This window comes from Vipera berus, assembly GCF_964194415.1.
Source record: "Vipera berus genome assembly, chromosome: 15".
In the NCBI taxonomy this organism is placed as follows: Eukaryota; Metazoa; Chordata; class Lepidosauria; order Squamata; family Viperidae; genus Vipera; species Vipera berus.
The window spans coordinates 1,832,419-1,903,509 of record NC_138218.1 but is presented as its reverse complement, the minus strand read 5'-3'; the positions used below and the strand labels follow the sequence as shown (position 1 = coordinate 1,903,509).

At 48.7% G+C, this 71,091-nt stretch overlaps 1 protein-coding gene across 2 annotated transcripts; it reads right to left on the bottom strand.

Moving 5' to 3' along the window:
- Positions 1-10,757: 10,757 nt before the first annotated feature.
- OLFM1 (olfactomedin 1) lies at positions 10,758-61,025 on the bottom strand (the record flags this gene model as incomplete). Of its 2 annotated transcripts, none has more annotated exons than XM_081339977.1 (6): positions 10,758-12,397; positions 13,386-13,492; positions 17,594-17,813; positions 21,391-21,546; positions 32,621-32,770; positions 60,806-61,025. In XM_081339977.1, the coding sequence occupies 6 exons, from the start codon at positions 60,869-60,871 to the stop codon at positions 11,723-11,725; spliced, it is 1,374 nt and encodes a 457-aa protein (XP_081196103.1). In that variant the 3' UTR covers positions 10,758-11,722. The 2 variants fall into 2 exon arrangements, with proteins under 2 accessions (XP_081196103.1, XP_081196102.1); XM_081339976.1 differs by lacking the exon at positions 60,806-61,025 and adding an exon at positions 38,612-38,761.
- Positions 61,026-71,091: the final 10,066 nt, after the last annotated feature.

Below are 71,091 nucleotides of genomic sequence, written 5' to 3'. Positions count from 1 at the left end.
AAATCGGAAGCTTCTTTTTTCTTTTTTCTTCCTGCACTTTCTGCTTTTACTTTTTATTCATTTGTGTTAGTTTTTGTGCTCGTTGTAAACTTTTAATAAAAAATATTTTAAAAAAGCAATAAAAGTTACTTCAAAGGAGATTAAGAAATGAGGATCAGCCATACTTTGAGTTATTAAGGGCTACGTTACTATGAATCCTTCAACTGCCAGCTGCTCAGCTCAGGCGTTGACTGCCAATACTTCTATTCCTGCAGTTCGCTCAGGAAACGCAGCTGTCCGAAGTGCTTGTGGGCTGTCTCATGATCTTTCCTTTCACTGGAGAGATTTTGCTGGCCTGAACACCGCATCCAGCTACAGATTTTAGTTGTGCTATTATCCTCATTTTTCAGGGGCAACTTCAGTTCACCATAAAATCCTAGAATTTTATGGGACCTTGGAGTTCTTCTATGGCACGTGCCTGGCTGAGGGATTCTGGAAGTCCCCAAGTCATAAAAGGGCCAAGTTTGAAGACCCCTGGTTTATGGCTCACCCAGTGCCAAAATAAGCCCCGCAAAGTAAGCACACATTCAAAATGAGCAGGAGACCTAGGTTAGAAAAACTTTATCTATAAAATACATATAAACATGGCTTTTTTTCTCATAGAACGCTCAGAACGGAGTTCTGGCACCTTTTTTGGATGGAACCTTGTAGGGTAGGCAAGGCAGGTTGTATGACATGTGTGAGTTCCGGCACCTTTTTATTTTACAAAAAAAGCACTGCATATAAACATGATACATACAGTTTCATTCAGCTCCGGGGGACATCAACAATTCTTAACTTGGAGATTAGAAAAAACGACATAGAGAAGACTAAGACATGCCCAGACCTAGGCTGGATCACATCCCTCACACAGAACAATACTGTGTCTTAATCAAAAACAGTTCTCATTGGCTGGTTCGTTGCTATGGCTATTCCAGTTCATAAAATTTCTTACACAGTGACAGGAGTAGGTTGTGGTCTACTTCGTCAAATGCCTTACTGAAATCTAAGTATACTATGTCCACAGCATTTCACTGGTCTACTAATTTGGTCACCTTAGTTTTCTCACCACTGTATTTTGTATAGGGCCCAAGGTTTCAGTTTGCCAAGATCCTTCTGACTCTCGAGTCTATTTGCAAAGTGTTAGAAATTCCCTGCAATTTTGCGTCACCCGCAGATTTGATGAGCTCTCCCTCAGTCCCCACATGTAGGTTAATTATGAAGATGTTGAAGAGTTCTAAGACAGAACCTTGGAGAACCTTGGAGAACCTGCGTGCTTCCCTCCATGTAGATGTAGCTCCATTAAGGACTACTCTCAGGTCCCTATTGCAATGCCATTCCAAGGGGAGGGGGACCACAAATTCTTGTGGATTGATGATGTTTCTAAATGGTTTCTGCTTTTGCTTTGATGTAACTGCATGGGAAATAGGGAGGGGGGGAACCCTTGGGGCCATCTGCTTTGACTCCTGCCGGCTAGCAAGGACAAGGCACCAGAGAATGGCTGGTTATCACCTTTTCGGCTCAAAGTTCTCACAACATCTTCACGTCAGTGGATTGGCTTCTGATGGACAGGGGCATTGAGGTGGGGCTGGGGAAATGGGAATTTTAGCTTAATGCTCTTGCGCAGGAACTTCAGATTCCACCTTACTTCCCTGCAATCACTTTCTCTCAGTAAAAGATCCTTTTTGAAATGCCGACTGTTTCAAGAGTCATGCTTTCCTGAGGGGACAGCTGAGGCAGGATGTCAAGGTAATGATTTAGAAGCTAACCAGCTTGTATAATGTGAGAGGAATGATGCAATGTAAGGAATGACTCAGCAGGAGTCTGTATCCCTTTAAGAACTTGAGTATAAAAAGGGAAGGCCTTGCTGGAGTGTTTCTCTCTCTCTTCCATTTCCTGCTGTAATGAAGGTTTGTTGGATTCTGCTCTTAGCACGTGTATTATTCCTGTTGTGTAATTGTATTACATTGTAGATAAACCACCTTTTTATTACAAGCCACTGTTTTCTGGATTTGCTCCTGGGTTGTCTCACACAACAGAACTGTGCACACTCTGACACAGGACCTTACAAGTACACACTGGGTGTGGTTGGTCAGCCAGTTGCAAATCCAATGAGCAGTGATGCTGTCTATCTAACATTGTTCTACCTTACCAAGAAATAGACTGTGATCTACTTTGTCAAATGCCTTACTGAAGTTCAAGTACACTATTTCTATTGCATTTCCCTGGTCCACTAACTTAGTCACTTTATCAAAGAAGGCAATAACGCTTGTCTGGCATGATCTGTTTTTATGCTGATTGTCTTTTCCAGGATTCTCTCAGCTATTGCTGTCAAGCTGATTGGTCTGTAGTTTTCAGGGTCTACTTTTCCCCCCTTCTTGAAGATTGGAATCACGTTACCTCTTTTCCAGCCTCTGCCAGTTCTTCCATGGTTCAGGAGCTCTGAAAGATTTTATTTAATGGTTCCAAGATGATATCTGCAAGCTCCTTCAGTACCCTGGACTGGAAACCATCTGGTCCAGGGGTCCCCCAGTTGTCTTGACCTAAGCACGCTGTTTGTCTTGTTGTCCCTGGGTCAGTAAGTCCCAGAGACCCCTTGTCACCAGTAATCACCCCATTACTGCACTGGCCTTCACAGCAGCTGAATGGGGTCCTTGCACTGTCAAGGAAGAGTGGTTTGATAATCAGTTGACAGACATGTGAAGCCTGCAATGCTTCCAGGCTTGGACAGCAGCTGACCAGCTGGAGGAAACTGCTGTACCTGTTTATTATTGTAGAGTAATAATGAGAGCTGCTAATTAAATTGTTTCTAGTGGAACAATTCTTTGCGTTTTAGTAAAAACAAAATAAAATACTGCATTATGGTATGGACATTTTAGTCATGCACACCTACATGAAAATCCAATATAGCTTTTGTTGTATTTCTTTTTTTTAAAAAAAACCTCATGTGTCAAGTTTCCGACGTCTGGGCTTTTCAAGTGACTCTGAGGCATTGTTTACCTTAAAAGTCCTTTATTAGCCCAATACACCGGCAAATGCTTGCTCGAAGGAAGCTGGAATCTGAAATCTCCACCCCTTGCACAATATATTAAAACACAATTCTCCACCTTTCTAACTTTGTCATTAATCATATTGTCCAATTAATTTAAAGAATCAGTTTTCCTTCCGTTAGAAAACCCCCCAAGTTCTTATCTTCTTTAATTTCAGATGGCCTTGAAGGTACAATCCTCCTCGTCCCCCCTCCCAACCTTAAACTCAATCTCTTAAAGCAACTGTTGTTGTTAGCTGCGAAGTCATGTCCGACCCATCGCGACCCTATGGACAACGTTCCTCCAGGCCTTCCTGTCCTCTACCATCTTCTGGGGTCCATTTAAGCTCACGCCTACTGCTTCAGTGACTCCATCCAGCCACCTCATTCTCTGTCATCCCCTTCTTCTCTCGCCCTCAACCTTTCCCAGCATGAGGCTCTTCTCCAGGGAGTCCTTCCTTCTCCTTTGGTGGCCAAAGGATTTGAGCAATACACAAGTTTAACATATGAAATGGCTACTTCCTCATCTCTTGTCAAGCAATAACATTCCATGTTAGCAGCGTTGACCTCATGTTTATCAATGTGTGAAAAGAGATCTTTGGCCAGAGGAGGAACTGATGGGCCTTGACTGCAAAGTTGCTGGACCTTTGGCTGTCCTGTGTAACTCAAAGAGTGCACTTTGATCCTTCTGTGCAGGGTATTCCAACGTTTTTTAAAAGCACCTATAGTCCTGAGAAATTTTAAGGGTCCTTTAACCTCGCTTACTGATAAGTACTTATTGAATGTTTCTGTCATACTTATTACAAAATTAGAATTGTGAACAGGGTCCCTCTAGTCCAGCCCTCTACATTGTGTAGGGAAATTACGAAACCATAAATGAGAGAACCCACAAGCTCCTCCAGGAGTCTGTTTCACTCAATATTAATGGTATCTGTGGGAAGCTTTTCCTAATATTTAAATGAAATCTAGATAGCTGCAACTTGCTATCTAGATTTCATTTAAATCTAAGTCAAATTTAGATTTAAATTAAAGTCTTTCTGTGGCTGTGAAAGCCCGTTCTTGTATGTGTCCTGACATGGCTATTATGCCTCCTGATGATGTTTCCTAGTTTGGATAATGAAACATCTGCAAGAAAACAACTAAGCTCAGAGAGCACCAAGGCTACAAATATTCTCCTTTATTGTGTCTCCTTCCCATCTTCCTTTCTCCAGACTGAACATCCCAGATGCTACAGCCTGTCCTTAGCGGGCATGACTTCCTGTTTCCCTATCCTCATTGGGCCTTTCTTCTAGATCAGCGGTCCCCAACCCCTGGTCCGTGGACCCGTACTGGGCATGCCAGCAACCGGACCACACAAACAAGGAAAGCCCCATCCGTGGGATGAAGGTAGCACACAAAAGGATGCCCCCTCCGGTCCACGGAAAAAAACCTCTCTCCATGTATCTGGTCCCTGGGGGCCTCTGTTCTGGATCTCTTTCCATCTGTCTACATGCGTTTGGAAGCTTGGTGCCCAGAATCTGTCAAATGACCCAAGGAAACTGTGATGTTCAGTGCACATAATATGGCTTAGTTGCTTCCCAATTTGCCATCTTGCCTCTGTTCCCTGCTTGCTTTTATTGATTTTGATTCTTTTAATCAAAAACGGGAAAATTGACAAGCTCTATGCTAACCTCCAGCATCATCTGTGTTTGCAAGAATGCCACTTGCCCTCTTAACCCCAAGAACTTGGAAAAGCTAAACATGGGAGTGACTGCAGCCCCGGGGGTGGGGGGGGGTGGGGGGGAAGAAAAAAGGAGGAAGGCAGAAGGAAGAGAAAGCTGAGCTGGTTTGACAAAGGGAGTTCAAAATCACTTGGGGAGCATCCCCACATTTGCAACTTTGCACGACCCACTTGTTGCTCAGGCTTGGATAAACCCAATAAACTGCAGCGCATTTAATGAACTTTGATTAAGTAAAGATCATAGGACAGAGAATAATAGGGTAGGAAGAGACTGTCCAATTTCTTCTTGAAAACCTCCAATGATGGAGCACCCACAACTTCTGGAGGCAAGCCGTTCCACTGGTTAATTGTTCTGTCAGGAAATTTCTCCTTAACTTTAGACTGGATCTCTCTTTAACAAGCTTCCACCCATTATATCTTGTAATGCTTTGGAGAATAGGCTGTCCTCCTCTTCTCTGTGACAGCCCCCCCAAGTTCAAGAAGAAAGTTATCATATCACCCCTAGTCCTTCTCTTCATTAGAGTAGACATACCCAATTCCCACAAAGGTTCATCCTATGTTTAGCCTCCTGACCCCTTATCATCTTTGTTGCTCTTCTCTGCACTCTTTCCAGAGTCTCAACATCTTTTTTATAATAAGGTGGCCAAAACTAGATGCTGTATTCCAAGTGTGGTCTTACTAAGGCTTTATAAAGTGCTACTAATACTTCACTTGATTTTGATTCTATCCCTCTGTTAATGCAACCTAGAATTGCATTGGCTTTTTTGGCTGCTGCCGCACACGGCTGGCTCACATTTGTTTGTCCACTAGGATTCCAAGATCCCACTCACAGTTACTGTTTTTGAGCCCGATTTCGCCTAATCTGTACCTGTTACTTTGGATTTTCCTGCCCACTGAATTTTATTTTGTTAGGTAGGGCCCACTGTTCAAGTCTGTTGAGATCCATCCAGATCCTGAATCTATGTTCTGGGATGTTGGCTATTCCTGGAGTTTCGTGTTGTCTGAAAATATGAATCCCCCTTCATATGAAGATTTATGAAGATGTTGAAAAGTACTGGGTTTAAAATGGAATCTTGGGGCACCCCACTGTTTACTTCCCTCCATGTGGATGTAATTCCATTAAGTTACACGTTGAACCTGGTTTGTCAGACAGTTACAAATCTATCTGGTGCTGATGTTGTCTATCCCACATTTTTTACCTTACCAAGAAGTAGGTTGTGGTCTACTTTGTCAGATACCTTACTGAAGTCTAAGTATACTACGTCCACTACATTTTGCTGGTCACCTAATTTAGTCACTTTGGCAAAGAATGCAATTTGTTTGGCCTGATCTGGTTTTGACAAACCAGTGTTTGTTTCTGGTTATAACTTGGCTTGCTTCTAGGTGTTTGCAGATCTGTTGCTTGATTATCTTTTCCAGGATCTTCCCAAGTATTGATGTCAGGCTGATTAGTCTGTAGTTCCTTGGATTTCTTTTTTTTTTTAATTTCCTTTTTTGAAGATGGGAACCACATCAGCTCTTTTCCAGTCCTCTGGTAGTCCCCTGGACCTCCAGAATCTTTGAATGGTTCTGAGATCACACCTGCCAGTTCTTTCAGAAATCTGGGATGCAATTTGAACTTGTCTAGAGTGGACAGGTGTTCTCTTACCTTTTCCTTGCCTCTTTTAACTTGTATTCTCCGGTCTGTCTTTTACAGTTATGTTTTTGATAGGTTGGGCTGTATTATCTTTTTGTGTGAAGATAAGATGCAAAGAATGAATTAAGCTTTCTGTCTGCTTTCTGTCTACTGCCTGTTACTTTCTTGTTGTTGTTTCCTTGACTTTTTCCTTGTTTTTTTTATATGTTGAAAAAAAATTATTTTCATCGCAACTCTTACTTCATTTGGAGCCTTAGCTTTCCTGACTTCATCTTTGCAAGTTCAAGCTATTCTTGGCCGAGTGATGTGTCCCTCTTTTTGTCCTTATCTTAGAAGAGATTTTTTGAATCTTAATTTTTTTTATCTTAGAAGACATTTCCCTTTTTATAATAATAATAAGTTGGAAGGGACCTTGGAGGTCATCTAGTCCAACCCCCTGCTCAGGCAGGAAATCCTATACCATTTCAGACAAATGGCTGGCCAGTCTCTTCTTAAAAACTTCCAGTGTTGGAGCATTCACCACCTCTGGAGGCAGGTTGTTCCACTGGTTAATTGTTCTAACTGTCAGGAAGTTTCTCCTTAGTTCTAGGTTGCTTCTCTCCTTGACTAGTTTCCATCCGTTGCTTCTTAATAATAATAATAATATATAAAGTTGGAAGGGACCTTGGAGGTCATCTAGTCCAACCCCCTGCTCAGGCAGGAAACCCTATACCATTTCAGGCAAATGGCTGTCCAGTCTCTTCTTAAAAACCTCCAGTGTTGGAGCATTCACCACCTCTGGAGGCAGGTTGTTCCACTGGTTAATTGTTCTGACTGTCAGGAAGTTTCTCCTTAGTTCTAGGTTGCTTCTCTCCTTGACTAGTTTCCATCCGTTGCTTCTTGTCCTGCTGTCAGGCGCTTTGGAGAACAGCTTGACTCCCTCTTCTTTGTGATAGCCCCTGAGATACTGGAACACTGCTATCATGTCACCCCTCACCCTTCTCTTCATTAAACTACACATACCCAATTCCAGCAACCGTTCCCTATATGTTTTAGCCTCCAGTCCCCCAATCATCTTTGTTGCTCTTCTCTGGACTCTTTCTAGAGTCTCGACATCTTTTTTACATCGTGGTGACCAAAACTGGATGCAGTATTCCAGGTGTGGCCTTACCAAAGCATTGTAAAGTGGTATTAGTACTTCACATGATCTTGATTCTATCCCTCTGTTAATGCAGCCTAGCACTGTGTTGGCTTTTTTGGCAGCTGCAGCACACTGCTGGCTCATATTGAAGTGATTGTCTACTAAGACTCCGAGATCTTGTCCTGCTTTCGGGTGCTTTGGAGAATAGCTTGACTCCCTCTTCTTTGGGGCAGCCCCTGAGATACTGGAACGCTGCTATCATGTCCCCCCTCATTCATTAAACTAGACATACCCAATTCCAGCAGCCGTTCCTTATATGTTTTAGCCTCCAGACCTCTAATCATCTTTGTTGCTCTTCTCTGCATTCTTTCTAGAGTCTCAACATCTTTTCTACATCGTGGTGACCAAAACTGGATGCAGTATTCCAAGTGTGGCCTTACCAAGGCCTTGTGGTATTGGTATTTTTTGTATTTATCTTGGAAGAGAATCTCTGTAGTTCAGAGTGGGACTGTAGAGTCCTTGATGCTCTCTGAGTTTGCAGATGTCCTGCTTGCCTCTTCTGCAGGGAGGGCAAACAGGCTCACCGCTGCCATGACAGCCTCTTGTTGAGAGGAGGGGAGGGGTGGGACATCTGGAGAAGAGCAGCTTCAGGGGTCAACTGTAGCCAGGACAGGAGCCAACTCCCTCTGAGATCTGGCTGCTCACGGACCTAATCTGGACTCCTGCAACTTCCCCAGTCTCAAAACTGCGCAATCTGAAGCCCCTAGCCCACCCAGTGTTCATTGGAGGAACCAGCGAGTATCACCAACTGGAAGCCATTAAGACTCTCTGCTTAAAGGCAGTGACACCGCTTCTCCTTCAACAGGATCACCAAAAAGATGTTGAGAGTTTGAAAAAAAATTCAGAGAAGAGCAACTAAGATGATCAAAGGCCTGGAGAGTAAAACATACGAGGACCTGGGCTTGGCTAGTCTAAAGAAAATAAGAAATAGGGGCAACCATGATAGCAGTGTTCCAGTATTTGAGGGGTTGCCACAAAGAAGAGGGGGGCCAGGTTGTTCACCAAAGCCCCAGGAGAAGAAACAATGGCTGGAAACTGATCAAAGAGAGAAGCAACCTGGAATTAAGGAGAAACTTCCTGACAGTGAGGACAATCAACCAGTGGAACAGCTTGCCACTGGAAATCGTGGGCGCTCCATCACTGGAGGTTTTAAAGAAGAGACTGGACAGTCACTTGTCTGAGATGGTCTAGGTTCTCCTGCTTGAGCAGGGGGTTGGACTAGAAGACCTCCAGGGTCCCTTCCAGCTCTATTCTATTCTTAATGAATTCAGGGTTTTTCCTTCTGCCACTAAACTCTTTCAAAAGAGAAAAGGCAGCCTTTTCATGTGTCAGTCATGATGTGGTTTGGCTTTGGGGCATGGTCTGAGGGTGATGATATGACGGCCCTAAAATATGTATGTGCATGTGTGTGTGTGTGCGTGCACGCAAACACACTCACTCACTCACACACACACACACACAAGCTGTGGTATCAGTGTTTAGAATGCAGTATTGCAAGCATCGGTTGCCGGTTGAGCTCCGGATGGCGCCCGACCTCCGCTCCTTCCGACGCGATCTGAAAACGCATTTGTTTGAACAAGCCAGCTTGGCCTGATGGGGGTTGGTTGGGTTTTTTATTGTTCTTAATATTTGTATTTATTGTTTTTTACCACGGGCATTATGTTTAATTCCTTTTAACTTTTGTATTTTTTTTGTATTTTATACATCTGCCCTGTTCACCGCCCTGAGTCCTTCGGGAGAAGGGCGGTATATAAATAAAATTAATAATAATAATAAAATTAATAATAATAATAATAATAATAATAATAATAATAATAATAATAATAACAACAACAACAACAACTCACTGCCCACTGTCAGGAGTTCACTCACTGACCAGCTCAAGGTTGACACAGCCATCCACCCTTCCGAGGTCAGTAAAATGAGGACCCAAATTGTTGGGGGGGGGCAACATGCTGACTTTGCAAACCGCTCAGAGAGGGCTGTAAAGCAGTGTGAAGCGGTATATAAGTCTAATTGCTATGTGCCAGTGCTATTGTTACACAAACAACATCTTTTACCCACCTTTAAAAACCCACCTTGTTTTTTTGAACTGTGGCAGTTGGATTAACAGAAACTATAAACAGTTAAGCCAAAAAAGTGCTTAAGGGATCCATTGTCGGAACCCAGTTATTGGGTGGGGTGTGTTTCTTTATTCTGTCTTCCTGCTGGGTTCTGCCATATTCCTGGGGGAAGGGGGGGGGAAGAGATGGGTGCTACAATGTATCTTCTCCATTTTGCTATAGCTGCTACAATGTATCTTCTCCTCTTCCCCCTACCTGCCTTTTCTTTGATCTATTTCCCCTTGCTGCCAGCCTGGGCTGAGCATGGAATGTGTCTCCGGCCATCTGCCTTATCTCTAACTGCGGAAGAACGGGCGCGAAGACCAAACAGCCTAACCACCTTGGGAATGGCCTCTTATCAACCCCATTCCCACAGCAGGTTCACACCTGCAGCCCGCCCCGTTTGAACTGACCGGATGGACGATTGGGGTGGGGTTTGCCAGATGCTCCTTTAACCCATTAATTCGTCCAGGAATCCCTCAGATCCTGGCCTTCTATGCCTGCTACCAACTTCTCCTAATAAAAGTTCCTTTTGGAATGAAGCTGTTCCAGGAGTTCTGCTTTCTTGGAAAGAGCGACTTGAGGCAGATCCTTACATCCATTTAGTTACTCCTTTTTAAGAAAACTCTTGTCATTTACAACAAGCTTTGGTGACCAAGGTGCCACCAAAGGGGCAAAAACATCAGCAGCTGGGCTGGCCTGCTCCGAGTTGCTGCCCTGGCTGAAATGTTAGCAACAGGGCTGGGATTTCACAGCTGGCCTCATATCCCTTCAGGAAGACTTTTCACTTTTTTCGAGCTAAGATTAGACTGGAGTCTTCTTGTCTCAGAGCAAATCATATTATTTATTATTTTGCAACATTTCAAAGGGCACTGCAATTGGAAAGAGGCGGTATAGAAAAGACGCAGTATATTCAGTCATCTGCAATGCAAAGGGATCAAAGAAAGGCCACTGTACAAAAAACAAAACAAAACATACAGATTGTGCCCATATTGTTTACACGTTATATACAGAGAAAGTTCAAATATTCGTAGAATTCGGAGGAAAGTAAAAGCTGATCCACTTGTGAAATTTTTCTTGCTTCTGAACGTCCTTCTAGACATTAGTTGCTTATCTATGACATAAACACGGTACTTTTTTTAAGATATGAAACTTTCATTTATTAATTCAAATGACTTTGTTTGCATTTACAACATTCATTGCATAAACTTGGACATATAAAGTTTTCCACCTCTGGTTAATAACAGACATTTAGGGTACAAGTTATTGGTTGGATACATGTTCAAACAAATATTTGGGTACAACATCTTGTCAATGGTACATAACTTTTTTTTCTTTTTGTATTTTATAGCTACTAAAGACACAGTTCCATTAGCTACTTTGGGTCTCAGAACAGTTTGTCTAAAGGGGACATAAAGCACAGAAAGAGAGAGAGAGAGATGAGTTGCTAGCTGCAATGGTTAAACAATCTTTACACACAACCCTCATTTCATTTAAAAAAAAATCAAACTCTGCTAGTATGAATCAACTGTATGCTGTCAAACCACCCAGACATTCATTGACGCTCTCTGTGATGTAGGGAGGTGTCCATGCAACACACCAAGAAAACAAAGGCAAAAGAAAGAGGGGGAACAAGAAAACCATGTAACCCCTAATGAATGTCCAACAGTCATCGCCTTTCATTGTACTTTGTAACTACAGCTCTGCTATTGGAACATAAATGTGGGGGGGGGGGGACATCCACCCTGGCCCCACCCTGAAAAAGTGGCTGGAAAGTATTTTTCAAGTGCAGTTCCAGCTGCAAATGAGTAGCGTTTCTTCCATGTTGTCGGTAATAGTAGTTTGACATTTGAGAGGTAAGTTCTGGTCTTGCAGTTTTCACTAAGGTATAATCCTCTCTGAGTACAGTTTGGCAGCTGCTCCATTTGAAACTTCCCTTCTGATATTTTAAAATACATGTCCCTGACACCTTCGGCTCTCTGGTTGCTGTGTGTGGGTGTGTGAAGCCTTCAGTCCCATCTCTGCGCCACAAAAAGGACTATAACTCGTCAGACCTGATGACGTGGAAAAGGGTGACGTTGTAAAGGATCTGGTGGCCGTTGTTCCAGGCGTAGAGAGCTCTATCCTTGGGGTTGTAGTCCAGCATAGAAATGTGCGAGTACTTGTTTAGGAATGGGATGTCTATGTATTCATAAGTGGAGCTGTTGGTCTGGTAGGCATAGGTCACCTTGGTCCCTCCCGAGTAGCCATTGGTGACATACAAAGTGCCGCAGATGATGAATCCCTCACCAGCACTACGCTTGGGGTAACTGGTGTTCCAGGTCTGGAGGCTCTGCAAGGTGTTGGGGTCCAGCTTGCTGATGACAATGTTCCCTGCGTTTTGGTTGGTGGCGTAGACGGCCCAGAGCCCATTCTCGTCCACCATGAGGTCAATGTCTGAATGGCCACCCCAGGCGTAATGATAGACGTTATTGTAGCCTGCATAATCCAGGCTGCGGGTTTTAAGGATGGTCTCCGTTTTCAAGTCAAATCTGATGATGATGTGGCTTTGGTATTTGTTGAAATAAATTGAGCCATTGTAGACCACTTGGCCGGTGCCAGACCACGGGTGTGGAAGGCGGTGGGAGGTGAAGTTATCCGTGTTCATAAAGTCAGACATGGATTTGTATTCACGGACAAATCGGTTGTTGTGATAGCTGTCCATGTACCAGACCTGGGAAGAGCAGCAGAACACAGAGAAGCAAAGAGCATTAAAAATGGACCCGCCTAATGGTTCTCCTGTCAGAGGTCAGTAGCCCTCCAACTGTGGGACTACAATTCCCATCTGCTTCAGTCTCCATGTCCAACAGCAATGCTGGTTGTGAAGGTGAGATCTGTCATCCTACACACACAGATTGTCCCCATGAATAAATACAGGCCTCACATGTAGGATTTTGAAAGACCAACTGAGACACGTCACATTGTACGGCAGCTTTAACCATGTCAACAAGCTCTGTTTCTTTCAAAGTTACCCATATATTTCTGTGAAGAACACAGGTCAAGCTTTCCTGGTCCTTCAGACAGACACCCGTGGACACCACCCTTCTTCCCTCTTCGTGGAGATCCACCATGGGATGGACCTCTGGTGTTCTGCAAAATCCTCGGCTCTCTCTGTGGCTCCGCAAAGCACCCACCATCCTCCCGAATGAGCAGAGCCGGGCCGGTTTCCCAGTAATTCTTCTCCATGAGGCGATTCTGTTATGCATCAGCACTCACGGAGACAATTAAACCTTCCTCAGTGAGAGGAGAGGGCTTGGGTACAGAGCTTAACAGAGACTTGCCGAGTCCTGCTGGCTTCACTTGGTCTTTTGTCCCTTTCTCTCCCACCCCCTGAGATGTGCCAGGAAAAGATAAACCAGGACTAGCTGGTAACAGGCAGAAAAATAAGGTCCCACCCTGGAGACAAGCATTGTGGCTGCCAAGCCCATCGCCTGGACGGTGCCTCCAGCGAGGGACGACAAGGCAGGCCCTCCTGGCCCTGAACCCTCAGAAGGCTGGCCGCTGGCCTGTCCTGCAAGCCGAGGTGGGTCAGCGTGAGTGACCAAGAGAGCCGAGGATTCCCGGTGGGGTTTGGACAACGCATCTCCTCTTCTTGGGACAATATTCTTGTCACAGCCCGACTGTTCACAGCTTCAAAGGCAGGGATAAGGAAGCGGTCCTACCTTGTTTTCACCCTCGGGAGCCAAGGGGTCCGTCATCCAGGAGCCGAACCGTGAGCCAGAGGTCTTGACGGTGATGGGGTCGCTTATTGCAGTCAACTTCCCACACGCTGCAAGATAGTTGAACACAACAATAGTAAGCAAGTCCTGCAATTCCCTCCCCAGCCTAGCCTACCTTTCACCAAGGTCCGCATCGTTCTGTGTCAAAATGTGCTTTGTTGTTTTTTTTTGTCCTGGGAAAAAGCTTCTGTTTCTTTGTAAATCGTATTTACGAGGCTTTCACATTTCTTTGGATGGTAGTTTTGAGTTCGGAGTTCTATTCGCCAGCCAGAGAAAGTGGCTGAGATACCAGAAGAAGTGAATGGGGGGGGGGGTTTGGGGGGGGGGGGAAGGGGACGTTGTAGGGTGTGTTGCAGGGTCTGTTGGCAAGGAGCTCTGGGTGTGCACAGAGGGCCCATTGAAAGAGAAAATGGTTGCATCCTCATGCAGGGGAGAAACAAAACATAACAGCTGCTGCTCACCGTGGAACAGGGCCGAATCTATACAGAATAACAGAGCTAAAAGGGACCTTGGAGGTCTTCTAGTCCAACCCCCTGCTCAAGCAGGGGACCCTATACAATTTGAGGCAAGTGGCTGTCCAGTCTCATCGCTCTGTCCAGTGATGGAGCACCCACAACTTCTGAAGGCAACGTCTGTTCCACGGGTTGATTGTCCTCCCTGTTAGGAAGTTTCTCCTTAATTCTGGTTTGCTTCTCTCCTTGATTATTTTTTATTTATTTTATTTTAATTCCATTTATATCCCGCCCTTCTCCAAAGACTCAGGGCGGCTTACAAGCTTAGCAGTAGTTTAGTTACTGCTTAGATTAGTTTCCATCCGTTGCTTCTTGTCCTGCCCTCTGCTGCTTTGGAAAGTAAGTTGATCCCTCTCTTCCTTATGGCGGCCCCTCAAATATTGGAACCCATGTTGAAACGTGCAGGTAGTCCTAGATTTACGACAGTTCATTTAGGTCTCTGCCCATCTCTGGTTTTCTCGGCTGCCATTGCTTTCTGCTCAGAAAAAGCCCGTGGGGAGGAGTCCTTCTGGCTGCCTTGCCTGGGATTGAACAGTCACTTGGGAAGCGAGGAGGCTGCAGGTGGCTGGAGAGGAGCGAGGTGCAACAAAAGACCAGACCTGCCTTTGGTGCCTCCTTCGAAAGAGGTGCAAGACCTCCACGCTCCACAAAAGACATCCTTGCCCAAAGTGTATTCTTCACGAGAGATTATCATCGCCAAATGCTAGAGATGGAAAAGCCGTCTAGTCCAGGGGTAGGCAACCTTGGCTCTTTTATGACTCATGGACTTCAACTCCCAGAATTCCTGAGCCAGCCAGGAGTTGAAGTCCATGAGTCATAAAAGAGCCAAGGTTGCCTACCCCTGGTCTAGTCTGAGAGAAGACCGCCCAGCATCTCTCGTAAAAGGGAACTCTCCCATTTCTTGAGAGCAAGTTCTTCACTTCAAACATAGGCAGAACTCGTATAACTCAACGGAAGCTACCAGCTCTCAAGGAACTCCCTCTAATGATGGGAGAGCGTTCCGGCTGATGCACAGAGAGTGATGCTTTGACACACCTGTTTTGGGAGATCCAGGAACATCACCCCCATCCACAGTAAAGAGCAGAAAGCTGAATTTATTAGTGTATTTGGTTTTAGGATTTTGATAGCTGAATTCAGCTTTGCCGCAACTAAAGCTATATAATATAATGCCCAATACACAAGGATGTAGGCATCCGTCAGGCATCTAATTACAATTCGCTAAAAGCTACCGCATCAAGACGTTATATGATCTCTGCTTTCTCCATCCTCCTATCTTGTGTGTTTTAGGAACTTCTCCTTCAAGAAGCAGTAATTATATCTTCCTTGGACCTCAAATGAGTTGACAAAAGATCTACCATGGCTTGAGAAAAATTGGCTCCACCTATTATGGATTGCTGTTAGAATAACAGTCCAAGGAGGAATGTTATCAGTGGGAATAGGCAGGTGAGCGTTGGCACATAATAAGCTGCCAATCGTGGACCGCTTTAGGGACTCTTGCACACTTCTTTCTTTTAGCCTGTGAGATGTAAAATTCGTCGAGCCAGATCTTCTGTTTGAGCAAGGAGCTGGACGAGAAGACCTCCAGGTCCCTTCCAGCTCTGATAGCTATGATTCTATGACTCATTTCTGGGATATCCAGTCTTGAAAAGGCAGTGAATCGGCAGCCCTCTGGAGCCAACCCAGGGGTTAGGTTAAGAGATAATATTCCCTTCTCTGGTGTTAGCAAGATCAATAAAATTTGTGGAATCCTGGTCTGATTTTTTAACCTTATCTTTAACAAGCAAGCGATGTACTACTAAAACTCTTGTGCCTGTAACCTTTAAATAGATGAACAAAAAACAAAAAAGGGGGGGGGATAACTTTTTGAACCAAAGTTATCTCAAACAGGCTAACTTACAGAATGGATCCAAAATCTGAGAGCCATGACTTACGTGGAATAGAAATTTGGCAAATGTTACAAAACTCTTATGAACTGTAAATGGTTGTAATTTTAGCGTAAAGCATTTCACGACATAACGCGGAATGTCCTAAACTGCTTCCTGTGGTCGGCTCCCGCTGTTTGTCTGTGCTATTAAGTTCAACGTGGGCGCTTTCAAGGCAGATGCAACTCTGAAGAACATTAGGAGCTTTGTCATGGGTGAAGGCAAGGAGAAATTTGGTAAGGGAATCTCTCTGAAACAATGACCCAAGGAGTCGGGGGCTGGCGAGTGGACCACGGACATAAACTGCCTTTCGTAGAGGCTCCCCATCTTCAAGAGAACACCAGAGAGGGACTAGGTCACCTGCCATTCCTACCTACTTACCTGACATAAACCTTTGCAATGCTTAAGGCTTAGCTCTGATTGAGCTTTGGGGGCCTTCTACCACTACAGGTGCTGCTTCCTGCTTTAGCCCACAATCCCACTGATATCCGGCCATCCCTGACAATCCCATGTAGGAGCTCCACAGGAGATAATTTAGCTCTCTTGGTTTCCAGCAAGAAAGCCTTTGCTCCTCCCCTGATCCGTTTAACGGAACATTTCCTCGACAAGAGATCTGGCTAGTCCTGGCACAGACCCTGCCCCACAACCTGGACATGTTCCCGACTTTCCAAACGGATCCCTGGTTATTGGATCAGGGGCTTTCCGCGTGATGGACTCTCAAGTCACCAGGTGATCCTGGCTCTGGGGTAGTGGGGTCGTGGAACAGCAGAGACCCTGAGGGAGACGGGCAGTTTGGAAATATGAAATATAAATAAATACAGTAAACCAATCACTAAATAGGTCTCCCAGTCACCCAAAAAACTTGGGGATTTTCATCATCCAAGGAGTAGGGGTGGCTTCAGCAGAAAAAAAACACCACCTTGATGCACTTCAGAGGGCCTTCTTGAGGTTGGCAGTCAGGCCTTGGTCTTAAAGATTGGCGTTTATGCTTGTAGCCATCATATCAAGCTTATCTCTGCATTTTTTCCTGTCAGCTGTTTGATATCTCGCTTTTTCTTTTAATTGTTTAGTTGTTAGCTGAAGATTTACTGGAGTTTTAGAACAGCAGGCTATAAAACCAGGGGTAGTGGCAGTATTTAGACTCTGAGGCTGAGGGGATTTGGAGTCTTGGCTGGTGACAGCTGGACCCTTTCAAGCCAGCTAAAATAGGACAGAGGTGAGCTTGTACAGAGCCCAAGATCTCCTCGGCTGTTTCAAGAAATGTTCAGGAAAGGTTTTTCTACACCCGCTTTTGGTCAGCAGGTTCTCATCCCCCCCTCCCTTCCCCATGCACATTGAAGAGTCCTGCCACAATGGTCCTTCTGGAAAGCCCGTAGGTTGGCCTGGGGTGGCAGAATGGCCCTGAATCATCCATCCATCCATCCATCCATCCATCCATCCATCCATCCTCTCTGAGGTGGGCAAGCCTCCTGGCATGCCCAAGTGTCTCCCTTGACCTCAACCCGAGAGCCACAAGGGCACCTTCCTCTGGCCCTGGGTGGCACTTGCAGTGGGACCCTCTGCCCGGGGCTGAACTCTGCTGTGGCAGTTCGGGGGGCGGGGGAGGGAAAGGGAGGGGGCGGTTCCTGCATCTCTGGCCAGCCTGGGTGTCCGGTGGGAGCAGAACAGACCAGAGGGTGAGGACGCCCTGCCTCTCAGGGGCCGATGCATCTCCTACCTAATTTCTGCATGCATGCCCGTAGCCTCTCTTCAAGATTGGACACTCTGCTCTGAAGCTCTTCGTAGTCAAAGGCGCCAATCTCCTCCTGGAGTTCGTTTAGAACTGACGTCAGGTTCTGCACCTCTTCCTTAAACTGCAAAACCAATTTGGCATCGGCTTTGTATTCCTCCAAGACTGGGATCAAGGGCCTAAGCTCCTCCATTTTCGCTTTTATCGCCTGCAAGGTTAAAATAAGCTTGGGTTCAGTGCTCTGTGCGCAAGATTTTCCCCACCACCACCCTTCTCTCTCTCTCTCTCCCTGCGCTGGGCCGCCGCTGCGCCGTTCGGGGTGCACAAGGACCGCCATGATTAGTATTATTAATGCTTGTGTGGAGCGTGGAAACTCAAATGGGAGAAATATAAATATATATATATATATAGATATATATACGTATGCATATATTAAACAGTCTGCAAAACACCATCTTATTTGGGAAAAAAGGCCTTTATTTTTATTTTTTTCTGTTTTTAGAATGCAACATCTTAAGGTTACATGCTTCGGTCACATACACAAATTCTTTTTTTTTTCTTTTCCATAAAAGAATGATGAGGATGAGGGTGAGGATGAGGATAATAATAATAATAAGAATAATAAGCAACGCATTGACAAGGAAGTTCCAAAACTAGTGATGAAATGTAATTTCTACAAATTCCATGCAAAAGACAAGCTTTCAGCTGTGTGGTTCTGGTTAAGGGTGGAAATTGGAAAGAAAAATAAACAAGGATCGGAGAACTCAAAAAGAAGAAAGAAAGAAAGACCAACTCAAAGGGTGGCGGGGAATAGCTCCCTGCCCTCTCTCTGTGTGTGTTTTTCATGGTTACATGTGGGGGGGGTGGACACCTTCTTCAGCCAGTGCGACATTGTAAAAATTTCTTTTAAGTTAGCCCTGCAAGCAAGAAGACGAAACGCTCAAGTCCCAGAGGCTTACTCAGAAGTCAACACAGTTTGCATCCCAGCCGTGGCCCTGCTGGCACCCTCCCCCAGAGACCTCCTGTCCGTGGCTGGGGCACCACTAAGCACCAACTCACGGGTGGGGGGGGTCGTAGGAGCTTCTGGCCAGCTCCCCCCACTCTCCCAGCTGCCTCCCTCGACATCTGCCACCTTGCCCTTCGCCCAAGCCCTCCCCAGCTCCCCATTGCCAGGAGGCCCTCTGCCCTTGCTGACCGCATGGTGGTCCTGCAATGGAAAGGGGGGGGAAGCCCCCCTTCCCTAAGCAAGCTGGCACAGCTCCAGACCCCCGGGGGGGGGCAACATTCTGTGCTCAAGGCTGCCAGGGGGAGCTCCCCGGCTCTCTGCTTTGGGTCTTTTGTAGGCTGGGAGCCCTACTGGAAGGTTTGCCTGCAGGACCTGGTCTCATTTTTTTCCTTAAGAGGAAGGCATCCCCCCTCCCCCTTGAGTAACTATTAGGGTCCCCCCTGTGAGACACAAAGGATTCTGGGAGAGGTGGCAATGGGGGGGGGTTCCTCATGTTTGTCTATGGTAGCCAAGAATGAAAGGGTGCCCTGTGAGACATCTCTCGTTTGGGAAAAGGGAGAGAAAGCCGACACAAGTTTAATGGTGTTGGGCCTTATGAGCTTGGCATGACGTGTTCTGGGAAAACCTTTTGCTATTCCTTGGATTCTTCACTTCATTCGCAGTCTCTCTCTCTCTCTCTCCTTCCCTTCCCTTCCCTTCTCCAGCCCATTGAAGGCCTCTGAAAGGAAGCCGGCCTCCTCAGAAGCCAAGCCACGGTCACTGCCAAGGACTTCTCTGCGGAGGAGGAGGAGAACTCTTTTCCCTGGAGAGTCACAGGGCATGGAGCTGGAAAGGACCTCTTACCCATGATGGAGCTACTGCCATCAACCTGCCTAGAAACAATTTGTGAAGGGTTCTGGAAGGCGTTCTCCCCCAAGTCTACTTCATTTTGTTTGCAGTGCCAGCCAATAAATAAAGGGCCTCCTGCCTTTCCCATAAAGCCACTCACTCGGCTGAGAGTGTGCAGGACAAAAGGGTCCCTTTGGGCCCACGAAGCCCCCACCCCCCCTTTAGGGGATTTTTCTCTAGAGCTTTCCCACCAACCCATCTCTGCACTGGGGTCAAGGACAGGTTGGGGTTGAAGCCTGACAACAGTTCCAGGCAGGGTGGAGGGACTGAAAGGCACCAGAGCCTGGCCCGCCCTCTCTCAAGGATGCCTGAACTTGGGGCTCTGCTTTCATTGCATTCCATGGGTGGGTGGGTGGGTGGGTGGGTGGCTCCGAGTGCTGCCGGAAGACCATTTTGACGAGAGGCTCAGACTGTCCCAGCACCAGGCAGAAAAACTCATTTGAAAAGACACCAGGGGCAATGCATTCACACAGCACGTTCATTCGTAGCGGCAATGGCTCAGAAAAACCCTTGGTCAGTGGAAGTGGCCAGTTGGAAGCTTACAGCCATGGGGGGGGGGAGATATTCCCATTTGGCTTCCTACACTGAGCCGGGGGTGGGTTAGACCTCTCAAAAACTCCCTTCCAGCTTGAGGATTCCACGTGCAATATTAAACTCCCAGTTAGATTTCAAAACTTACAAGGGCGTCTTTCATTCATCACATCCATTTTACTCAGCACAAAATCTTATGGACCTTAGCAAGTTCCAGAGATAGTTGTGTGCTTCTGTGGGGATGGAGGGTCAAGATCTATTAAATGGGAACCAGTCCAGTGGAGAGATGAAAGCTTTTGAGCGAATTTTTTTTAAGATTAAAAAAAAATATAAGGTCATTGGGTAAATGACTATGGAGATTCTCAATCATCATAGTTGTCTCCAAGATGCTTTTTCCAAAAGGCAACTGGAGTTTCTTGGGTTTTTTTTCTTTTCCTATTCTTGGATGAGAAGTGAAACATTTTCAAACCAAGGAAGTCCAATTGCCCTTTGGAGAAAGTTCTTTTCAGACTGAGTTTCTGGTTCTTTTTTCCTGTGGTATCAACTGCTTCCCTGCTTTAATGGCAGCCAAAGGAGTGGATTTTAGTAGGAAAAGTAGATTTAAAATGCTGATAAAAAGAAAACGTTGCAGCCCAACAATTTGACACTCGGATTTTAAAAGTCTTTAAGTTCACCCCAAGTTTAGGGCTTCCAGGATGCCTTAAGCCAGGGGTAGGCAACCTTGGCTCTTTTATGACTCGTGGACTTCAACTCCCAGAATTCCTGAGCCAGCCACGCTGAGGGGAAAGGGAGAGGTTTCCAAGCTGAGCCATGCTGGCTCAGGAATTCTGGGAGCTGAAGTCCACGTGTCATAAAAGATCCAAGGTTGCCTGCCCCTGGCCTAGGCCGCTTTATGACTTGTGGACTTCAACTCCCAGAATTCCTGAGCCAGCCACGCTGAGGGGAAAGGGAGAGGTTTCCAAGCTGAGCCATGCTGGCTCAGGAATTCTGGGAGTTGAAGTCCACAAGTCATAAAGGGGCCATAGTTCCCCCATGCTGGCTGAGGAATTCTGGGAGTTGAAGTCCACGAGTCATAAAAGAGCCAAGGTTGCCTATCCCTGGCTTAATCAAAGGAAATGGAGGTTTCCTGGAAACTCTCAGGGATTGCAGCGGAAACCAAAGCTGCACAAAGTTCCTTTTCGTTCTGCCTCGGTGCTGAGCTTCAGCCACCATTGTTGTGAGCAAGGGCAGTCCTGCAATGGGAGGGGAACCCAACCTTTGGGAAAACGGTGTCTAAGAGGCCCTCAGCCTTCTCCTCTCTGGAAGAAATATCTGCCAACAAAGCACTTCTTTCGCTCCCCAGCCCAAGTGGTCCACTTACCTTAAACTGTCTGGCCAGGTGTTGCTTGTGACTTTCTTCCACTTGCTTGAACTTGGATTCCAGGCCTCTCATTTGATTTTCCATCTTCTCAACATACTGAAGATCCCGTTGAGTTCGCCTGTCCAAGACTTCTATTGACTGGGACATGTTCTGTACCTGTGGAGCAATCGGGTGCGAAGGAGGGGGGGGAAACCAAGAGAGACGCCGTCACTAAAGTAAGAAAGACATAAAGGGGAGACTGACAAAATCTCTTTGCCATGATCAAGAGAAGGAAGACCAGAAATAACAGACACAAGTTTTGTTGTTGTTAGCTGCGAAGTCGTGTCCAAAGCATTGGAACCCCATGGACAACGCTCCTCCAGGCCTTCCTGTCCTCTACCATCTTCTGGAGTCCATTTAAGCTCAAGACACAAGTCACAGCTACCGAGATTTCATTTCAATTTAAGGAAGAGTTGACTGAAAATAACAATTGTCCAATAGCGGAACTAGAGAGGTTGCTGATTCTCCAACTCTGGAAGTTTTTATGAAATTGGTAATAGCTTAACTGATTTTCCTGAACTGATTCTACAGTTCTATGGTAAGAGAACATGTACAATGAAGCAGGTACAAAATGGCTCGAATTTTCCATGACAAGATGGGGAAAAAGAGCAACCAGGTTTATAATAATAATAATAATAATAATAATAATAATAATAATAATAATAATAATAATAATAATAATAATAATAATAATAATAATAATAATAATAAGAAGAAGAAGAAGAAGAAGAAGAAGAAGAAGAAGAAGAAGTAGTAGAAGTAGTAGTTGTTGGAAGGGACCTTGGAGGTCATCTAGTCCAACCCCCTGCTCAGGCAGGAAACCCTATACCATTTCGGACAAATGGCTGTCCAGTCTCTTCTTAAAAACTTGTAGTTCAGTAAACTCAAAAGGCTGCAGTTCTGTCCTCCTTGGACAAAATTTGTAAGTCACGCGATACTTGCTGAGTAGAAATACAGTAAAGTCTTCACTTGGACAGAAGGACAAATGTGGATTAAATGACAAATGAGATTTTGTGTGTAACACTACTGGGTAAAGTCTCCCACTGCTTGAAGTGACACAACAGGTCAGCCAACTGAGCTGAAATTGAGGGTTTTACTCTTACTGTTAATGCAGCCAAAGAAAGCAAGGCGGTCAGATGGAGGTAAGGTTCTTGTGGTAACAGTTATTTTATTTTATTATTATAATATTTGTGTGTGTTTGTATAATCAAAGAATGCTACGATTTATAGGTGGGATTCTGGAATTTATTCATTCGCTATCGATCTGATTTATAAGCTATCTAATCCAGAAGTATCTTAGGCTGGCGTTTTATAAAACGTAAAAACATATTACGTAAACTACACTGAAAATAAACCAGCAACGAACAAGAAAAAAAAAACACACCAAGATTCCACTCCAGGGGAATTTAAGTAGAATTGAACAAGACTCTGCTTTCAGCTTCTACCTTGTCCTGGACACAGGTCTGCTGGAAAAGCCAGAGTTTAAAAGCTTTCTAGAAAGACCACAAGGTGAGCGTGAGCTGTATGGACGAGAGAGGAGGAATCTGCTACTCAAAAGAGTAGCAACACACCTCTCAGATCACATGAGGTGGCACAGTTTGATTGATGGCCCTGAAATACGCCAACGCGCTAGAGCTTAGAGAAGCTAGGATCAACTGCGTAAGCCTAAACCGTCTCTCAGGTTGCTGACTACTGTTGGCATGTGTAGGTTTTGCTGCCAACATGCCAGTCCACCCACCACCCACCCCTCTATCAACTGCTTCATTTGCAGCAATTGGCAAGAAGAAGGCAGGCTGCTGTCGGCCAAGATCTTCCCGAGATTGCTGCAGGATCCTGGTCAAAGGAGGAGGTGTGCTGGTGCGTGAGCCACGTGTGGAAGAGTCAGGAAAGACAAAAAAAACCTGGAAAGGGGGTAACTGCCCTGAGCACCCCCCTTCCTGCTTGCCCAATTTCCGGCCAGCCATAAGCAGCAGCAGCAGTTGTGAAAGGATGGCTGGTTTGTGCTCAGAAGATCAAAGAGGTCCATTGGCACCTATCCAGGATTTCCCCAGCCAGCGAGGCAGGAGAGGGTTCCTTGAAGCGAAACAGGCACCCAGGAGTAGTTTTAGCCACCTTGACTTGGATGACCAAGTTTGCAAATGGCCCTAAGTTAACAGGGATAGGATCCACTTTAGAGCAGGGCTTTTCAATCAGTGGTATGTGTAGCACCTGTGGTACATTGGCACCTGGCAGGTGGTAGGTGACCATCCTAGAAAAGGGGTAGCGGGGGAGGGGAATGAGCTGAACCGGTGGCAGCACCGCACAAGCCTGAGCGAGAGATGGCTGGAGCTGCAGGGCTGTCGGGGCTCAGCGGAAGCACCAGGATCAGTGCCAGGATCCAGCTGGAGCTCCGCACTGATCCTGGTGCTTCCGCTGAGCCCAGAATAAGCGTCGATCAGCTGGAATGTTGCAGCATCTCCAGGGTCTTGTGATTTACGTTCAGATGCTTGGCAGCTGATTCATATTTACGACGGTCACAGTGTCCCAGGGTCATGTGAAGTGACCCAAACCTGCTGCAACCACCCAGCAGAGCGGGGGGGGGGGAGATAAAAACCAAACACCACCCCACCCCACCCCCGCTGCCAATCCTCAACAGAAATGCTCACAACAATGAAAACCTCGGACAGGAGGAAGAGCACCGCCGGGCAGGCAGGCGTCTTGCTCGGCTGTGGCTTGTGGGGCACTTTTTTCAGTGCCATTGTAACTTCGAACAGTCACGAACTGTCATAAGTCAAGGACTACCTGTACTTCATCACTTTTTTCCTTTTTTTGCGTCATCAAGTTTTTTGACCCCTTGCTAGGCGACTGGTGGTACTCAGATGTTGCCATATCCTAAAAGTGGTACAATGGGTGAAAAGGTTGAAAAGCCCTGCTTTAGAGGACAGTAGGAAAGTTTGAAATGAGATGGGAGGCGGAAGGAAGGAAGGAAGGAAGGAAGGGAGGGAGGGAGGGAGGGAGGGAGGGAGGAAGGAAGGAAGGAAGGAAGGAAGGAAGGAAGGAAGGAAGGAAGGAAGGAAGGAAGGAAGGAAGGAAGGAAGGAAGGAAGGAAAGTTCAAAATGGTCTTGACAAGCTGGAACAGGCAGACACCAACAAGAATTTGCCCTAGCACAAGCTTAGGATGGGAAGGAGCCACACTAAGCAGCAGCCTTGGATCACTAGCAAAACATAAGCCAGCCTCCCTCTGTATGAAACCCCTTGGGGGAGGGAGGTCACCCTTTGGGGTGCAGAATCTTCTTTATGCTCACGATACCCAGCTTTATATCCCACCCCACCCCCGGTTCCCCAGGAGAAGCAGTCCCCGTCTTAAGCCATGTCTGGATACTAGCTAGCTTGGATGGGGCCGAACAGACTTTGGCTCGATCTTCATAGGACTGGGTGGCTGCTTGGCGCCCCAGGTTGGGGAGGCCACCATCTTTGGTCTTGGATGAAGTACTGGAGCACAACTTGGGGGTCCTTTTCGACCTGCAGCTTCTGTTTGAAGAGGGGGGCAACTGCAACCAGGAGGGTCTTTGCACAGGGTTCATCTTGGGGTGCCAGTTGCACCCCTTCCTGAGGTGGAAAGCGTTGTAGACAGCCACTCATGACCTGGTCCCCTCACCTTTGCATTACTGCAATGTGCTCTACACGGGACCGCCCTTGAAGACCATCCAGAAGCTACAGCTGGTTCAAGTCCATCTGTTTAACGCTCTTAACTATTTTTATGTTTTCTCTAATTATGAATCTTGCAACTGGCTTTGGGTAGCCGATACATTTAAATAGATAAATAAAAAATGACAATGGGATGTTAAAAAAAAAGCAAATGCAGCCCTCAGCTGAAGCACAGTATCAAAATCAAGTAAAAGATCTATGTTCGGTATTGGTCAGATCACACCTAGAATATTGTGTCCAGTGAAAAGCAACGATGGGGAGGAGGGGGCTGGAAGAAAAAGTTTAAGAGGAACGATTGGATGGCTTGGGTACATTCGGTCTGGAGAGAAGAAGACTGCAGTGAGACAAGTGTCCAGGGATGGTCGTGTAGAAGATGCGGCAGGATTGTTCAGAAGCATGTTGGAATGCCTTGGGTTGGATACAAGGAGTCCATCCTAAGGATGAAAGCTGTTCTACAACGCTCCCAGGGAGATGATGGAGCCTCCATCACTGGAGGGATTAAGCAGAGGCTGGGTGGCCACCTGTCAGGGGTGTCCTAATGGGGGGGGGTCCCGCGCGGGGCAAGGACTAGACTAGATGAACTGCAAAGTCCTCCCAAGCCTTAAGTACTGTGACTCAAAAACTGGAGCTGTGTCATTATGCAAACTACCAAGCTCATTCAAGGATGTAATTAGTGTAAAGATGCGTGTGAAGATGCGAATTCTGGAGCCAGGAGAAGCAGCTGGGGACAGCCGCAGAAAGGTCATCTGCCTGAACCTCTTCCCAGTGGCAAGATGGATAATATTTCTCTTTCAACTATACTAATTATTGATAAATCTGCATCTGGGTCTGCGCATCAGAACATGCAGATCTCTGCAGATCTGCGCCTATGGTTGGCTGCCCTTTGTGATGTATCACAAACTTCAGAAAGAGCACTAAAGCGTTGCTAAACGCTGCCCTCTTTTCCCTGTTGCTGAATGTACAGCGGCAAACAATCTCCAAAGGCAAACCTTGATTTGCAGAAGATTTTCCAAGGCAGAGTTTGTTTGTCTCAAGCACAACTTGCCATGCAGGTAGTCCTCACTTAATGACCGGCAACACCATCATTAAGCAAAGCAGCTGTGAAGCAAAAATCACGTGACTGCCTTGCTTAGCCACAGTAGTTCTGATTGTGGCTGTTAAGCGAATCACCACAATCATTAAATGAGACATCACGCAACCATGATCTAAGCACATTTGATTTGTGCTTAGATTGTAAGCCGCCCTGAGTCTTCGGAGAAGGGCGGGATATAAATGGGATTAAAATAAAAATAAATAATAAAAGAGCACGTAGACTTATACGCCGCTTCACGGTGCTTTACAGCCCTCTCTAAGCAGTTTACAGAGTCAGCCTCTGGCCCCCAACAATCCAGGTCCTCGTTTTACTGACCGTGGAAGGATGGAAGGCTGAGTCAACCGGGAGCTGGTGGCTTGTTGGGCCAGCTTCCCTATTCGCCTGCTGGAAGCTGGGTGGGAAGGTTGCAAATGGGCGGCTGTAAGTGCATAACGGTCGCCAAGCGCCCAATTTGCGATCACGTGACTACAGGGGCACCGCAAGAATTGTAAAGAGTGAGGACTGGTCCCAACTCCCTTTTTTTAGCACGGTCATAACTCTGAACAGTCGCTACATGAACAGTCATTAAACAAGGACTACCTGTATTGGAATTTGGCACCTATCACGTCTTTCAACCATCTTCATTTTTTTAAAAAATTTCCTCTTCTTTGATGGGAATCCTTTCATGGATGTCTCAGAATCACAGAGCACTGAAATTTGAGAGACAAAAGTGCTGCCTAAACAAGCCTGTTTGTGGGACTGGCTCAAAGGTTCCACAGTCCCAGGTTTGCCCGGAGAATCTCGGCAGGAGCTGAAAATGAAGCCTCAATTCCTGGTTGCTGGAAGGGAGCGGCTCAGCGCGCAACACAAAACTCTGCGCTTTCTTAATCCAGCGAGGTTTGGCCTGCCCACGGCCATGGGTGAAAACGCTCCTGCCCAGGAAATGGTGGCTGATGCCTTGAAAAACTACCACCCCTCCCTTCCTCCCTTCCTCCTTCCTTCCTTCTTTCTTCCTTTCCTTCCCCCCTCCTTCCTTCTTCCTTCTTCCCTTTCTTTCTTCCTCCCTCCTTCCTTTCCTTCCTCCCTCTCCCTTTCCTCCTTCCTTCTCCTTTGCTTCCTCCCTCCTTCTCTTCTTCCTTCCCTTCCTTCCTTCCTTCCTTCCCTCCCTCTTTCCTTCCTTTTCCTTCCTTTCCTTCCTCCCTCTCCCTTTCCTCCTTCCTTTTCCTCTCTCCCTTCCTTCCTTCTCCTTTGCTTCCTCCCTCCTTCCTTCCCTTCCTTCCTTCCCTCCCTCTTTCCTTTCCTTCCTTTCCTCCCTCCCTCCCTCCCTCCCTCCCTCCCTCTTTCCTTCCTCCCTCTCCCTTTCCTCCTTCCTTCTCCTTTGCTTCCTCCCTCCTTCTCTTCTTCCTTCCCTTCCTTCCTTCCTTCCTTCTCTCCCTTTCCTTCCTTTTCCTTCCTTTCCTTCCTCTCTCTCCCTTTCCTCCTTCCTTTTCCTCTCTCCCTTTCTTCCTTCTCCTTTGCTTCCTCCCTCCTTCCTTCCCTTCCTTCCTTCCCTCCCTCTTTCCTTTCCTTCCTTTCCTCCCTCCCTCCCTCCCTCCCTCTTTCCTTCCTTCCCTCCTTCCCTCCCTCCCTCCCTCCCTCTTTCCTTCCTTCCCTCCTTCCCTCTTTCCTTTCTTTCCTTCCCTTCCTTTCTCCCTCCCTCTTTCCTTTCCTTCCTTTCCTCCCTCCCTCCCTTTCCTTTCTTTCCTTCCTTCCCTCCCTCCCTCTTTCCTCCCTCCCTCCCTCCCTCCCTTTCCTTCCTTCCCTCCTTCCCTCCCTCCCTTCCCTCCCTCCCTCCCTCCCTTTCCTTTCTTTCCTTCCTTCCCTTCCTCCCTCCTTCCCTCCCTCCCTCTCTTTCCTTCCTTCCCTCCTTCCCTCCCTCCCTCTTTCCTTTCCTTTCCTCCCTCCCTCCCTCCCTCCCTCCCTCTTTCCTTCCTTCCTTCCCTTCCTTCCTTCCTTTTCCTTTCTTTCCTCCCTCCCTCCCTCTTTCCTTCCTTTTCCTTCCTTCCCTCCCTCCCTCTTTCCTTCCTTCCCTCCTTCCCTCTTTCCTTCCTTCCTTTTCCTTCCTTTCTCCCTCCCTCTCTTTCCTTTCCTTCCTTTCTTTTCTCCCTCCCTCCCTCCTTCCTTTCCTCCCTCCCTCCCTCCCTCTCCCGCCCTGAAAAGCATTTGTGCCTTACGAAGGCCGTGAAATGCCTTCTAATCGTGCCCTGGCAATCTGAGGCCATTTCCACACGAGTGATTGATGGTCTCTCCAGCCCTCCTGGAGAGAGAAGGAAGTCGGCCTTCACTCCTCATCTACGGCTCTGGTGCAGGAAGCCAAAAGACACCCTCGCTCACTAGTGCGGAAACAGCCAGAACGAGTGAATATTCAGGTGGTCCTCGCTTAAGGACCCTAATTGGACAGGAATTTCTGTCAGTAAGCGATGGGACATTAGCTGTAACATCACACGACCACGCCACGTAGCCATGGCAATTCCAGTACAGGCCCTCCTCGACTTACGTACCACTGCTGACCCCAAACTTTCTGTTGTTAATTGAGACATTTGTTACGTGAGTTTGTCCCACTTTACACCCGTTCTTGCCACGGCTGTTAAGTGAATCACTGCAGTTGCTAAGTCGGTAACCCGGTTATTAGGTGAAGCTTCTTGGATGAGAAGCCAAACATTTTTGAGGGGGAAAACCCCCCCAAGAAAGTCCCACTGCCTTTTGAAAAAGCCCCTTTGTTGGTTAGTCTTTGCCTTTATCCACCAATTTTTAACAGGGTTAACTGTTGGCTCCTTAAAGAAAATTTATAACTTTTTTAAATTTTTAACTCGGAGTGTTAACTCTTAACTTTTTAAATGTTTATATACTGTTTTATATTTTGATGTTCATCTATCGTACTCTGCCCAGACCTCCTCTTTAAGAGAGGGGTAGTTTAGAAACGTGAAAAATAAATACATAACTAAAATAAGCAAGCAAGTGGATTCCATTTCTCGGCACACAGGTGGTAAAAACGAGCCTCGTGCGATCTCCAGCAAAAGAAGCCAAGAAGAGGCATGGGGTTGTCTTACAGAACAGCCGAATCGGGGAAGAGACCGTGATGAAGCAGCTCTTGGTTCTGGTGCTCCTGGACCCCTCCTGAGTTATGGCACTTTCCCACCCACCCGACTGACCCCCCCAAAGGGGCAGCGATGCATTTTCTCTCCGCCTCCTGAATTTTCTGGGACAAAGGCAAAGACTTGCCTCAAACGACTCCTTGCCTGCCTAGTTCCGCCCTGCTTGGGTATGGCCTCCATCAGAACGGCAGAGGTGAGGACGAGGGCAGGTGGGACTCCAAAGCCCATCAGCAGATGGGACTCCAAGCCCCATCAGTCCATCTGGTATGGCAGGGACCAAAACGAGTTTGAATTTCATTCACACTAAACAGGATTCTCTTCTTTTACACTGCAGTTTATGACAACTTTAGCTTATCCATCTTTTAAAAAGCTTAACTTTTGGAAGGGAACAGTCTTCAGTCCTGTCCAAGCCCAAGCAATCTTCTCACCCCTAATATTGCCAATAACAACAACAGAGTCGGAAGGGACCTCGGAGGTCTTCTAGTCCAACCCCCCACTCAAGCAGGAGGCCCTATGCCATTCCAGGCAAATGGCAGTCCAGTTTCTTCTCCAAAACCTCCAGTGATGGGACACCCACAACTTCTGGAGGCAGGTTGCTCCACTGATTAATTGCGCTCACTGTCAGGAAGTTTCTCCTTATCTCTTGGTTGGATAAATTTCCATCCCTTGCTTCTTGTCCTGCCCTCAGGTCTTCTCCATGAGTGCCCCTCAAATATTGGGAGACTATCATGTCAGCTCTAGTCCTTCTCTTTATTATACCCTACAACTGTTCATCATATGTTTTAGCCTCCGGACTCTAACCATCTTCGTTGCTCTTCTCTGCTCTCTTTCTAGGGTCTTAACATCTTATTTTTGTATTGTGGTGACCAAAAGTGAACACGGCATCTCAAGCAGCATAGAGCAATTCTAATACTTCATATGATCTTTATACTATTCCTCTGGGGGCGGATATGCAGTCTAGGCACCAACTGCTCTAGATCTGGGCATTTGGTTTTTCTTGCCTAAATGTAAAACCTTTCTTCGGTCACCACTGAGCTGCATTTCGTTGGATACTGTCCAAGTCAAGATCCATCTACATCTTGAGTCTATCTTCAAAAGTATTGGCTATTCTCCCCCAGCTTGGTGTTGTCTACAAATTTGATGAGTTTGCCTTCTTTCCCCTGATCTAAACTGTTTATCAAGATGTTGAGGAGTACTGGTCCTAAAACAGAATCTGGGGCTACCCCATTCTTCCCTCCATAGAGACGCAGTTCCATTGAGGACAACCCACTGAGTGCAGTTGGTCAGCTAGTTAAGAATCCTTCTGGTGGTGATGTTGTCTATCCCACATTTTGCCATCTTACCAAGAAGTAGGCTGTGGTCTACTCTGTCAAGTGCCTTATAGAAGTCTAAGTATACTATGTCCACAGCATTTCACTGGTCCATTAATTTAGTCACTGTGTCAAAGAACGCAACAAGGAAGAGCTGCCCTGATTTGATAATTAGTCCCTGGGACTTCAGTAACTTTTTGAACAAAGAAGAAGGCAATTTATAACTCTGATGCATCAGTGCAGATCCTTCTTGCACTTTGTTCAGGAAGGTTTGGAAAGGCTGAGAAAGGCCTGGTTTAGCCACAGCTACAGATCACATCAAGAAAGCAGAGCTGTGATATGCATTCCACTTACAGAATATTGGCAACAGAAGAAGGACGCTATCATATCCAGCACAAAAAATGGCACCCCTTTAAACCAAGATTTCTCAACTTTGGCCGCTTGAAGATGTGTGGAATGCTTGCTGGGGAGTTCTGAGAGATCCACCCATCTTCAAGTGTCCAAGATTGAGTAGAACCACTTTGAATGGTCCAGGGTCCAGCAACCAAGATTTGAAGCTTTGCTTCCGGAAAACATCTAAGGTGTTAAATTGCTTTATGCGTTGTGATTGGGGGTAGGGAGAAGTCTATCAGCATATTCATCAAAACCTGGCAAATTATATCCCAAATGCCAAGGATAATGATATGTTCAGTTGCCAGAATCTAATTAATTTGGGGAATGGAGGTGGAGAGATGATATTTCATAAAAATCTGTGCAATGGAAGCAATTAAACACTGAATTCCTTGATCTCGAATATTATCCTTCTGATCTCTGTGGACCGGAGGCTATTAAAAACAGATCACATGGATATAAAAAAAATATACTCAGGAATCCACAAATCATCCTTTTCTGTTACGGTTTGGTGATATCAAACCCAACCTTTTCAAGTCAGTTGAGAAAACAAAGAGCACAGCCTTGCATTTTAATCTTGCTGCTCACGTGTCTTTTTTTGGAAGCTTGTGCTTTGAACAAGTTCAAGCATTAAATTAATGAAGAGCAAAGTGGTTTGGGCCAATTGAAGGTTTAATACTTTCCTCTCCTAGAAGATTTATTTAGGGCACTAGACTGGCTTTGATCTTTTCAGTTTTAATTAGCCAATGTAGATTCAAGTCTCTTGAACATCAAGTATATTTTCTGTGGTTCTCATCATGATAACAAGGGACACAGATTAACTGAAACCAACCAATATACCCCCTTTGTGGCCCCTCGTGTATAAAGAAAAAAGGTAAATCTTTACCTTTACTATTCCCTGACTATTCAGGAATTTTAAAGTTAGCGCACTTCATCACTGGGTTCCCAACTGCAAATTTGGAAACAACAATAGCTCTTTGTGTGTGACACACAATGGCATGGGGTAGCTGGCAGCTCCGAGCCCAAACAAGAGGCACTGATTTTTCTCTAAAAGGGTCAAATTCCAAATGTGGAAGGAAAAAACTCAAAGTATTATTTTCCTAAGACGTTGTAACTGAAATTTAAGTGGCGAAAGGAGTGGACTTTGAGTAACGCTCTGTTATAAAGGAGAGGATGCCCATAAAATGTGCACTCTTCAGCCCCAGCCCCCACCCCCACTCCCCACAAGCGCTCTGTCTCAAATTCCGCAGCCTAGCAAATAAATCCAGTAGTAAATTTAGCAGCAATGAAAAATTTGATTTAAAACGTTTGACACCTTAAATTTACTCTACCAGTAAATCAGCTGAAGTCATCATTGATCATCAGAATCCTGAAATACATTAAAACTTCTAGCACTTTATTCCACGCCCTCAACTCTGGGCGTGAGTTCAAATGCTGTTATGACAGTTTAAACGCAACCCCCCCGCCGCCCCCCATCTCTAGAGGCCCCTCACCTAATCCATATTCATTCTGCAACTCGGCTTGGCAATTGCAATTTGCATTTCTAGAAGGGGAAGGCACAGATATACCTGCGTTCCGGAGCCACCACGCCCATTTACCTTTTCCAACAGCTGCCGTAGCTGCTTTGTTCTGGCATCCCGGGAGCACATGGTCTGCTGAGGCGCCACCACTGTGCATATGCATCGTCCTTCACTGTCCTGAGCAGAACTGTACACCTGCCAGCTTTCCTCAGGGTTGGTAGGCAACACCTGGTTTGACACACGAGAGAGAGGTCCCATAAGGCTGGTCTCAGGGGGCAAAGAACCAAAACGCTTAGCAAACGGAGAGGGGCAAGGAAGACGGCTAGCGGTTTTAACCAAGTGCTTCACGTAATCAATAATAGGCAATACTCTCATTGACCTTCATCTCAGAAAAACCCACCTTGCAAGGCAGGCCAAGGTAGCATGCTGTAAATAGGGCACCTGAGTGAACCTGCACGAAAATCAAGGCTGTCCCAATTTACGATTCGGATTCTCAGCTCCAGCGCACCACTCGTTCTGGGCCGAGCTCCCTCCAACAGGCTTTGCTCTGGCTCAGTGCAGGGGAGCAGAAGAGCCCGTCCCTTAGTGGGGAGCCTCGTCCGGCCCCAGGACAGCCGGTCTGGCTTCCTTTCCCACACCATCAAGCCTTGCAAGTCACATCGCAAAGAGCCGTATGGGCAACCAAGCACTGTGGTGGCCACCGGAGCTGCCAGTTGGAAGTGCCGTTGACCCACTGCTCGGGGTTCTCTTCTCGGCTTCTCCTGACATCTGCCTGACTTCACAGCCCCAGGTCTCCATGCGTGACAAAGACGTGGGAGGACCTGCAAGGTACATCCTAGTGGCAACTCTGAAAGCAAAAGGGGGCCTCTGGGGCTGGGGGCCTCTGCGCTCCCCTTGGAAGGCTTAACCCACATTAGACTCTGCTTCTCCCTCCTGCCTGCATGGAAGATATGCTGGAGAGGGAAGCAGGGGTATGTCTCACCTGGTCCCCTAAAATCCCCTTGCAAGGAGCAAAGCCCATTGCAACCACCGTGTGAATTTGCCCTCGCTTCTCTGAGACCAAGTTGATTTCCCACAACGGCAGCAAGGAAGACGGCTCAACCCCGCTGCAACCCACCAACAGACCTCGCTGGTGAGCAGAATCCGACAAGGGCAAAGATGAACCAGCTCCCGGCTAACAGGTGGAGAGGAGTCAATACAAGATTCTACTCAGCCGTGGAGGCAGGAGGCAGGGCCGCCCTCCTTCTGTCCTTTCAAGACCCCCTTCGGAAAATGGGGCAATGCCGGCCAATCGCTGCAGGACTCTCTAACACGGGCCGTAAAACAGCTTAGAGGCTGCTCAGGTTTTTCCAGGCACTTTGTGTTCTGAAGAATGGCTGCAGGCTCTATTTTTGCTAGCCACATAAATAATTAACTGCATTAAAAGCATCTTTATAGCTAGTCCGTTCCCAGGAAGAGAAGCACAAAAGAAAACAGTTCCTTTGGCTGACACGCTGGGAGGTTTCAGGGCTGAGATTTCCAATCGCAGCCCTTGGGAGGCGTCCACCCGGCTCAGGCAGTGTCTTCCGAAGCCCCCAGGGCACACGGAGAGTGAGGGGCTCCCACCATTTCCAGGGGCCTTCCAATGTTCTCAAAAGGAGAACCGGTTCCAGAAGAAGCCATCTTGGTGATGTCCAAGGATCCATGCTGCTTCAGTTTCTTCCATTAGAGGATTTTTTAAAAATCCATGAAAGAAAGAAAGAAAGAAAGAAAGAAAGAAAGAAAGAAAGAAAGAAAGAAAGAAAGAAAGAAAGAAAGAAAGAAAGAAAGAAAGAAAGAAAGAAAGAAAGAAAGAAAGAAAGAAAGAGAAGGAAGGAAGGAAGGAAGGAAGGAAGGAAGGAAGGAAGGAAGGAAGGAAGGAAGGAAGGAAGGAAGGAAGGAAGGAGAAGGGAAGGGAAGGGAGGAAGGAAGGAAGGAAGGAAGACGCCTGCTGACAATCCCTAGAGCTCTTTCTTGCCCAACATCTGCTGCCCCAAATCACAGACCTCCCCTCTTCTGCTTATAATGTCCTCCTCGGTGGCAGAGCTAAGATGGCAATAAATCAACCCAATTGGCGTATCTGCTTAATTGGCTCTCTGGCTCCCCACCAGAAGGCAGTAAATTTTGCCTTCTGCCCTGACCTTATTCAGCCGCGCTGACCGGATCGGGAGGAAAGTCTTTGCACCTGGCCAGGGGGCCTATTTGCTTGCCACTTTCTTTCGGCCACCTGCCTCACCAGGCCGCTGGTGAGCTGGCTGACTCCGAGATGTGGTTTACCTATTCTGCACTCGCCAAGTTTCCGAACACAAAGCAGTGTCTAAATTGAGCATTGACCGTGTCTGGTCCCATCAAAGGCCTCGGTCTGGCCGAAAGGCCGCAAATGCTGTGGCTGCTCCAGCCCAGATAACATCCTGCTCCTTCTGCTGCTGGGCAGACTGGAACATACCGAGCCAGGCGGGCCGGGATGGGGAAGTGGTGGCAGAGCCCCTCCATCTCTTCTCCGGAGGGGACCCTTGTCCAGAAGGACCTAAGCAGAAGTGACCAAAGGAGGGAGGGGCAAGTGGAAAGAAGCAACGGGGTGGCTGGGGGGACTGGCTGGCGCCAGCAAGTTTAAATCTTCAGGATGAGGCCAATGAATCTTGAAAGGATTGTCAGAGGGATGTCGTCATCTCCGAGAAATCATGGAGGGTCAGAATAGTGCCAGAGAACGGAGGATGGTCAATTTTGGTCTCATCTTCAAAACAGGGGAAAAGCGGACCTGGGCAATCACTAACTAGCCAGCATTGCAACCAACATCAGGCAAAATTTTGGAAAAGATCATTAAATAGGGTTTTCCCCCCCCCACGCACTTGGAAAAGAATGCACCGCTTGGTAAGAGGCAACATGGATTCCTTAGGAATGAAACATTCCAAGCTCCACCTGGTCTCCTGTTTTGAAAGGCTGACCTCTGCTGACCAGGGGAACGTGACCGAGGGAGGATGCCTTGTCTTCAGCAAGGCAAGTGAGGAAGTGGCCCGGAGGGTCCAAGGAGAGGGCAAAATGTGGGCCAGGGGGCTGGGATCACCAGATGGGCAGAACGGGCTGAACAGTTGTACCCAGCGAGTGTCAAAGGCATCCGGGGCGAGAGGAGGGGGAACGGAGGGCCCTTCGGTGCATTTATATTTATACATGACTTGGGAAAATGCTTAGGAAACATGACAGTCAAGTTCAGCAATGACGCAAACACGGGAGGGATACAGTTACCTGAGTGGATCAATATTCAGAAGGATCTTGATAAGTTGGAATGTTGGGTAAAAAAACCTCCCTGCTTGGTGAAGCATTTCACCAAGGGCAGCCGGTGAGGAAGAACAAAAGCCGGTCGGTGGTAGGATGAGGATTCAAGATTGGGGGTGGGGGCTCTCTCAGCTGGAGGGGCACCATCTCTCAGGAACACCTGAGAGGCAGCCGGTGGACCGGAGAGTGCCCTCCCGTGCTACGGTTCTATGAAACTCCCAAACTGATGCAGTCGTGAGATCCCACGGGGAGATTTTAGGGACAGACGCTACTGTCAGAGCACATGATAGGAGCATGCTTTTTCTCTCAAACACTCTGCCAATTATGAAAAAACACCCACACAGTGTTTATGTGGGGGCGCAGACCTCCATCTGTGCCTCCAAATGTCCAATGCACAAGCAGCAGCTTCCCACAGTTTATCCCCCCCCCACACACACAGATCTAATCGCTGGCTGGGAGGGGGCCGCTGAGTAGCAGCTGGGGCAAACCTGGGGCTCACAGGTTTGGGCAAAATGAGGAACAAGGTGAAACGTCCCCTTCGCAGAGGGCTCTTTACTCTGCAGCAATCACCGAGTACCTCAGAACTTTCCCCGCTTGAGCCGTTCCGTAAAACAACTGTTTCCTGCTACCAACCCTGCCCGAGAGGAGTGGGTGCAGATCCCCCCCTTCTTCATTTGGGAAGGAGCCACTCACGGCATCATCTCCCGGTTCAGCTGAATAAAGGACTGAACGCCTTCCCTTCCTAGAGCCGTTTGCTTGGCAAGGCCTTTGGGGCAGGGAAAGCCACCTACAGGCCAGCTCTTGGCATGCTGCTGCCGGGAGCCCACCTTGCCAATTCTACCTGTGCCCCTGCTGCCCACGGGCGTCCTCTCGGAACAGTGTTACACACAGAGGAACTGGCAGGCTTTCCAAGGGGGAACCATTCACACCACACACCAGACACCCAATCCACTTTGGATCATAATTCATCATTCAAGGAAAGTGAGGAGAGGAGAGGAGAGGAGAGGAGAGGAGAGGAGAGGAGAGGAGAGGAGAGGAGAGGAGAGGAGAGGAGAGGAGAGAAAATCACCCAACCTCTTTTAAGTCCCACCGATTCCTTGATAGCCAGTTTGGTGTGGTGAAGGCCCCAGGAGATGGTGAGTTCCTTGTCCCACCTTAGGCACAAGGCCAGCTTGGTGACCCTGGGCCAGTCACTCTCAACCCTAGGAACCAGGCCATGGTAAACCACTTCCAGAAAACCTTTCCAAGAAAATTGCAGGGACTAAGCTGTCAGTTGCCAGGAGTCTCTCACACACAAATGGGGAGCTGGGGAGCTTTCGGCATCAAAGAGTGCAGTGGTTGTACAGCCACGTCTCTGCTCAGGATTCAGAAAGGAAGCAATGGGTCAACGCTTCCTTTCATGTCCCTTGATCTCTGCAGGCCCTCGAGAGCCTAAGATCCGAGTAGTTCAGAAAGCCACGGCGGCCTTCTGTTTATGAGCGTGGCTCCAAGGCATAGGACTGGTCAGGGGTCATTGGTGAAGGCAAGGAGAAGACGGGGAGAGGATTCAGCCACAATGCAACAACATCCCCTCCTGGTCTTCCCCTCAGCTCCAGGGACGCAGCTCAGCCCAGGAGGCCAAAGTCTTCCGAACAGACCACCCAAAGCAACTTCTGCAAACGCTCTCAGTGCTCACCAGGGTCCTCCTTTGGCACCCCCCCCCCTCATTCTTTACGTCCACCCGAAGCCTCTCTAAGGACACCAACAGCTTATCTGGTCAGACTGACTTTTGTCTCTTCCTTGGGAAGGAGTGTGTGTGTGTGGTGGGGGGGGGGGAGGCAAAGTAAAGCTTGAATGTAAACTGTTAAAAAATATATATATTTTCTAAACCAGCCAGCAGATATTTACAAGGAGGGAAGCAGATCCGAATCTAAACCACATAATTTGCAGCTGAAGAGGGAAAAGACTCCTCCACCCAAACCAGCCCCCGTTTTCCTCTGAAATCCTCTAAAGAGCCCTTGGAAGGAACAAGATCCACTTAAGCCAGTGATGGAAAACACGGGACGTTTCCCTGGACAGAAACCTGGAAGAGAAGAAGGCTGCTGTGTCCCCCCCCTCTAGATTTATCTGACATCTTCCGTGACAAATCCCCCCCACCCCGCACCCCCATTTTTTTGTTTAATGCACAGTAAAGTCTTTGATCCTGGAGCTTTGATTCATTCTCCGTTCAAAACCGGCCTCGGGATGGGCAGATACACAAACACCCACCCCGGAGACCCACATGTGCCCCCCCCAGCGCGCCCATGTCCACCTCACCCCCCCATCCTCGTCTCTGCCCCCCCCCCGCTTAGGTTCACCTGGGCTGCATTCCGCGCCCGCGGGCCTCTCCTTGGAGGCCGGAGCTGCCACGGGGGCGTCTCTCCCCCCCGTCCTTCCCGGGAGGGGGGAAGGGGGGCGCCCCAGACTTTTCCCCACCGGCTCCCGCGGAGCTTTTCTCACCCCCCGTTCCCCCGCTTGGAGGGAGCTGCCCGCTCCATCGGGCGGGGGTCCCGTCGGGGGCCGGCAGAAGAGGCGGCCGGGGCTCGGGGGCGCGACCCGTCGGGCTGCCCCGCCGCGCTCAAACTTGGCGGGCGGGCGGGCGGTGGGGGGAGGCGGCCCGGCCCCGCTTTCCCCCCCGGAGGCGCCGCGTCCCCGTCCCCGCCGCCCCCCGCCCGGCCCTGGCCCGTCCTCCCGCGCGGGGGCTGCGGCTGCGCCGGGCGGCGGCTGACGGATGGCTGCGGAGGGCCGGGCGCGACTCACGCCGGTGCTGCGGTCCAAGGTGCCCCCCGAGGCGGCGCTCAGCCTGGTGGTGTTGAGCCCGACGAGCGAGGGCAGCGTCTGCGACATCCAGTTGGTGATCATGGCCATCGTGCTCAGCACCACGCCGATCTTCAGCAGCGGCACCGACATGGTCCCGGCAGGGCGCGCCCGCCCCTTCCTCGCACCCGCCGCCGCCGCCGCCGATGGGGCGCTCCGCCCGCCGCCGCCGCCGCCGCCTTCATTCCCAGCCGGGCTGCCTGCGCCCCGCGGGGCCAGGCGCTGCGCCCCGCCGGTCGCCCGGAGCGCCGCCCCGCCGTGGCCGCTCCATGGCCGCCCGCCCGCTCGCCTCCCCGCCCCGCCGCCGCCGCCCTGCAGCTCCCGCGGCCGGCAGCGCTGCGCCGAGCGGACTGGGCGATCTGGCAGCCGGCGGCTCCGCGCCGAATCTCCGCCGACCCGCCGGCAGCGCGCGCGGGACTGAGAGGCGGAGCCCAGCCGGGGCGGCCAGCCAGATGCGCGGCTGCTGATGTCAGGCCTGCCGGAGCCCCCGACGCCGACGCCGCCGCCGCCTCCGCCGCCTCCTTGCTGCCCTCTGGCGGCCCAGGCGGGGAGGGGCCCGCGCCAGCCGGCCAGGGAGCCCCAGCCCCGGCCTGCAAGTACCGCCGCGGCCGGGACCCCCGTCGGCCGCCTCAGGCCTGGCCCCGGCCCCGCTCCGCCCGACGGCGCCCCCCGCTTCTCCTGGAGCCGCCAGAGGCCCTGCCAGAAGTCGAAGCGCCCGCTCCGGCCTCTGCCTCTCGGCGCCTTTCTGCCTGTGGCCCTTCGCCGGCCCCTCTCGCCAGCGGGCCTCCGCAGAGTCCAGGCGGGTCTCCTGCCTGGGAAAAGGCCCCGCGCCAGGGCCTCTTGCCCTGCGGAGCCTCCAGCTGCTGCTGGCCGCAGGTTGGAGGGCTGCAGCTGTGGCTGAGGTAGCCACACAGCTCAGCCATTGTTATTCATGACTGATGTTCCTCCTCTGACACTCACAAAATGATGGCAGCCCTTTGATCTGGCAGGCTCAATCTGGGGTCCCCTTGATGTGCTGAGGCCGAGAGACTCTGCGCTTCAAGGCAACCATCACTGGGTCTCTGACGGGGGAACGGGGAGGAAAGTCCTGTTATTCCAAGAATCAAAGAAACAAACCACCCACAATACCGGGGAAGGATTCGTGCCAACATCCATGACCTGAACATCTAAACTTTGACTACTGAGTTACTCCAAATGCAGCGGTTGTCGAGGACAAAAACCTCCGTTCGAATTTTCCAAAAGAACTACGCGTTGTAGAAGATTGGTCATGGAAAAGTTTCCTCCCATCCTTACAAATGCAGTTCAGATGATCTTGGCAGACCTTCACCCTTGTGCTTTCATGTGAAAGGTCCAGTGACTGAACTCACCCAGGTTTGCTTTTAAATTTGATGATGCTTTTCATGGCTTGGTGATTCTGGGCAACGGCTTTGGTTTAATGGGTTTTGCAGACCAGCAACATAGTTCCTGATGTGGTGGCTCAGTGGGTTAGGACGCTGAGCTTGTCGATCAGAAGGTCGGCAGTTTGGCGGGTCGAATCCCGAGTGCCACGTAACAGAGTGAGCACCTGTTACTCGTCCCAGCTTCTGCCAACCTAGCAGTTTGAAAGCATGTAAAAATGCAAGTAGAAAAATAGGGACCGCTACGGTGGGAAGGTAACGGCGTTCCGTGCACCTTTGGCGTCTAGCCATGCCAGCCACATGACCACGGAGACGTCCTCGGACAAGCGTCGGCTCTTCGGCTTTGAAACGGAGATGAGCACCGGCCCCTATAGTTGGAAACGACTAGCACGCATGTGCAGGGGAACCTTTACCTAACATAGTTCTGAAACCAAGATAAGCACGTTTGGTGAAGGCAGCTTAAGGGTCTCCTTGCAGACCAGCTGCTCTAATGGCTTTGCTGCCATCTCCCAGCCAACAATGGCACTGCAGGCCCACAGCTGGGAGGAGGGCGAAGTCAGCCTGCCCTGGCAGTCAAGCTGGGGAAGGGGAGGAAAAACAAGCCCCCCAAGATGACTGGGCAGGCGGGAGGTTTAGCTGGACGTCAGGGAGTCCAGGTTCTTGCTGGCTGCGAGAGGAAGTGAGGAGTTCTTTACTCGGAGCAGAGATGCGTGTCCTGGATTGTGCACTGATCAGTGGGTGGGAGAACGTAACCTCTGCGGCCATTCCAACTATGGATGGAGAATGAAATCCTGGCACCCTTTGGGGCATGAAATCCTAGTTGTCTGCCTGGGAAGTGGCAGAGCAGTGGTTCCCAGCTTCTCTGGCTATGAGACCGCTGGGGGGGGGAGCCCTTTGTGGGCATCCTCCCAACCCCCCATGTTGGCTCCTGAAGAGCCCTCCACACTGATCGATCTCAGAAAAAGAGGCCGCTGCAATCGCTATCCAGAAACAGGCAGATGCTGGCTGGGTCTCTGAGTGGAGAAGTCTCCTCTTCAGCTTGTGAGCCTCTTCAATCTCTCATTCGCTGAATCTGGTCGGAGAAGACAGCTGAGTTTGCTCAAGGGGAAAGCGGTTTGACCGGTGGTCTTTTTTTGCAGAGTCCTGGCTTAGATAATAATTCAGCGCTTTGACCCAGAAAAGGGATCCGTTCAATAACCAGGTTAAATGTATGGTACAAACTCGGCAGGGCTACCCGTAGGCTCCCCTCTTTGGACCTTCTCCACGTGGTTGGGGGGAGATCTCCTTGACCACCGACCATTCAGCCTCTTCTCCTGGGTCTCTGAGAAAGATCCCTCCATTTGTTCAGGATCTGCTCCTTTCAGTTCTGTTTCGTTAAGTGTGTGTTGGCCAGGTCCACCCCCAACTAATTTGGGATAGCGAAACGTTATTGGTATGTGCATATAGCACACCGTATCCAACAGTCTTAAGGTAAGGGTTGAATTCACACAAACTGCTCAAATCAGGTCTGAGTTCCCACAGCAGGAGAACCACAAACTACCTGAACTAGTCAAGGAGAGAAGCAACCTAGAACTAAGGAGAAACTTCCTGACAGTTAGAAGAATTAACCAGTGGAACAACCTGCCTCCAGAAGTTGTGAATGCTCCAACACTGGAAGTTTTAAAGAAGAGACTGGACAGCCATTTGCCTGAAATGGTATAGGGTTTCCTGCCTGAGCAGGGGGTTGGACTAGATGACCTCCAAGGTCCCTTCCAACGTATTATTATTATTATTACCCAGTCCATCTGAGTCTCGCCTAACGGATTGTGTGACATTGCATATCTGTCCCGAGAGATGGGGTTTCTCACATTCATCTGCGGATTGAAATGGGGGGGGGGGGACCTGAGAGGTGAGAAGATGGCCCCCAACATTCTAGGTACCGGAATACTCTTTTTTTATTCAAAACCTGCAGCTGGATTTACACTTGGGGTGACTGCCTGGAGAACTAGGGATTTTCAAAGTCACAGAAGTCAAATAGGACACAAGTGACGATACCTTTCCAGTCACCAAAGAAGGCTTAAAAATACCAAAAAGAAATAAATTGAGACAGCCACCTCATCACTTAGATGAGCTGTTTGAGTCTGCTTTGTTGATTTAAATAGGAAACAAGGCAGTTATTTTCCTTTTTAGCTCATCTGTTGACTTATGCTTTTTTTTTCCTTCAGGGGCTCCAGGCGTGCAAGCTTTCGCAAAGGCTGCCTTCTGTTTGGATTCCTCAACAACCATCTTGTGAGGTGGGTTGAGCAGAGAGACTATGGCAGTCCTGAAGCCCCAGGGAGGGAGGACTTGAACCCTCGTCCTAATTCCTTTCCTTCCCCTCTTCTAGGCACACACCTCCTGCCCCACCTGGAGCAGGGCTGGAAGGAAGCTTGCGAGGGCTCATCCGGCAGGCAGCCGTGGCGAACGGCTGCCAGCTCTTCCGGCAGGCAGCCATTGTGAACGGCTGCCAGCTCAGCTGTGGGAAGCAAAGGAGTCCAGAGTGCCTGACTGGGTCAAAGAGCACCTTGGCAGTTGGAGTCTGCCGTCCTCCTCGCAGACCGGCCCAGAATGAAAAGGGGGCCGCAGGAGGCCAATTGGGTTAGGGGCAGAGGCTCTCTTGGCTTCTGCTCAGAATGGGAGGCAGCTTGGCAGAATCCAGCCCTCCATGCCTCCTGGGGCCTCTTGGAAGACCTCACCACCACCCAGCAGGTCAGAGCTGCCTTTGCTCTTGGTATCTGTCCGGGCATTGTGTTGACAACTCTTTCTGGAAGCAGCTGGGCTTGAATCGCTGATGGTTTCAGCCACAGGCAGTTGCGTCCGTGTGTGGGCTGCACACTGATGGCCGCAGAAGAAAGCAGAGCTGGTGGGCAAGTCTCTCTCTTTTTCGGGAAATGACAATTTATTTTAAATGAGAACAGGTGGTTCTCTGTTAGGCACCTGAAATGCCATTAGAATATGCCTGCTTTAGTCTAATTTGCAAACACGGAGTCAGCAGACAGCCTGTCCCCATTTCTCACTAGCAAAGGCAGCCTGCTCCTGGTTCTGTTTTTCTGTTTCCCCGTCAGGGAATTGATCTGGGAGATAAATTGGAGCTGCAGCTTTGGACTCCTTTGGGGGAGCCTTCCCTTTGAGGCGGCAACGACTCTGCCTTCAAGGGCCGGTTTAGGGCATCTCCGACTCTCCCCCTACCCTGCCCTGCCCTTCCCCACCATTATTCTCCTCTCCATTCTTTGGCCAGGTGGCATCCCTTTGTCTTTTTCTTTCCTTTTTGGTATGGGCACAAACTGTACCCCAAAACAGCAGTAGACTTATATACCACTTCACGGTGCTTTGCTCTAAGCGGCTTACAGAGTCGGCATGTTGCCAACAACCTGGGTCCTCATTTTACTGACTTCGGAAGGATGGAAGGCCGAGTTAACCTTGAGCTGGTGAGAATCAAACTGCTGACAGCGGGCAGAATTAGCCTGCAATGCTGCATTCTACCCACTGCGCCACCATGGCTCTTCAGAATAGCTATTCCCACATGGATATTTCAACTAAAAGGGGCATTATGCTTCTCTTGAGAACTAACAAGCTGACATCACTTGTTCTTTCTTTGTGAGGGTGGGGTATCTACTCCCATCATCCAGCAATTTGGCCACCAATGTCTGTAGTATTGCCAAGTGGTCAAAAAAGACATGGAGGGGGGTGGGATCAGTGGGACCCTGTGACAAGCTTGTAGGTCAGCGTTTCTCAACCCCAGGGACTCAAAGGTGAGTGGCTTTGAACTCTGGTTGTGGAATTCTGGGAGTTGAAGTCCACACACTTTAAAGGTGTTGAAGCTCCATTCTGGGTCATTTTGATACGGATGAACTCTTATCAGGGCCCTCAATCTTTCCTCAGATGGGACTCTCCTTCACATTAAGTACTTTTCTCTCTAATTCTGAGTTTCGAGAGTCATTTCGATTCTGGTAGAAATGGAGCCCTGGGTGTCTCCTGGTTTTCAAAGGGAATTGTGTCAGCCTCAGAAGGAGGATGGACAGAAGCGAGGAAGGCAAAAACATTTGCCATTCTTCCAGCTTAGTGTTCTTCTAAAAATATATGGAAAAATCTCTTCTCTTGTATTCAAAGGAGGTGAGGATTTTCAGCTCCTGAAAGAGCCAAGAGGTGGAGGGGACTGGATTTCAGGCTTTTCTCATTGTAATATTTGCACAATTTTCCTGTCCTGAAGGTGAAATTAATTTATGCTATGCCATGGTTGCAGCCTAGCTGGTACCTTCCTTAGTGCCTGCTAGGCCACCTGTCTTACCTGATGTTAATTAATAAATTAATTAATTTAACTCACACAAATTAATTTAATTTAAAAAAATAAATTTACAGCTGGCACTGAAAACAAAATGCTTTTTACATCCAGCAGTGCTGCTTGCCTAACCCCCCATACCCCGCTCCAGAGCAGGGAGGGGACTTCAGAACAGGCCCAGGTTGGGAAGGGAGGACCTGCAGGGACCAACTGCCAGACGGTGACCTGTTATCTACCCAGCACCTCAATGTTCTCATCTCTTCAGCATCACATTGGCTGCCGGTGGTCTGGTCAGGGGAGTTGGGTGTGGGAATTAGGGAGGGGGATTGTCTTCGGAGACGAAACAGACTCCTTCCCAAATGGTTCCAGCTTGGTTCCAAGGCCATCGTGCTCTGAGAGTCACCTGTTATCTACCTAGCACCTCAGTGTTCTCATAATGTCTCTATGGCATCACACTGGCTGCCAGTGGTCTGGTCGGGAGAGTCGGGTTTGGGGAAAAGGAAAGAATTGCTTTGTGCTTTGAGCTGAACCTTCCGATTCTGCCTGACACTTTGCACCCGCTATCTCTCAGTAAAAGCTCTTTTGATGAACTGTAATAGAGTCAGGAGTTTTGCTTTCCTGAGGGACCAGCTGGGGCAGGTCCTTACAAGCGGTATGTAAGTCTAAGTGCTATTGCTATTAATGAAAAAAAGAACCAGTGGTGACACTGTTCCGATATCGAAGGAGCTGCCACAAAGAAGAGGGAGTCAACCTTTTCTCCAAAGCAGGACAAGAAGCAACGGATGGAAACTAATCAAGGAGAGAAGCAACCTAGAACCAAGGAGAAACTTGCTGACAACTGATGAGAACAATTAATCAGTGGAACGGCTTCCCTCCAGAAGTTGTGGGTCTTCCATCATTGGAGGTTTTAAAGAAGAGATTGGACAACCACCTGCCTGAAATGGTGTAGGGTTTCCTGCCTGAAATGGTATAGGGCAGGGGTAGGCAACCTTGGCTCTTTTATGACTCATGGATTTCAACTCCCAGAATTCCTGAGTCAACTATGCTGACTCAGGAATTCTGGGAGTTGAAGTCCATGAGTCATAAAAGAGCCAAGGTTGCCTACCCCTGGTATAGGGGATGGACTAGAAGACAAAAGCTTTGCTTTCTTGAGGGACCAGCTACGGTGGATCCTTACATTAGGTAGAATCTACAGAATTGGTCAACCTGGAGGGGCACCTAGCTCTACTGTGGGGACCGTGCAAATGATGTCAACTGAAGGCAGTGACCAGGAGGAAGCTGAGTGGTGGTGAGAAGCCTCCACCAGAGCTCCCCTTGGGTTGGACCTCTCCGAGTGGACGGAGGAGGTCGCCAGCCTGGGAGACTCATCCAGACCCAGGCGGTCCATTGGCATCAGCAAGAAAGATGACTGGGAAGGGAGAGCCAAAGGGGTGATCCTCACCCGGGGCTGTCGAGGCAGCTGACAATGCAAATGGCAACTAGAGCTCCAGGACAAGGAAGAAGGCAGGGGGGCTGACCACACCGATCTCCTCGTGCACTTTATGATGGACGCTTTCCAGACCTTCAAGGAACGCAAATCCCAAGCCAGGACGATTGTTGGCAAGATTCGCCAAACCCAAGAGGAGGAGATGGTGGGAGATCATTGCTATTAGACACCACAGCAGGAGTTTCAGCAACCCCAGCCAGGGGCACCGTGGCTGTGGGAGCAGCAGAGAGGCAATCACTCAGGGTCAACGCTCCGGTGGGGGGGCGGCTGGCATGGTAAATCCAAGAGGTGCAAAACCTCTCCCCTAGGTGTGAAGTCTGATGAAGACCCCTAACAGTTGGGGTTCTTCCTGGCCCATGTGTTAACTTGCATCCATGAATATGGGTCAGAGATCCCCACATCAGCTCAGGGACTAGCCAATTTATTTTTCAACATATTGACTGATTACTTGGGGCACTTAAATGCAGTGTTTCAGACGGGGTTGCAATTAACTCTACATTTTGGCAGGCATTCCTAAACTTGGGACCGATCAGGGGCTTTTTCCAGTCATCACCTCAAAATGAATGGGGGTTGCAAATGCACAAACTCAGTATTGGAACAATATCTCAGATGCTTTAATATCAACAAGATAATTGGACTTGATGCCTTTTGCAGAAGTAGCTTACAACAATTCTATACGTAGTAGCACCAGATTCACCTCTTTCAGGATGGCTGCTAGTCAGAACTTTATTTCTATGCCTGAACTGCCTCTGAACGACCCTCCAGAGGCGCCGTTAAAAGAATGGGTCTCCCAATTATGAAATACATGGCCTGTTGTGAGAAAAGCGCTCGCTCAAGCCGACATGAAACGCCTAACAAAGCTCAAGCCGACAAGAAACGCATGGAACCCAAACCATTCAAAATTGGTGACCATGTCTACCTCTCCACGTGTTATTTACAATCTCTGCAACCACTGAAAAAGCTGGGCCCCAAGTTCGTGGGGCCTTTTCCCATTAAGCATATCATCAACCCTGTGACTGTGGAGTTAGAATTGCCAAAATTCCTGTGCAGGGTCCACCTTGTGTTCCATTTCAGTCTGTTAAAACCTGAGGTTGTTTCTCCTACTAGACCAAGCCTTCCACCACCTCCTGCACCCCTGGTGGTCGAGGGGGAGCAACATTTTGAAATTCATGAGATTTTAGATTCCCACAGGCACAGGGGAGAACTCCAGTATTTGATCACATGGAAGGATTTTCCCAAAGCTGAGAATGAGTGGGTGAATCACCATCACGTGAGGGCTCCCAGACTTGTAAAAGGTTTTCATAACCAATACTCAGATAAACCTAAATAAAGTTTCTGTTAATTTCATATTTTCTTTCTCTTCCTGTTTCCTTCTGCAGGACTAACATTGTAATGTATTGGGGCTTGTTTTACAGAGTGTACCACGTGGGGGTTTGAATGCTGGAAGATTGCTTAAGCAGGGAAGCTGGCTAACGGCTCCCAGCTCCTCAGACAACCTGTCTCCAGCGCTGCCATTGGCTGCCTCTAGGGCATCAATAGGTTGCTTCAAATCTATTGGCCGCCACCTAGAGGCCAGGGTATAAATAGCTGCATTCGCAGCCCTGTTCCCCAGTTCAGTTCCTGCAAGCAAATAAAGAATTATTCTTGCTGAACTCACTCGCCTTGTCTCTTCTCTCAAGCAATGAACCCAGTACACAACAAACATTCTTTCAGAGGGCAGCATGTCAGGTCCACCATGTAGGTGTCCTGCAATTCTTGTGGAAGGAGCGGGGTGGGGGGGAGGAAGGTTTCTGGCATTCTTTGCATCTTTCACTTTTGCTGTAACTGCTTGGGAATTAGGGAGGGGGATTGTCTTTGGAGATGAAACAGACTCCTTCCCAAATGGTTCCAGCTTGGTTCCAAGGCCATCGTGCTCTGAGAGTGACCTGTTATCTACCTAGCACCTCAGTGTTCTCATAATGTCTCTATGGCATCACATTGGCTGCCAGTGGTCTGGTCGGGAGAGTCGGGTTTGGGGAAAACAAAAGAATTGCTTTGTGCTTTGAGCTGAACCTTCAGATTCTGCCTGACGCTTTGCACCCGCTATCTCTCAGTAAAAGCTCTTTTGATGAACTGTAATAGAGTCAAGAGTTTTGCTTTCCTGAGGGACCAGCTGGAGCAGGTCCCTACAAGCGGTATATAAGTCTAAGTGCTATTGCTATTAATGAAAAAAAGAACCAGTGGTGACACTGTTCCGATATCTAAAGAGCTGCCACAAAGAAGAGGGAGTCAACCTTTTCTCCAAGGCAGGACAAGAAGCAACGGATGGAAACTAATCAAGGAGAGAAGCAACCTAGAACCAAGGAGAAACTTGCTGACAACTGATGAGAACAATTAATCAGTGGAACGGCTTCCCTCCAGAAGTTGTGGGTCTTCCATCATTGGAGGTTTTAAAGAAGAGATTGGACAACCACCTGCCTGAAATGGTATATTCCTCCCTAAGCAGGGGGATGGACTAGAAGACCTCCAAAGTCCCTTCCAGTTCTTTTGAATAACAAGTAACAGAGTTGGAAGGGACCTTGTTATTCTGTTATTGTTATTCTTACTTTCCCAGAACTGGGAATCTTTGCTTTCCCAGAGAATCCCTCCCTGTATCTCAGCTACATTCATATAGCCAATGGTGGGATTCAGCCGGTTCAGACCGGTTCGGGAGAACCGATAGCTAAATTTTGTTGAGTTCGGAGAACCGGCTGAACCCATGCTGCTTCTGGAAGTCCGTTCTAGGCCTCGGAGGCCTAGAGGAGGCCTCCCAGACCTAGAACGGCCCACCGGAAGTGCGTGGATGTCACTTCTGGAAGTCCATTCCAGGCCTCGGAGGCCCAGACCTGCATCCACGAAGAGAACCGGATGTTCAGGTATTTGAATCCCACCACTGCATGTAGCCCCCACGTGGGTAAGTCTCTGGCAGCAAACAGATTCTGCAACTTATTGGATCTAGGAACAGCCAGATGGTGGAAGGGCCTGCTGGAAAGGCCACACACTCCATGGGTCTCATGTTTGCACGGGATGCTGGCCATGTCTTTTGTATGGAAAGGGACCCCAAGGAAACTACATCCTTGGCTCAGCATGGGAGGGGAGGTCCCCCCCACCATCTTAGAACGTCCCCGTTGGCCACCCAGGCACTTCTCTTTCTTGTTGGGTCAGATGCCAGATAGCCTCACATTCCTTTGCCCAAGGATGCTAAGCTTGATGACAGAGAGAGAACTCCTGCAAACAATGACCCAAGGCTGGAAATTAACCTCCCCCCTCCCCCATTTTCTTTTTCATGCTGAAAACTGATGCTGGTAAAATGCTACACGGTTATCCTCTTCATCAATGATGCAGATGGGTAGCCCCAGGCCCTTTGCTCCCCCTCAGCACCCCCCTGCTCCCCAAGGCAGCTAGAAAGCCCAGAGAGAATTTGGGCAGGCAGCTGAGATCTCAGGAGACGCAAGTGCCATGCAAGGCAACCGGTCTGCACCAGCCGCTGCCGAGGAGGGCTTCTGAGCCTTTGTGGCTCCCACTTCAAGGAGACAACAAGGAGTCCCTCTCCCCTTTCCTCTGAGCTCCAAAGACCCGAGCTGGCTTTCCTTTGTCGTTGAGTGACTTCCCAGGTGCCTGTCCTTGAATCGCACCTCTGAGCAGCCGCAGCCGGGAGAGGCAGGAGGCGGCCCTGGGAGTTGCAGGTGCCCTGTTGGCAGTGCCCTCTTGCACACCCAGCTGTGGCCAAGACACTGAGCGCTTCCCAGCTCATAAACTAGAGCTGCACAAGACCTTAGGCTGGGATGAAACGGCTACCACTAAAAGCAACAGAATGCAAGTGAGAGGTGACAAATTATGTCCTCCTGCTGTGAAGGACTCTCCTAAGAGTAGCTCCAATCCAAACAGCCTCGGTAGAAGAGGAATTTAGCAAAGGTTCAAGCAAGAGAAGCCTCACTGGCAAACTTTGATTTCAGTGAAGCCTGAATTAAAGCAGATGGTGTCCCATCACACAAAAGAAGGACCTAAGGCAGTGATGGCGAACCTTTTAGAGACCGAGTGCCCATAAAAGGTAAAGGTAAAGGTTCCCCCGCACACGCGTGCTAGTCGTTTCCAACTCTAGGGGCCAGTGCTCATCTCCCTTTCAAAGCCGAAGAACCAGCGCTTGTCCGAGGACGTCTCCGTGGTCATGTGGCCGGCATGACTAGACGCCAAAGGCGCACGGAACGCTGTTACCTTCCCACCGTAGTGGTCCCTATTTTTCTACTTGCATTTTTACGTGCTTTCGAACTGCTAGGTTGGCAGAAGCTGGGACGAGTAACAGGCGCTCACTCTGTTACGCGGCACTTGGGATTCGACCCACCAAACTGCCGACCATCTGATCGACAAGCTCAGCGTCCTAACCCACTGAGCCACCGCGTCCCTTACTGCAAACCAAAATCTACTTATGTATCTTTGGGTGCCAGGTGGGCATGGCCCTTTGGGTGGGCGTGGCTCATTAAGTGGGTGTGTCTGCGGTGGTAATGGCAGACTGGGTGGGACTAAAAAGTTCAATCAATCAATTCCAACTTTGCAAGATCTTTTTTCCCCCCGCAAGATGAGATTGGAAAGTTGAACCAAATCTCAGGAGAATTTCAATCAATCAATCAATCAGAATAGAGCTGGAAGGGACCTTGGAGGTCTTCTAGTGCAGCCCCCTGCTCAAGCTGGAGACCTTATATCATTTCAGACAAATGGCTGTCCAGTCTCTACTTAAAAACCTCCAGTGATGGAGCGCCCACGATTTCTGGTGGCAAGCTGTTCCACTGGTTAATTGTCCTCACTTTCAGGAAGTTTCTCCTTAATTCCAGGTTGCTTCTGTCTTTGGTCAGTTTCCAATCATGGTTTCTTGTCCTGCCCTCTGGAGAAAAGGTTGCCCCCCCTTTTCTTTGTGGCAGCCCCTCAAATACTGGAATTCCGCTCTCATGTCCCCCCTAGTCCTTCTTTTCTAGACAGACCCAATTCCTGCAGCCGTTCTTCATGTGTTTTTGTCTCCAGGCCTTTAATCATCTTAGTTTTCTTTTCTTTGCACTTTTCCCCAAAGTCTCAAGATCTTTCTTGTAACGCGGTGACCAAAACTGGATGCAGTGTGGCCTTACTAAGGATTTATAAAGTGGTACTAATTTGGGGTTAGTTGGTTCCTTAAGTCTGCCTGATCCAATCCATCTCTATTCCAAATAAGCTTCACGAAGGAAATCCCGTTTCCTCTTTGTTTTTAAACATCCGCTCTAATCTGTTTTGTTGTGGGACCCAATTTTGTAGCATCATAAGAAAATAATTAATTTGAAAAAAATAAAATGATCTCTTTTCCTTCTCTTCCTAATGTACTATTAAACAGGTTACTCTGGTTTTAAAATCTCTTTGTTTCTAGCAATGATATTCCGGCCAAAAGCATCCCACAATCGATTAGTTTTCCATTTTGAGCACTTTGCATTCCTGGTAAGACCTTTTTAAACAAATGCATGGCTTCTGTTTGTTTGTTTTTTTTAATTACAATGCACTTGCGGCTTTAAATTACTCTATAAGAAAACAAAGTTTGGTGAGAGTTGCTGGGATCTCCTTGGCCCAAGGGTTTCCACTTCTCAGCTTAGTCCTTCCCCGTGTGCTTCAAAGATAGAAACACTTGGAAAGAGGAGAAAAGAGTATTTCTACAAAACTGAAGTAAGTACACATTAGCAGAATGCAGAGAATGTGTGAGAAACAAAAGCAACAGAATATTGGTGCATAGCCAACAAATCGCAAGGAACCAGCCAGTTGAAGAAGACATCAGGTGGCTAGTCCTTTGGATAAATCATTCTTAAGAAGAAAGCAGATTGTAAGAGCGCATTTGTTCAATATGCATCCTTTGGAAATCAGTGGGATGCAGAAATCCTGATTAAAAACCAGTTCCGTTGAAATTAAACTACCTTAAACAGTAGATGGGATGCGGTGGCTCAGTGGGTTAGGACTCTGAGCTTGTCGATGAGAAGGTCGGCAGTTTGGCGGTTCGAATCCTGAGTGTCACATAGCAGAGTGAGCGCCTGTTACTTGTCCCAGCTTCTGCCAACCTAGCAGTTTGAAAGCACGTAAAAATGCAAGTAGAAAAATAGGGACCGCTACGGTGGGAAGGTAGCAGCGTTCTGTGCGCCTTTGGCGTCTAGTCATGCCAGCCACTTGACCACGGAGACGTCCTCGGACAAGCGCTGGCTCTTCGGCTTTGAAACGGAGATGAGCACTGGCCCCTAGAGTCGGAAACGACTAGCACACAGGTGCGGGGGAACCTTTACCTTTACCTTTTAAACAGTAGATGCATCATAGCAAGCCAGCTGAAATATCCCAAGGAAACCCTGTTCCGTTAAACCCATCCAAACCATGGTCCTAGATAGCCAGCATGGAGTAGTGGTTAAAGGCACCTAACTAGGAACCAAGTAGCTGGGAGATCTGAGTTCTAGTCTTGCCTCGGGCATGAAACTAGTGAGGAGTTTGGGCCAGTTTGTCTCTACCGGCTCTTGGAAGAGATTCAAAGGGGAGACAAGAACAGAGTCGTGGGTGAAGACATCAGGGCAGAGACCAGGAGAATCTGAGTTCTAATTCTGCCTCAGACATGAAGCCAGCTGAGTGACCTTGAGCCTGTCCTCGCTTTTAGAACCCAAGAAAGAGCAATGGGAACCCCTTCTAAAAAACCTTGCCAAGAAAACTGCAGGGGTGCGTGCAGGCAGTCTCTAAGAATCACACACACAACTGAGTGGAAGAAAAGGGGTGAGGACGAAGCTCGACATGTTTGCCCCCTCCCGTGGAGACCCCCCGTATTCTTTGGGCCTCTCACTCCCCCTTCACTCTTAGCCTTTCCATCTACGCTCCCAATTTACGTAACAAACCCCCTCCGGGTTGGGATCGTATTTATTTGTTCTGCCTGATTGTAGTCTGATCACAGGCGCAGGTTGCTCGTGGAAAGGAAGAAAAAAAGGAGGAAAGCTCTGCCTGAAGACCCCCCCCCCACAGAGAAAACTTTTTGGAGGGGTGGGGGGCTCCTTTGTCCTTGAGTCAGCAGAAAAGATGCCAGCCTGACATTTGCTGACTGCCTGACCTTCCCCCAAAGTTCAGGACTAGCAGAGTTGTACAGCTTGAGGCCTCAAGTGAAGCCCCCCCCCCAGTCAGAGGAGCTCTCTGGGGACCCTGGGGCAGCCTCACCCCCCTATCCCAGTGGGGCCCCCAGAGGCTGATTTTGTGTAAAAATGGCCCAAGAAGCCCCTGATGGTCCCCAAAGGGAAGACGCCATATAAATCTAACAAAGAAATCAGGCAATTAAGGCCTGAGTATTTCACTTGGCTTCTATTATTTCAGATTCCTTGAATGAGTTATGAAGCTGGTCTGGGGCTCTAAACAAACCAGGGGAACACAATGGAAGCTGCTCTCATCGCCCCCTCAAAACCCAGCCACGTAAAGCCTGGTGGGAATATCGGACGCCAAAGATGGTGAGTGGGAGAAATTAGGAAAGGAGGCTTTAAAGGTGAGGGTCCCAAACAACATGCTGGGGTTGGGGAAGGTAACAACAAAAAGGATGATGGAGGAGGAGGAGGAGGAGGAGGAGGAGGAGGAGGAGGAGGAGGAGGAGGAGGAGGAGGAGGAGGAGGAGGAGGAGGAGGAGGAAAATGCATGATAGATTACAGGCAACTTTCTGCCTACAGTCCTTCAACTATTCAACCCTGGAGTTGAATAGTTGGTGGGGTGATTCTGTCCCCACCATTTCATGAGGAATGGCCACCATCCTCACCTATCTCTTCCTCATGATTTGCATGGCCACTGGACTTTTCACACACACACTCACACACACACACCCCAAGGCTGTTCTGAAGATTCCCAGTCTGGGATGGACTGGCAATTCCTTTGAGACGCCGTCTTAGGAGCTGCCGCTCGCCACCTTCCCTTTTTATTAAGGGAGGGGCTGCCTCCTTATTTAATATCAGAAAGACCGGAACACCCCATAATATTGGCCTGCCTGTTCCATCTGCCCTTAACGCGAGGCAAGACTTGATATGCAAAGCCACGTCTCCGAAGCCGTCACCACAAAAGGCAAACTTCTCCCGTGGACAGAAATCTCTCCTTTTTCAACGAAATATCTCGGTGAAACTTCTGTCGTTGGCTGGGAGCACCCAGGGTTAGCGTTGGAGAGGCTAATTTGGCCCTGGGTTGGAATTCCTCTTGGCAACCAGACAGAAAATGTGATCAAGCTGTGCCGGGGAAGGAGATCTGCCAGATGGGGAAGACGCAGGAGGAGCGGAGCCCCCACAGAGTTTCAGAAAACCACATTGGGGAAAATGACGTTCCCTTCCCACTGCGAGGGAAAGGTTGTAAGCCGCCCAGAGTCACGTTGTTGGGGGGGAATGGATGGCATATAATCTTAATAAATAAATAAATATTCGTGCAGCAATCGGACAGCGGTTGGTCAGCGAGCTGAGAGCACCGAGGGAGGGGAAGTGGGTCTGGCCAACTTCAGCTGAAGTGCACTTAAGGACTTCTTCTCCAGCCTTGGGACAAGAACAGCCGGCAAATTGGGTTCTGCAGTAGCTCACCCTGTGGAGGGGCCAGTGCAGGAGGAGGCCAAGGATTTCGTATTTATACCAAACATGAAGTTGTTGACTTCGGAGTTGGATGACTTCTGATTTTCAGGTGATAGTTCTAAGGTGAAAGGGCTTTGCAGCCATCATTTATGGGTTTTTCCTCTTAATAATAATAACAATCAGAATAGATCTGGAAGGGACCTTGGAGGTCTTCTAGTCCAGCCCCCTGCCCAAACAGGAGACCCTAGACCATGTCAGAAAAGGGGCTGTATAGTCTCCTCTTAATAATCTTAAAAATCTCCAGTGATAGAGCGTCCATGATTTCTGAAGGCAAATTCTGTTCCACTGGTTAATTAACTTAATTAGGTTTCTCCTTAATTCCAGGTTGCTTCTCTCATAGAATAGAATAGAATAGAATAGAATAGAATAGAATAGAATAGAATAGAATAGAATAGAATAGAATAGAATAGAATAGAATAGAATAGAATAGAATAGAATAGAATGGAATGGAATGGAATGGAATGGAATGGAATGGAGTGGAGTGGAGTGGAGTGGAGTGGAGTGGAGTGGAATGGAATGGAGCTGGAAGGGACCTTGGAGGTCTTCTAGTCCAGCCCCCTGCTCAAGCAGGAGAACCTACACCATCTCAGACAGTTGACTGTCCAGTCTCTTCTTCAAAACCTCCAGTGATGGAGCACCCACGATTTCTGGTGGCAACTTCTGTTCCACTGGTTAATTGTCCTCACTGTCAGGAAGTTTCTCCTTAATTCCAGATTGCTTCTCTTTTTGGTCAGTTTCCAACCATTATTTCTCGTCCTGCCTTCTGGTGCTTTGGAGAATAAATGGACCCCCCCCCTTGTGGCAGCCCCTCAAATACTGGAATACTGCTATCATGTACGCCCTAGTCCCTCTTATCCAACATTATTAACATAATAGCCAATAACGTAGCCCCAATACTTGCAAAAGCTATGAATACTGGGAAAATATCCTAATTTGAATGCTATTGATAGGAACATTTTCCGACACAAACCCCACACAATCAGTTTAAGCTTTCAGGCGGCCCCTCCATAGTAAGTCATGAGACTAAATTAAAATCTCAGGCAGAGTTCTTTCACTCATGACTAATTTTTCTAATCCTGCTTTCCCCAAATTCCTCTGGAGGTGTCGAATGACAGCTTCACAGAATGGGAGGTTCCATTATTCCCAACCAGCGTGCCCCATGGGGTCGAGGAGTACCGTGGCTGGAGGTTTTCGGAGGAATCGGGCTGTGGAAGGCTTGCCTGATCATGTCTCAGATACCAGAAGCCAGAAGGTGTTTAAAGCCAGGACAAAGAAATCCAGCCTTTCGGGCTCAGATCAACACAGGTGGAATTCCGGAGGAAGGTTGTGGTTGTGCATCCCTGCCTTGTTTCACCTGATGCAGACATCCCAGTCGTAGGATCTCGGGGAATTCGCCCCCTCAAGGGTGCACTGCAAATGGCCTTTGAGCTAGGGATGACCCAAAGGGTTCAAAAAGGGGAAGGTCCCGCAAACCCAGCAACTTAAAAGACCAGTAGCATCTTCAGTAACATCCCACAAACATCCAAAACCCGAGGATGGACAGAATTCCACAGAACAGAGAACCCAGAATTGCAAATGTGCCACAACCTTTCACCATTCCAATCTCAGACCAATATTTTCACCTTCAGTGGCTTCTGCTCAGGGACCTGCCAAAGATTTCTATTTCAACAGCCCTGCGAACCGTGTCAGGCTTAAATGTGAGCAAAAGAGGGAAGCAAGTAATTTAGGGGGGGGTGTCACCCTAGAAAATGTCCAACGTTCTTTCTAACCCTAAACTTCCATTTGTTCATTACCCACCTTTCTGTTGCAACCGCACAGGCCGCTCCCAAGGTAGTGTATAGTTTAAAATAAAGAAATCAGTGTCAGATTTAAAAAGCAACAAAAAGTTCAATTGCTGACATTCAAAATCCGGAATAAAGAGACTCATTTCATAGACGTTATAACGGGAGAGACGCAAGCGAGGCAGGGTGAGTATCAGCTTTAGCACTTGCTGCATCTTTGGATCACGGGATCTTTTAAAGGAGCTCTGGAAGCAGATCTGAAGGCCCAGAGAAATGCCCAAGGAGTAAACAGTCCCTGAGATTGATAGAGGCAGAGTTCTAAACATCTTCAACTGATCTCACAAAGTCATTGGAATCAGCGCCTATCTCTCAGGACAGGCCTTATGCAGTCCCAGTAACCTCCGCTGGTTGGGTGTCAAGATGCCAACTGGAGCTTTGGAATGATGATGATGATAACTTTATTGTCACTTTGAATGTACACCAATCGGCATACATCAAAATGAAATTTCGTTGCATACAGCTCTCAAAGGGTCACCACCTCCGATATATACTCCTTGTTCGGGCCCGCTCAAATTTCACATTGTCCATTTTAGTCTCTAGGGAGTGAACGATGGCAAACAGGACAGATGGAAATGGGGCTCCATGTGGACTAGCCCTCAAATTCGCTTGTATTCTGACAACCTCGCCTTCTTTCCTTTTTCTGATCCTGACTCTTCCACCTTTTCCTTAAAGAGGCCTTGCTTCTTTTCGCCCGTGGAGCACGCTGCTGCCGCCACCACCAACTCCTCCAAAAGCCTCTCTCTCTTCCTCTGGGCCTGCCAACAGCCTCATCCAGTTCCTTCGCTCCATAAGCTCCAGGTCCTCTCTGCCTCCTCTGGAAACAGCCCTGATTTGCAATACAATCCATCACTGGGCCAGCAGTCAGATCTTGCTGCTGGTAGAACAAATTCAAACAGCGCCAACGACTTTTAACGGTCTCACCAACAGTTCCAAAACAACTAGAAACTCGCCAGGCCAGCAAAGATTGTCGGTCGTATGTCGTATGGAATCCAGCCATTCCAGCCGCAGCTCCTTCCCTCCATTGACAAGAGCACGTTTTCTTCCTTTTGTTGTCTCCCAACGTTCTCCACTCTTCGCTCGGCCCATCCTGGGGTTGCAAAGGACGAGATCTTGTTTGTGGGGCAACGCTGATTCCTTAGCACCTGCTTCCAGCTTTGGCCTGGGCCTTTTATTCTGCTGCACGGTTGCCTTCCGTGTCTCTTTACATCCATCCCACTTTCTGCCTTCACCATAAATCTGGGAATGGGTCTCCCCAGTGCTTTTTTTGTAAAAGAAAAAGGTGCCGGAACTCACACACGTCATACAACCCACCTTGCCTACCCTACAAGGTTCCATCCAAAAAAGGTGCCGGAACTCCGTTCTGAGCGTTCTATGACAAAAAAAGTCCTGGGTCTCCCTCTGGGAAGGAAGCGGCTTTGGGCTGTAGCTTCAGTCTCCCATTTTGGGCGCCCATTTTAAATCTCTGTGCATTTGGACTTTGCCCATTGGCCACTGAACACCCGGTGATAGGAACAAAGATGTGCACGAGTGCGCATTGAAGTTGCAAGTGTCCTGACTGGAAAGCAGGTGGAGTGAAAGAAAGGGAGGCCCAGTCCAGGGAAAATGGTAATTCAGAAGCAATGGATCGCTCCTAATTGCAGATAGAGGTAGGAGAAATAAAATAAGAATCTAAAGATCAACATGACCCCTCTTGGATTGTCCCTCCGAGTCAAGACGATCTAATAAACAACCCTTTTGAGGAATAGAAAGGGGCACCAGGCCAGCCATACCAGAGAGAAGGTCCAAGCCGCACAGCTCAAAGCATCAAAACCAAGTCGGGGGCACCAGGGGGCACCTCTGGCCTCTTCTGTTCCACCCCCCCCCCCCAGTTGGGGTGACTGTCTCCACAGATGAACGATCAGAGCAGGCTGAATACCTGAAGCAAGGGTGCTCTAGATTTTGCAAGCGTCCAACCTCTGGGCTATTACTGAATTAAACAGACGCAACCGGCCATGGGAATGGTGAAGATGATGGGTCCTCAGAGGGACGGGGAAGAGGGGACTGGAGCTTCTTAAGCACTTAAGCACTTTTTGCTGCTCAAGTTCAGGACGGTAGAAAGATGCATTTTGCCTATGGGGGTCCTGGATGGAGAAGGTCTTTCCCACCCCCTGTCAAGGGGAGGGTTTCTTACATGCAACGCAGGTGGTTGACCCTTGAGCTTCCTCCAGCCCCACCCCGGTCTTCCCATGTGTCCTCACCAACTGCTGTCTGCAGAACAAAGCTAGACAACGAATGCCAAGAGCAGAAAGAGCAGAAAAGCACACCCAGCCTTGGCGCTGCCTCCCTCCCTCCCTCCCTCCCTCCCTCCCTGTCCATCAAGCCCATTTATTCTTTCAGCCTCTTCAGAATCGTGGTTTTGTTATTTGGCATGTAGAGAAGCAACATTCTGGCTACAAGTGAAACGTTGGCTGCATTTGGATGTTGATGGTTAGCCTAAAAATCTGAGGAATTTCAAAGGAAGCAAAAACAACAACAACACCCCACATCATTTTGACTTCCTGTAGGATGTGGGATCACCTCTTTCTCAGACAAGACAAAGGCAAGTAGTGCATGTGGGGAAAAATCCAGATTGTCTATTGCAGACAGTCAACTTCCTAGAAACTTTGGCATGTTCACAAACTGGCTTTTAAAAGAAAGGAAAGGCAACTCAGCTGCCTCCCGGTTTTGTTCCAGAACGGGAGCAAAGCAAAGGTGCACACGTGCAAAACTCATTGAGCCACAAAAATCCCCCGCTGAGGTTATGCCTCAGCCAGTAATCATCTCAAAAGATGACCTGGGCAAGAGACCTCTTCCCCACAGCGCAAAAGGATGTCGTGGTCTACCCTACAAGGCGGTCATGAAGATTCTTGAAAGCATGTGGCCGTGTTATTCTGTGCTTCCCCCCTGACTTGGAAAACCTCTCAGCAGTGAAACCCAGACTTCCAAGGCCCCCCAATGGGACTGCCTCCCTTTCTCTTTCTCCCAGCAGCCTTGGACTCAGCCTCGCTCAGACTCTTCTGCAGGAGATGCAGCTCCGGCTGCACCCAGGGAGTGAGAGGTTTGTCAAACAACTGCAGTGGTTGTGTTGCTACCATCCTCTGCCTGATTGGGGCTCCTCACCTCCACAACGGCCGAGCATTCTCTCCCATCTCCTCATCCAACTGGGCACATTCTGGGAGAGTTGGAGTGGGGGTCTTGACACCCCACCCTGCCCGCCACGGCCACTCTCTTTATTATGTGTCCAGCAGAAAAGCGGAGCCGAACAAAACCGCTCCCTTGCCCTTGAGGAAAATGTATACTGGGGGGGGGGGGAAATGCAGGTGCTGCCATGGTCAGGCAGGAAAGTGGTGATTTAAAGTGTGTGTGTGTGTTGGGGGGACACTGCTGGCGATGTGAGGGTCCCTGGAGTGATCTCCTTCGTCAAGGAGACCTTCTCCAGCCTGGGAGGGGAGGGGGCTGGGACGCTAAAAGGCACCCCACAGCTGCAAGGCAAGCAGCTGTCCGTTTCACCTGGGCTTTGTCCACTTCTGGCCCATGCGCAGTTCTGGGCAGAGAGGAATAGCTGCTCTCCGTTTCTCCTTGTGCACACGCGCATGCACACACACACACACACAATACCAACAATGGTTGCAGTCAGCTACCAGGCTTCACCTGCCCTCCCAATTTGTCAAAAATAGCAAAACCAAGGCAAGTACCCCCTCCCCTTTTCTCCCCCCTCCCCTCCCCCCTATTTAGCAGCCCCTGTTCCAAGCGGGCTGGGTCGCTCGTTTTTCAGGGCAACCAGGGGGGAAAAAAGAAAAGGCAATGAAAGAAGGCAGACCGAGGGGTCACCATCCCCTCCAACGCCAGGCTGGTCGTCTCCGCCAGGCCACTCGGGGCTGCCAGGCAGAGCAAGGACGGTGAAGCCCCCGCCCCCCCCCCACCCACCCACGGCCGTGGAAAGGAGAGGACAGACCGGCCTCCGCATTGAACCGCTGCAGGCGGGCTGTGGGCAAGCCGGAGAAGGTCTGCAAAGACCGCCCGCCTGGGAGGCTTTGCGCTTCCTCCAGGGAGGCGAGCCGTCGCCCGGCGAGGCCGTCCGAGAGAGGGGGCGGCGGGGCGGTCCAGCGGGGCACGGGCGGGAGGGCCGGGGGCTTGGAGCGGACTTCCTCGCTCTCCGGGAAGACCCCCGGCCGGCCAGCCCGTCCTCCCGACGACCCCGCCAGGCTTCCTCCAGGCAGGCCACGCGGGGACCCGGCGAGCGGGAAGGCTGCAGCCCGCCTGGGGGGAGGGGGCGCCCCGGGCTCCCCTTCCCCGACCTGGCCGGGCAGCCTTCCCAAGCCCCACCCGGCCGCTCGACCGGGGAAGCGGGCGGGCCGCCCTTCGGCACCTCGGAGAGCGCCCGCCTGCTCCGGCCGTCCGGCTGCGCGGGCGGGACCCCAACTTTCCCCACCCGGGGCGGGGGCGCGGGGGGGGCACCTACTTGGCTGAGCTCGGTGCCCATCAGCAGCAGGACCAGCAGGCTGAGCAGCTTGCGGGCGGGCGGCATGGCTTCGGCGGGCGGCTCCAGCCACGGGCATCGGCGGCCGCCTCCTCCGCTTCAGGCGCGCCGGCTCCGCGCTCCCGACTCCCTTCGCAGCCCCGCCGAGGAGGCGCCGGCGCGGGCGGGCTCTCAGGCGGCGGCGGGCGGTTTAGCAGCCCGGGGCGGGACGGCTGCAGGCGGGGGGCATCCTTGCCGGGCGCGGCTCCCCCGACCCGGCTCCTCTGCGTCGCCCGCCCGCCCGCCCGCCCTGCCGAGGGCTCCCAGGCCGGGGAGAGGCTGGCGGGAAGCAGCGGCAGCCGAGCCCGGAAGGGCGCTCTCCGCTCCGCCGCTGCCAAAAGTTTGCCTGGAGAAGCAGGTGGAGGAGGAGGAGGAGGAGGAGGAGGAGGAGGAGGAAGAGGGGCGCGGGGGATCGGGCGCAGGAGGCAGGGAGGGAGGGAGGGAGGGAGGGAGGGAGGGGCGGGGGGGCGCCGCGAGAGCAGGGCCGGGAGCGGATGTGACATCAGGCAGGCGGGGGGGGGACATTTGACCAAGCCGAGGGAAAGTGAGGCAGCCTCGGCCGGAGCCAGCGCCGTCCCCCCCCGCCTCTGCTCCCCCCCGTCCCCCCCGCCCCTTCGGAGGCTGCCTCTGGCCCTTCCGAGGTGAGGCCGCTCCGCCTGGCCGGCCAAAGCGTCTGGCGGCGGCCCCCTCGGTGGCTCTCCGGCTCTCGCGGCCAAAGCCGCTCCGTCGCCCCGCGAAAGTTTCGGTGGTCTCGATCTGGGGGGGGTCGTTTTCCCTCAAGGTGGGTGCGGACAACCTGGACTCGCTGCAAGGCGCGTTCTGATCGGTGCAGATGGTCCTCCAGGTGTGTCTGGATTTGAACCGGGAACCAGTCCGAGTCCCTAGGTGTCCTCTGGCAAATTCTTCTGCTAGGAGCCCGTCGCCCGTTCTAAAAACTCTGCCCGGCTGGAGAGGTGGAAAACGGGGGTGGTTCGCTCAATACAATTCTGTCTTGTGTTGTGCTGCATACCCCACCCTCAAAAATAAATAAATAAATAAATAAATAAATAATAAATAAATAAATAAATAAATAAATAAATAAATAAATAAATAAATAAATAAATAAATAAATAAATAAATAAATAAATAAATAAATAAAAAATCGAGATGGAGAAAAGGCTGTTTCCAGGATGGAAGGTCAGCCCAGGAGCATCCTTGCAAAACTGGGCCCGCCTTACCTTGCGGTGGCAACTTCCCTGTTCGTGGGCAACGATCCCCTTTGATCCATTTGATGGTTTCCTTCCCCAGCAGGCTGGGGAAGCCTTGAGAGAAGGTCCAGATCCTTCAGCGGGTGCAGGGCCCCAGTGGGATCCAGTGGCTTTGTGGGGTAGATTCAAAGTGATTTTTTTTCTAAGCTCATCTATAGTCCTTATTGAATTACATGAAAGAAAGGTTTGTCTTGGAAAAGAGAAAAGAGTTGGGGAGGATTGTTCTTAGAAGGAGTGGGGTGTCTTGCAGTTGTTTAATCTCAAGACAGCCAAAGAATGTCTGTGCATATTCTTCCTCCATGGTTCCCCAAATACCATCCATCTCCGGGAATGGAAGGCCTGCAGATTTTCTTCTCCTAAAGCTACTCAGAAAGTACTTTTGCCCAGAAATTTGCTATTTGGGTTCTTGAAAAGGCTGTTCTGAACAGCCCTTCCTTTGGGGCAGATAATATTTTGCGTGTTGCAAATTATAATAGGGATGGTGTAACACCACACAAAAGGGACGCAGTGGTTCAGTGGGTTAGGATGCTGAGCTTGTCGATCAGAGGGTCGGCAATTTGGAGGGTCAAATCCTGAGTGCCATAGCAGAGTGAGCGCCTGTTACTCGTCCCAGCTTCTGCCAACCTAGCAGTTCAAAAGCACGTAAAAATGCAAGTAAAAAAATAGGGACCCCCTACGGCCACATGACCACGGAGACGTCCTCGGACAAGTGCTGGCTCTTCGGCTTTGAAACGGAGATGAGCACCGGCTCCTAGAGTTGGAAACGACTAGCACGCATGTGCGGGGGAACCTTTACCTTTACCTTTAACACCACACAGCTTGTCGTTTTAAAGGTATGGTCCATCTGCTTTAGAGAGCACTGACTCCAACCAATTTCAGTGAATGTAGATTGATGCACCTTAAATCCTATCCACCTTATCCTAGGATATAGACCAACTTAGTTCATGACACATGCTAAAGTATTGGCTGGGTTTCCATAATATGCCAAACCCATTTTAGCCTGGTTTAGTGTTACCTGATGCCAGTTATTTTGTCACAATAGTAGTTTCTATCATAAAAAAAGCAATTGTTTGCTAATTTTTTCTCTGGTTGGACACATTCAAGCAGTCTAAAATGGTTGGCTTTTCAATGTAAGCTAACATAATCAAATGTTTGCCATTTCCTTGTTGGGTGCCAATCATCATTCTCATGCGCTCGTGACCTCTCAGTTAGACTACTGCAACGCTCTCTACATAGGGCTGCCCTTGAGGACCACTCGGAGGCTCCAACTGGTGCAGAATGCCATATTACACCTCTGCTCCGTGAACTGCATTGGCTTCCGGTTACCTTCCGGGTGAGATTCAAGATACTGGTAATGACCTACAAAGCCCTACATGGCATGGGTCCGGAATACCTTAGGGAGCACCTGCGGCCGGCATCAACTTCCCTCTGCCCAGTGCGCTCCCACAGAGAGGGCCTCCTTAGGGTGCCACCGGTCGGAGAATGCCGTCTGGTGGCTCCCAGGGGGAGGGCGTTCTCTGTGGGTGTGCCTGACCTTTGGAACCGTTTACCGGTTGAGCTCCGGATGGCTCCCGACCTTCGCTCCTTCCGACGTGATCTAAAAACCTATTTCTTTGAACAAGCTGGCCTGGTCTGATGGGTTTGGGTTTTAATTATTGTTTTAATATAATTTATTTTTACATTTGGGCACTAAGGTTTAATTTGTTTTTAATTTTGTATTTTGCTTATTTTGGTATTTATGGCCCTGTTCACCGCCCTGAATCCTTCGGGAGAAGGGCGGTATACAAATAAAATAAAATAAATAAATAAATAAATAAATAAATTCTGAACAGAGAGAGACTTCTGTAATCTGATGTATCCAACTAAGGAACAAAGAAATGTTTCCAGCAGGCTAGGAAGAAACAAATCAACATTTGCTTGTCTTCAGAATCTGAGCTATTTCTTCTAAAGATGGAGATGCTTTGTTGATCTATCATGGTCAAGCCTGACTTACTCTTCCCAGTTCACCTTTATAGTCCCATAAGGATCTGTTTGAAGGTCCTTTTCCTCTCCAGTCAGTTTCTGACCCTTACGAAGTCTTGGGGTCCTCAAATTCTCCACCCCGGCTTTTGGCAGAGGGAGACAACTTTTATCTGGCGTCTTCTGCATCTGGGAAGGAGCTCTGGGCTTCTTGCCCATTCACTTTTTATTTTTATTTTATTTTAATCCCATTTATATCCCACCCTTCTCCGAAGACTCAGGGCGGCTTACAATTTTAAAGCACAAACCAATGTGCTTAGCAGTAGCCTTCATTCTATGTATATGCCTGCTTATTAGGGCTTTCACCCCCCCCCCAAGTGGCATTATTACAAAGTCAGCTTATTGCCCCCAACAATCTGGGTCCTCATTTTACCTACCTGGGAAGGACGGAAGGCTGAGTCAACCTTGAGCCTGGTGGGACTCGAACCTGCACTAATTGCAGGCAGCTGGTGTTACTTAAGGAGGCATCAGCCCACTGCTCCACCAAGGCTCTTCCTTCCTTCTTTGTAGGGCTCTGCCACTTCCAGGCACCTCCACCCAGATGGGTTTCCTCTCCAGTCTGGGAGTCACCAGCTGTGCTTAGCAGGGGGGGGTCCCAAACAGCTGGCTCACAGGTATACCCAAGGTTGCCTCCCGCCCCTCCCTCTGCACTCTTCATGAGGCTGGACTTCAGTTCCCATCATCCCCATCTGTATTCCGCCCAGACCTTGAGACAAACCACACCTGACGATCTTCAGGATCATCACATCCTTGCAACATTATCCCTAACCTATAATGGCCAAAGCATTCACAACTATTTTACTGATAGGCTGTTCTTTCTTGGGGGGAGAAGTAAAAGTAAAGAATTAAAAAGGCAGGAATGTCTTTGTAGCCCAGAAGGCAATCTACAGCCAGTCAGGGCTGAGCTTGCAAACCAGGTTAAATGACTCGGTGGGGCTTGTGAATTAGGAGGGTGGGAGGAAGAGGACAGGAGAAAGGATTTCCCCCCACTCCTGAGAAACAAAGAAGTTAAGAATCATATTTATGTTTTACTTGTGAACTTCTTCCTCACTGGGGCATTTGACTGGCTGGTTAGAAGCAGAAAGATGGACGATCAGACTTCTGACATTTTCCAGAAGGGAGGGTGTGCCTGTGTGTGTGTGTGCCTCTGTGTGTGTGTGTGTGTGTGTGTGTGTGTGTGTGTGTGTGTGAGAGAGAGAGAGAGAGAGAGAGAGAGAGAGAGAGAGAGAGAGAGAGAGAGAGAGAGAGAGAGAGATTTTATTATGTGTGTGTCCCCTCCTTCCATGCACAGTGCTGGCCTGTTCCAGGCGGCTCATGAGGGCCGGGGGGCGGGCTTCTTCCTGGGATGTGGAGATGGGGAAAACTCGCTTCTCTTCCCTTGAGATTTTCGGCAGCCTCCTCGCTCCTTTAAGAACGGCCTCCTCTTCCCCGCAGGCAGCAACCGAGGCAATCTGGCAGTTGCCACAGTAACAGCGCCAACATCGCTCCGGGAAAGAAGGGGGAGAGAATAAAGCAAGCGGGTGTCCTTCAGAGAAACTCACCCAGGATGCCACAGACACGGTGTTAATATTGCCGGTGGGTTAGATATGTCGAGGAGATTGCATTTTCTTTTGCAAGAAAACATCTCTGTGATTCACAAGGACAAGTGTGTGTGTGTGTGTGTGCACACGTGTTCACACATGCATGTACACCCCAGAATGCCCTATATGTCTCATGCCTGGACACGTCCCTCCTGCCTGTCTGATCAATGGATTCCAAGCTGCTTTCCAAAACAAGAGGTTGGGCCCACTGCCCTCTCCGTTGACCTGGGAGCAATTAGCGGTTGGTCAGCAGCGCCCCTGCTTGTCACAGGCAGAGTCTGACTCCAGGTGCAAATTGTCCCCCCACTGAGACTGTGTCAGAGCAAGATGTGGCTGCCCCATCACTCAGGTCCAGCACATGAGCTGGGATGGGTAAGTGTGGGGTAAGAAAGGAGACTTCGTGGCTGCCAAAAGAGAGCAGCCGATACTCGCCAATCCAGTCCCGTCTGCGGCTTCGGGCACTGTAGAGGCGGTTCGGAGGAGGAGAGGAACTGGAAAGTCCGTCCGTCCGTGAAGAGAGACTGAAGGGAACACCCAGCCTCAAGAAGAGGAGACTGAATGGGGAGAGGGGGTGTCAGGGCTCCCCTTCACTCAAGCAGGGGCCAGACAGTCATCTGTCTGGAAGGGTTGAGCCATCCCTGCAAGAAGTTAGCCTTCCTGGGCGCATGGCTTCTTTTCATCTCAAAGAGTTTCGGGCAGCTTCAGCCAGCTGCCCATCTGCCATGACCGACATATGCAATGAGGTGGACCTCGTCTTTCCGAAGCCCTTTGGGATGCCCCCTTTGGGATGCCCCCTTTGGGCTGGGCTTTGCTTTGAGGCCTCAACATCAGTTTGCTGGTTCTGGCCTGGTGAAGGAGTGGAATGGGAATAAACAAGGCCAAAGAAAGCAGCATTTCTATTTTGCTTCTCAAATCCGAACTGCAACATTTCATGTTTGAAGTAGGAAAAGAAATAAGTTGAACTTGGAAGGTGGAAGGTGGAATGGAGCATTTTTATCCGGCATTTCTTGCAAGAACCAAGTTTGCCTTGTGTGGCTTAGGTGCAGAATCAGAGGGTCTGAACTGGATCCAGAGGAGTCAAAACAGTCACAATGGCTGCTTTAAAATGCGTCACACACACACACACACACGCACCACACGTCTCCTTGTGGCACCTTAGCTGCTGGGAACCCCACAGACCGTCCATCCTGGCTCTTCTGGGGTTGCTTTGTTTAATGTAGCATGCGAACGAAGAAAGCACAGCTTGAATAGGGCGTTATATCGTCCCCGTTGTTTGCAGATTATTGTTTACAATTGTTTAGTGAGATGAGAGGAGAAAGGCAGTCCTGTTTCTCCTGGCTTAATTCTGGTTTAAAAGCCTACCATGTTAAGCCTACCATGCAACGCACACATAAATAAAAGGAAGAAATAGAGACCAGGCATTGGAGCAACAAACTGTGATATCCCCCCCTCAGTTGTAAGACTGATACTGGCTTGTCCAAGAACTTTTTAAAACAAACATGGCTTGTCAGTGTGATAGGTGAACATGTCTCAGGGTTTTTCTGAGCCTTTGAAAGGCAGACTGGGTTGGAAAACATCTGGGGAAACACCTGGAACTCCCCCTTGCCTGAGGTCTCCTTCCTGCTATCAGCTTCCTCTCCCCAGCAAAAGGCTGCCGCCATATAATAGATTTAACGTGGTTATTGGCTTAATTTGCACAATCTATCAGTTCACAAACATACCAAATGTCCACCCTTGAACACCACATCAACTGTTAAAGCTTAATGCTCATGGAATGGAACAATTTTAACTAAGCTGGTTAAATGGGTTGTGTGAACACAAGCAACATAGAGAATCCTAGGGCTACAAGCAACACAATGGACCTTTCCCGGTTTATCACTGAACGTGGAACTGCCACGGCCATCTAAGCCCTTCTAGGGTCAGGCAGGTGGGACTCTCCCCCCTTTTCTCTCTGGGAATGTTTCTGCAGAAAGAAACGGGCCATTTCAATTGCTACCCCGCTCTCTACACCAGCGTCCATCCTAAAATTCACCCAACACCAGTTTTGCAGGTTTTAGGAAAGATGTCAAGCTGGGGCATTTTCGCCAGCCTTGAGGATGGGCAGGCAGGAATGTTATTGTTTGGAACTTAGCTCTGCAGAGGTCTTGTATTGATCCAAGGCCTGGGGGAAAAACATGGTTTTCAAAAACCTTTGGAGGTTGAAGATACAACTCATGATACCGGTCCTGAATCTCAAAATCACCCAGCAGATTTTGAACAGAGGGGAGGAGGGGGCCAGGTCCAGAGGCGCCCCACAAGTGAGTGGCCAAGGATCCACCTCCTCCCCACTGCCAACAGCAACTGGAAACAGCTGTTGAGAAAGGAGGAGTCCCAATCCCAACCGACAGCCCTGAAGGATGGAATGATTGACAGTATCTGAAGCCACTGTGGGGGGAACTTAAGGATGAATGCGCCACCCCCTCCAGACTCCATCAAAAGTCATGAGTCGTGCAAGTTATCTTTGAGCTGAATCCTGGCCTGGCATCCAGTTGAAACTCATCCAGATCATTTGCTGTGGGATGGCTGTCTAACTACTTTCTCAATAACCCTCTCCAGAAAGGGAAGGTTCAAGTCTAGATACAATTGTTCAAACTCATTGGGATCAGCAGTAACTTCCTTGGGGGTTCAAGACAGAAGAGACCATCCCTTTCTTGAAAGGCTGACATCGCCACAAAAACCCTTGCCTTTCCTTTGAGACCTCTACCCTTTATGTATCTCCTTACATGATGGTCACCTGGCCAGCTCTGCCTAACACCAAGCAGCTCCAGGGACCTTGGAGTCCTAGTGGATGAACACTTGACCATGAGCCAGCTGTGTGCAGCAGCCGCCAAAAAAGCTAATACAATCCTGGGTTGTATGAACAGAGGCATAGAATCAAGATCACGTGAAGTATTACTAAGAACACCTGGAATACTGCAGCCAGTTTTGGTCACCATAAGACCTTGGAAAAAATTCAGAGAAGAGAAACTAAGATGATCAAAGTCCTGGAGACTAAAACATACGGAGAATGGCTGCAGGACTTGCGTTTGGCTAGTCTAAAGAAAATAAGAAATAGGGGAGACAGGATAACAGTGTCCAGTATCTGAGGGGCTGCCTCAAAGAAGAGGGGAACAAACTGTTCTCCAAAGCACCAGAGGGCAAGACAAGAAACAATGGGTGGAAACTGATCTAAGAGAGAAGCAACCTGGAATTAAGGAGAAACTTCCTGACAGTGAGGACAATTAACCAGTGGAACAGAAGTTGCCTCCAGAAATTGTGGGCGCTCCATCACTGGAGGTTTTTAAGAAGAGACTGGACAGTCACTTGTCTGAGATGGTCTAGGTTCTCCTGCTTGAGCAGGGGGCTGGACTAGAAGACCTCCAGGGTCCCTTCCAGCTCCTATTCTATTCTATTCTATTCTATTCTATTCTATTCTATTCTATTCTATTCTATTCTATTCTATTCTATTCTATTCTATTCTATTCTATTCTATTCTATTCTATTCTATTCTATTCTATTCTATTCCATATTGTCTATTCTATTCTATTCTATTCTATTCTATTCTATTCTATTCTATTCTATTCTATTCTATTCTATTCTATTCTATTCTATTCTATTCTATTCTATTCCATATTGTCTATTCTATTCTATTCTATTCTATTCTATTCTATTCTATTCTATTCTATTCTATTCTATTCTATTCTATTCTATTCTATTCCATATTGTCTATTCTATTCTATTCTATTCTATTCTATTCTATTCTATTCTATTCTATTCTATTCTATTCTATTCTATTCTATTCTATTCTATTCTATTCTATTCTATTCTATTCTATTCCATATTGTCTATTCTATTCTATTCTATTCTATTCTATTCTATTCTATTCTATTCTATTCTATTCTATTCTATTCTATTCTATTCTATTCTATTCTATTCTATTCTATTCTATTCCATATTGTCTATTCTATTCTATTCTATTCTATTCTATTCTATTCTATTCTATTCTATTCTATTCTATTCTATTCTATTCTATTCTATTCTATTCATACATATCATAAAAATACTATAAAACAATTAAAATGACAAGCTCAATTAAAAACAGCATAGCACTTCATCTCGCTGCTTGGAGAGGACATATGGTTGAGCGCTGCCAGAGTCTTTAGAAAATTCTTCCGAAGGCTTTAGGAAGAACCCAGAGGAGATGACAGGAAATAGATTGGAGAAGGAGGTAAGATTGCTAGCTGGTCTCGTTCCCCAAAGGCCTGGGGACAGAGTAGCTGAGTAAGGGAGCAGCCCTGAAAAGTTGACCTCTTCCATCTTAGTTCTGCAGCTTTTCATCAAGGAGCAAAAACGGAACTGCTCTGTGTTCAGGGTCTGCGTTCAGGAAACTGACCCTAGGAGTTTCTCCGAGAAGTTTTGATTTAGAGCAGGGGTAGGCAACCTCGGCTCTTTTATGACTCATGGACTTCAACTCCCAGAATTCCTGAGTCAGCATAGCTGACTCAGGAATTCTGGGAGTTGAAGTCCATGAGTCATAAAAGAGCCGAGGTTGCCTACCCCTGATTTAGAGCCATGGGCCAATTGAGTTCAAAGGCTTCTTAGACAGAATGCAGCTAACTGAGAAATCAACAGAAGAACCACATGAAGAAATCTTCCTTAATTTAAAATCCTGGTTTTATCTTAATACTTTCCTTACCCCCTGGGATGAATTTTGCTAAATTAACTCTTATAGGAGGAAGGAATTTTAATCAAGATTCTTCAGTTATTTTATCTGACGATTTCTTTTCTGCTTTACTTCAAGGGAATGTATGCCGCAAGGTTATTTAGAAATATTGATGGGGAGCGTTCCTTTCCAACCAAGAAGGCAAATGCAAAATTGTCAAAACAGGGTTTTTTCCCCTCTCCTTTTGTGTGTCTGTTCTCCGAATAAATATCTAAGAGGTAACCACGCAGGGCTCCTGGCTCCTTCCAAACAACGGAAGATTGATTGGGCAGCTGTAAAATTAAAGATTTCAACCCTTTTAAAAAGGAAAATGGCAGAAGTAGCCACGTTTCTTGGCATTCAGCTGGCATTTCATCCTCTACCTGGGGGGTGTTGGCTTTATTTAACTAGCAACCACATTTGGCCCCCCCCTTTTATCTAGCAGCTGCTGCTTCGTAATTCAGAAATGTAATCAATGAGTCAATTCAAATGTCATTTGCTTTAGTACAAGTACTTTTATATAAAATAAGAAGCAGCTCAAAATTCAAATCAACTGCTTCTCCTCGAAATCACTGAGCTGTGAACAAAAAAAAAAACCACCCTTGGTTTGAAATGTCTCCCGAGTTCTCAAAGTACGAATCAAGGCTTGTTTCCTTCCCATCG